The 72,089-nt window shown below is 44.8% G+C and overlaps 1 protein-coding gene and 1 long non-coding RNA gene across 2 annotated transcripts; both read left to right on the top strand.

Moving 5' to 3' along the window:
* The first annotated feature begins 14,315 nt into the window (after positions 1 to 14,315).
* LOC120048746 lies at positions 14,316 to 51,347 on the top strand. Its single transcript, XR_005477039.1, has 3 exons — positions 14,316 to 14,635; positions 47,673 to 47,842; positions 48,114 to 51,347. It is a non-coding gene; the product is annotated as an uncharacterized LOC120048746 (long non-coding RNA).
* Positions 51,348 to 51,381: 34 nt separating this feature from the next.
* Positions 51,382 to 69,990, top strand: kcnj14 (potassium inwardly rectifying channel subfamily J member 14). Its single transcript, XM_038994933.1, has 3 exons — positions 51,382 to 52,580; positions 65,797 to 66,114; positions 66,473 to 69,990. Exons 1-3 carry the CDS (start codon positions 51,543 to 51,545, stop codon positions 66,704 to 66,706), a joined length of 1,590 nt encoding a protein of 529 aa, XP_038850861.1. The 5' UTR covers positions 51,382 to 51,542; the 3' UTR covers positions 66,707 to 69,990.
* Positions 69,991 to 72,089: the final 2,099 nt, after the last annotated feature.

Here is a 72,089-nt window from a genome sequence, read left to right as displayed (position 1 = left end):
GATGTAATTCATCCAGTGTTGTGTAGCCAGATGTAAGTCAGGTGTGTGTCTGATGTAAGTAATTCATCCAGTGTTGTGTAGCCAGATGTAAGTCAGGTGTGTGTCTGATGTATGTAATTCATCCAGTGTTGTGTAGCCAGATGTAAGTCAGGTGTGTGTCTGATGTATGTAATTCATCCAGTGTTGTGTAGCCAGATGTAAGTCAGGTGTGTGTCTGATGTAATTAATCCAGTGTTGTGTAGCCAGATGTAAGTCAGGTGTGTGTCTGATGTAATTCATCCAGTGTTTTGTAGCCAGATGTAAGTCAGGTGTGTGTCTGATGTAATTCATCCAGTGTTGTGTAGCCAGATGTAAGTCAGGTGTGTGTCTGATGTAATTCATCCAGTGTTGTGTAGCCAGATGTAAGTCAGGTGTGTGTCTGATGTAATTCATCCAGTGTTGTGTAGCCAGATGTAAGTCAGGTGTGTGTCTGATGTAAGTAATTCATCCAGTGTTGTGTAGCCAGATGTAAGTCAGGTGTGTGTCTGATGTAAGTAATTCATCCAGTGTTGTGTAGCCAGATGTAAGTCAGGTGTGTGTCTGATGTATGTAATTAATCCAGTGTTGTGTAGGCAGATGTAAGTCAGGTGTGTGTCTTATGTATGTAATTCATCCAGTGTTGTGTAGACAGATGTAAGTCAGGTGTGTGTCTGATGTATGTAATTCATCCATTGTTGTGTAGACAGATGTAAGTCAGGTGTGTGTCTGATGTATGTAATTCATCCATTGTTGTGTAGACAGATGTAAGTCAGGTGTGTGTCTGATGTAATTCATCCAGTGTTGTGTAGCCAAATGTAAGTCAGGTGTGTGTCTGATGTATGTAATTCATCCAGTGTTGTGTAGCCAGATGTAAGTCAGGTGTGTGTCGGATGTATGTAATTCATCCAGTGTTGTGTAGCCAGATGTAAGTCAGGTGTGTGTCGGATGTATGTAATTCATCCAGTGTTGTGTAGCCAGATGTAAGTCAGGTGTGTGTCTGATGTATGTAATTCATCCAGTGTTGTGTAGCCAGATGTAAGTCAGGTGTGTGTCGGATGTATGTAATTCATCCAGTGTTGTGTAGCCAGATGTAAGTCAGGTGTGTGTCAGATGTATGTAATTCATCCAGTGTTGTGTAGCCAGATGTAAGTCAGGTGTGTGTCTGATGTAATTCATCCAGTGTTGTGTAGCCAGATGTAAGTCAAGTGTGTGTCTGATGTAATTCATCCAGTGTTGTGTAGCCAGATGTAAGTCAGGTGTGTGTCTGATGTATGTAATTCATCCAGTGTGGTGTAGCCAGATGTAAGTCAGGTGTGTGTCTGATGTATGTAATTCATCCAGTGTTGTGTAGACAGATGTAAGTCAGATGTGAAGCTTTCCATGTGACCGACAATCCTTCTGACGTGTCTTTGTAGGCTACTGCTGAGAGTTCCAGAGGTTATGACTATAAAAACATAACTGAGCTTGAAATCACACACACACACTCTCCTTGGAAAAACAGTGTTTTATTTTTCTATATATCAGCATCTGTGAGCGGTAGTTACAAGGGATGTAACCTTAGTAGCATCTCATGACAGAAATTAAAATACACCAAATAATCACCTCCGGCTTCTCGTGCTGTCCTTGCGCTATACCTTCATTATGTTAATTAATTTCTTCCTGTTTATCAACGACTGACTGACAAATTACCCACCGGTTGGCCAGCTTCCCATACTAATAATTAAATGGGCGGACATCTTTTCTGCGTGACAAACGGTTGTTCCTTCCGGCTGATTAGCCACGCTCGCGATGAGTTATTGATCCCCCTCCGCACACAGGCCTATGTAGGACTCTAAACAAGATGTTTCACTTTCACTAATCCACAGAGCAAGGGTTGTTTTGGCTTATTGTGTTGTCATTTACCAGCACAACAGATGCCGATATTTCTTTCAGCGAGACTGGCCTCTGCCAATAGGTCTAGATCTTTATGGCACAGGAAGAGTTACCTCCATATTGGTAGTCCTTTTACCCCCTCAATTGCTACTGTCGTGTCTTTGACTATGCCAGATTAATTGCTATGACATGCTATTCTATAAAATAATTTCTCCGTAATTAATATTACCTGATTGAACTAATCATGTAAATGTTAATTAACTAGAGAGGGACACCACGAAAGAATATTTATAGAGCTGTTATCTTTCGAATAAACTCTTAAAGATTTAGTAAGATTTTACATCCATAACAGTCACATTAATCGTCATTTTATTCAGTCTCATCTGAAAGTTGTAAATCCTTGATTATCTGCAAGAATCCTGGCTAACAAGTTGAATCAGCAATACAAAATTGGGTTTAATTATTTATTTACTAAATACCTAACTAATCACACAGAATCACACATATACAATTAAATCATAACTTGATCACAAATTACGTCATACAGAAAAACGTCCCTAGCGGGCGGAATAGATATGACAGCTTGTTACACAAAGGGAAGGGGCTGAGTCCTAGTGAAAGAGCGGGAGACTGGAACATAGGCGAGCTGTGCTATCGTAAATACAGTATCTTATGCATTCTAAATTACCGCCCATTCGAAAAGGAAAATGCAATAAATATTTACTCTGAGCTGCGCTTCAGTAGGTTGGTGGTAGATGGACCGTGTCGCCAACCCGAGTCCTCTGTCCTTTGGAGAATGTCTCTGGTGCCTTACTGGATACGTTGGAGGAACGTTGTGTGTAGTAGACGGGATACTCAAAATTCCTTCCTAACCTGCGTTTAGCTGTTGCTAACTCAACGGCTAGGAGATATCACTTCTGTAGTGAATACGAGTTCAAAGTTCATACCATTCACAATCAAAGTCCATGCTGATGTTGGCTTAGTTCTGTAGTTATTATCTGAACCACTCTGACACCGGACCGTCATCCTAGTGTACCCGGAACAGGAAGTTATATTCTTGTCAATGGCTTTTATAGTGGAGGGAGAGGGGTGTGTCTGAAAAGTTTATAACCCATGCCTCTTCACAGGGGCGGGCCACTGTGAGCAGAGGAAAACTTATGAAAGTCCAGATCTCTCATTTGGAAGCTAAAATTACATTTCACCTCTTCACAAATAATTTCATATTCAAACATTTGAATTAAACAACAATTCCATGTGAATCCGATACCTCTGACGTTTAGACTTTCCACAGTAGAGTTTATGTCATTCTATCATTGATGAGAATGTGTCAGAGGGCAACCGAACTGACATAATATACCTTAAGTACCACCGCATATGTTCAGTTGGTCGGATTACCAGAATATAGTTCATTTCCCCCAACTTCTGATGTTACCCAGAATCTCTATGTTAACCCATGGGTTTCCTTATGTCCCATCAGTTATAGTAGGGAGAGAAAAAAAGGGGGAAAGAGGTATTTATGACTGTCATAAACCTACCCACAGGCCAACGTCATGACAGTCTCCCCATGTTGGGTTCAATCTTGCGATTAACCTGCATGTTGCAAACCAACATACAAATGACCGTGGGTTGTCCTGGTTGTGGACCATCGTTGTGGTCCCCATCTGGTGGTCGACCCGGGTAGGGTTTCTGCGAATGAAGTCCTCTCCATGGCTGGACAGCAGATGTCCAGTTGGTGATCGCTGTTGCAGTCCCCCCTCTGGTGTGGTCGACCCGGGTAGGGTGTCTGCAAATGAAGAAGTCTGCTCCATGGCTGGGCAGCGGGGGTCCGGATTGGGATCGCTGTTGCAGTCCCCCCTCTGGTGTGGTCGACCCGGGTAGGGTGTCTGCAAATGAAGAAGTCTGCTCCATGGCTGGGCAGCGGAGGTCCGGATTGGGATCGCCGTTCCGGACCCGTCGTCTGGTCGTTCAGACTGGAAGATCTGGGCAGTAACTTAGGCAGATGTTAACAACGCACACACACTCATGAAATATATCATTACATTTCCTCCCAAATGAGCGGCGTTGTGGCACTAACTGATGGTTGTATGGGGAAGTTGTTTATGGCTATCACTTTCTACATGCCGAAGAAAATGAAACAAAATGAATGAAAGCATAAACAAAATAAAATATAGTTATTGGCAAAATAACTTGGCAAAATGACCCATTGTCTAATATCATATCTAGGGCTCTTCTAATTTGCGGGGTGTTGGTTAAGGTACTATCCTAAGTTGATAACTATATGATACGTCTACAGCTGTAAGGCACTAGTTTTGGGCAGTCTACAGGGATGACTTATGGACTTCTGAGAAGAAAACTGGTGAGTTCTGTAGCTGTAGAGTTAAAGGCCTCAAAATAAATGTTCAACTTTACTAAGGTTGGTATTTTGCTCGGACCCTTAAGTGATCCTAGCATAAATCCTAATTGGATGTTCCGTTGTACATGTGCGTTTATGCTTACGCAAGCACACATGCCAAGGGAAGGAAACCAAGTATCCTGGCAGATTACAACTTGTTCAGAATGAGTCTGACGTAGTCAGGTAATTTTCAGGTCAATGCCTGGAGGTCAGTCAGAATTGGTGTCGAGGGAGTCTGTAGTGGTTTTACTACCAGTCACTGTCTTCCTCTATTCTAGTGGCAGTAGGTATGAAGAAATATACTTCATAGCTATGTTATCCACGGAGGAGCTAACCTCATGACGGAAGTACTGTAAGTATTAGACCAGTCGTACGTGGTGTGATCGTGGTTCCTGACTTCTAATAACTTTTTCTCCTGTACGGAGGATTCTATTTATTAGTGGCGTGTGTAACCATTGGATGAGTGCAATGGAGATTCCCTTCCCCGCGCTGCACTCTGAGTGACTCCTATGTTGCTATTATCAATAGCAATTTAACTTGTGAGGTTACTAATGCTCTTACTGAGTGTTGCTGGGCTGACTGTGGTATTGGTACTGGTACTCAAGGGGTCCAGTCGTCCTACCGATTTATTCTGAAATGTTATCCTACAGGAATACATGATTAGAGCATTTTACTAGTTGTCTTGTAGTGACTACTACACATGGCAAGGAATGATTATTGTTGCCATTTGTTTTGGAGGTGGACAAGTCCACTGGACTTCCTTTACGACCAGTGTGGTACACCTCAGTAATATCTTAGATGTGTTCTAAGATAATCCCCGTCTAGGGGCCTGTCTGCTCCTCACTGTTCTCAAAGTTTACAACTAGATTTGATTTATGCTCTGGCAGCCTCGTACGGTGTTGTCCGTAGTCTCGACCCCCCCACTGGCCTCGATAAGGCTCATCATGGGTCTGGGCTACTATTCCCCCCCTTTGTGTCTCGGGACCCCCCCACCAGCATGTGGTGTTGGTATCCGAGGCGCAAATGAAAGGTTCGGACCCTATGTACGAGTTGTCAGTGGCCGCGTTATTATGAGAATGGCTGCAGCCTTTCAACCAAATCTCCTGGTGTTTGTGCTTCAACACCCTCAGTGGCTGTCGAGGTCTGTCAGTCATCACCGCGTCTGCGCGTGGCAACCTCTTCAGTACCTGCGAACTGAGACGAGGATATCGGTCTGTGATATCGCAAAGTGTTTCACCAGTGGGAATCATCGGGTCAGTTGCTGGTCTGACGCCATTAGTGTCATTGTAAGGGTTGACAGTCCCCAACAAAGCGGAAGGTGTATCATCGGAAGCAGAGTATACTCTGCGCATCGATGTTTTTCTTGCTGAGACGGCCGCAGTGCTTGCGGAAGTGTCTGAAGGGCAAGAGGAGTTCATCTCAACTACCGTATTGCACGACTGCACGGAGGAGGGAAGTTGCTTATTAACAGAGACAGCTGGCTCGAAATCATGAAAAGAATTGTCAATCAGATTGGCTGATGGAATGTGTTGAGATATCGTAATATCTCCTTGGATCGGATTCTGCCCCAAGAGGGTTTTAAACGTCTTTTTCCCAAGGGGTGCTTTTGACAGATATCCCTCGTGACTGACTGTGTTGCAGCTAGCGTTAGGGGAAGACAGTGTGGTCAGTGGAGAAGGCACTGTGGCCTGTGACCATACCTGGTTGGTTTTCCAATCCATCAATGGGAGTAACCGATCCATCAAGTCTGCTCCAAGTAGCAGGGGTACAGTTTCGAGGCTAGTGACATACACAAGGTGGACGAGCGATATGTCCTTGAAGTGTAGTTTCAGCATGACTCTCAATGTGAGAGGCGAGGTAGTCTGAGTGACCCCTCGAAGTGTAGTGTCGCATCGTTCCACTTTTAACCAACGTTTAGTTGGCTTCAAAGCCCTTTTTAGATCATCAAACAATGTTTGAGAGATGAGTGATATTGTCGCACCCGAATCAATTAGGGCATGACAAGTTAAGCAGTCCTCCAGGACTGTTTCCAGGTACGGGCGTTTAGATTCGTGGTTAGTGGACATATTCCCCACAAAGTAGAGTGATTGTTCGCAACAACGTGAAGTGTCAATTCTGTTCACGGTGGAAGCAGATCGACTTTTCAGATTTTGAGTGGGCTTGGCTTTAACGAAGCGTTTGACCTTTTTCTTCGCAACCTTTGTATCAGAGTCTATAGACAAAGCCCGTGGGCTTGTTTCTTGGTCAATCGGGCCCTGGATAGGGTCTCAAGTGAAAGCAGGAGGGATTTGAATTTTAACGTCCTTGCTATGGGTGTTAATTCCTGCGGACCTGGAGTCCGGTAATTCCCAGTCTAGTCCTTGTGACTTATCTTTTACCCTTTTCTCAAATGTTTCTCGCTTTAGTTCTTCACCTAGTGGAACTTCTGGAGAACATTGGTCTACGTTTTGATCATCCTTCAACCCTTTTGTTACCCTTGTGCTCTGACACTTTGTGTGGGTTGGGTGCAGGAACGTAGTGAACAGGTCGATTTTAGCGGTAGTTGTTTTGATGGCGACGTGCTTTACAGTTATTTCGACCGCGGAGGTTATTGGAATCATGGTTTCGTGGTAGAAACTGTTGTTGTGCGTCATCTCTTAACGCTCCAATACCTGATAATGCACCCTCTGACTGGAGTGAGTGCTCCTGGTCAAACTTCAAAACCGAGTGGTCAGGGCTCTTGGCATTGCGAGCTTTTGATGCCTCAAAAGCTGTGCTTGCAAGCTCTCTGAGTTGTAAGATAGGCAAGCCAATGTGGGCTGTAGTGCCCAAGTAGGTAATGAAGGTGGGATACATGTTCGACAGGAACATTTGTTTAAATGGTAACAGGTCTTCCATGCCTGTTTCAGTGAGTAGGCCAAAGTAAGCTGAACGAAGCCTATGATAGTAAGCTTGTGGGTGTTCATTCCGAGCTTGTTTGACCGTGTTAGCCAGTGAGCTATCGTGTTTGCGAGTTGCAGAACCACTGAATTCTAATTTCAAAGCTGTGGCAAGTTTAGCGTAGTCATTTAGCACGTGTTGCTCTTGTAGGCGAATGAACCTTGTCACGTGTCTATTCGACGTTCGCTTCAACAGGTAAACCCTGTCAGAACCCGTAGCGTTCGGGTAGCCATCCAACGCGTCCTCTATGTCAGCTAGGAACGTCTCAGTATCGTTTGGCTGACCTGGAACGGGGTCAAAGGTGGGGAAATACTTGACGAGTTTGTCAAGGTATTCCGCGTCAAGCGGGCGGAGAGGGTGGGCTTTATCCTGTGGGGAAAGTGGGGCCAAAAGGCCAAGAGGAGAAGCCAAGCTTTGGCTTTGTTGGCCAAGAGGCGCCATATTACTCAGTGCCGAATGGCCAAGCGGAGAAGACTGGGGGACACCTGACGGAGGCAATGTCTGAAACCTATCGTCTTCACTCCTTTGAGTACCGGGCTCCGGTTGCTTGGATGGATAGTCACGCTGTAGAGCGTGACCCTTCTGGACTTCCTCCAGATGGTACCTAAGGGTGGTATTCTGCTGCATTGCAGAGTCCACTTGAGCGCTTAGAGTACTGATTTTGGACACGTGAGTGTCGCACTTGCTCCTTTCGGTCTCAAACTTATCTGTCATGGTTTGCAAATAGAGGTCTTGAGTACGGAGCGAGAGATTCAGTGATGAGATTTCTTCCGCTTGCTTAGAAATCAAGATTTCCATCTTCATCACCCGAGTTCTCTCATCATTCATTTGTTCAGCGACTTCAATGAGTTCTGCTGATTTGTCATCCAACTTCGTCATTGTGTTCATCAACTGATCGTCTTTGGTCTGCAGAATTTTGAGTAGAACCGTGTTACTCTGAGTAACGTTCAATAAAACTGCCTGCATGTTATCAAATTGCGCGCTCCTATTTGTAGATAACTCAACAGATTTATCTAGTTTGGAGTGGACTACCTCGTATTTAGTTTTGGCTAATTCGAGTTGTTCCTGGAGACAACGATTTTGTTGAAGAGTTTGTGCTCGTTCATCGTCATAAGTATTTGCAATTACCTTCAATTGTTCAGATTTCAAACGCAGTTCCTCGACTAGCAGAATGTTTTCATTTCCTGCTTTTGTCAATAGTTGCTCAGTTCTCTCCACCTGTACCCTAATGCTAGCCATGACTGGCACGTGCTTCAGCTGTGCACGGTGGTATTGAACCGATGCCACATTTTTATGGCGATACATCAGTGCAAAAGTGGGGAGAACCGTCACAAAGCCTGTGTTTGATGGTTGATTTTGGAGAGCGTTCGCAATTTCGGCTGTTTTTTCACTAATGGCATAATTAGGGTTGGTATCGCTGCTGAGGTCAGAGATCAATCCTTTTATGGGTGGAGGTTCACTACTTAGCGGAGGAGTGGTGATCACCTCCTTTGATAGCTTGCACATTATTAGAAAAGTTTTGAGGAAAAATGTTCCCTAAATTTATTCAAAGTTTGGGTTTGGAATAAATTGGAAGCTGCAAAGACAAGTTTAATCTATTTATAGATGTTGACGAACTACCAGTACTGTACCAGTAATGTGGAAGTTGGACGTGAATGAATTTGCAAAAGCAAATTGAATTAATTAATCAATGCCAATGATTAATCCTACCTGTGTAGGCTATCTGGGTATTAAACTTTAATTAACATGAGATGTGGCTTCATCTAGGTTAATATGAGAAGTTTAAAAGTGTCTCATTTGATTGGAAGAACATTAAATTATGTTCAACAATTTAACTTATTAAATTGAATGAGACGATAATCCATAAAATCTCTGTTGATTGGATATCATAAGTGTAACCAGTAGACCAAATGTTGGGCACATTCAACACTGTGGCACTTCTCCCTAAGGCCGAAACCACATGGGATTCCCGCTGGGGCGGGGCTTCTGTCAGTACTGGATTACTGAATGGGTTTTGAAAACCCAAATTTGACTGATTAATCAATTTAATGATAAATCAAACCTGTATAGGCAATTTGTGAATTAAACTTTAATTAACCTGAGAAGTTGCTTCATCTAGATTAGTTTGGAAAAAGTTTGCAATGTCTTATTTAGAGAACTCAACAATTTGGATATTATTTAAAATATCCATTTCAGAATGTAAATGGCCAGATTTACACTTATTAGTTCAATTGGATAAGGCATTGATATTCGTCTGGATATCATGTGATGACTTGAGTGTGACCTGAATAATTCTTCATGAACGAATATACTGGGCACACTTCAGCGGCCAATGATTTAACACGCTGAAATAAAACGGAACTACCCGGTGCGGGACTTCCGTTCCGCGAGGCGGAGGAATTTCAGCGTGGCACCAGAAAAATAATGGCTATTTTCCCTTGTTAGCTTTAGCACCTCGTGCCAGCTAACCCTCCTTTGTGCCTGAAAATGTAGCACGTAGGATTCCCTTGGCAAGGGAAAGGTTTTACTAATAACGTATTATGTTCAAACCCTTTTCGGAGTTTTTTGAAGATGTTTTAACCGGAACACGCGGCAAACATGAAATGCACCGTGGTCTCCTCGCGTTGAATCGCGAGGGAGAGAGAGATATAATTATCGCTGGTCGAGCTATATCTCCTGAATTTCAATCGGCTGGCTCTTTGTCCTCGCTCGAGAAATTAATAATGACCTGCCCTACCAGCGTATGAAACGCGCCAGGCAGAAATAGCCCTGCGTTTGGCCAAACGCACTATTTCTCAGATTTCTATAATTAGCTTTCTCAGCCTCATACAAGAAATGTATTCGCTTACGTTATCCACTGACTACGTCAGAGAACAGCGCGGGGCGGGGAATCTCCGCGCACACACACCCAACAATGCTTGTCTATCACTCCAAAAATGTGTATAATAAACGTGGTATATTATGTAATCTGCTTTTCAATTTTATACAGGCTGAATCAAAATGAAAACCTCATTCTATCTTAGACTCCTCACACGGGGCACCATTATGTCGTGTCTTTGACTATGCCAGATTAATTGCTATGACATGCTATTCTATAAAATAATTTCTCCGTAATTAATATTACCTGATTGAACTAATCATGTAAATGTTAATTAACTAGAGAGGGACACCACGAAAGAATATTTATAGAGCTGTTATCTTTCGAATAAACTCTTAAAGATTTAGTAAGATTTTACATCCATAACAGTCACATTAATCGTCATTTTATTCAGTCTCATCTAAAAGTTGTAAATCCTTGATTATCTGCAAGAATCCTGGCTAACAAGTTGAATCAGCAATACAAAATTGGGTTTAATTATTTATTTACTAAATACCTAACTAATCACACAGAATCACACATATACAATTAAATCATAACTTGATCACAAATTACGTCATACAGAAAAACGTCCCTAGCGGGCGGAATAGATATGACAGCTTGTTACACAAAGGGAAGGGGCTGAGTCCTAGTGAAAGAGCGGGAGACTGGAACATAGGCGAGCTGTGCTATCGTAAATACAGTATCTTATGCATTCTAAATTACCGCCCATTCGAAAAGGAAAATGCAATAAATATTTACTCTGAGCTGCGCTTCAGTAGGTTGGTGGTAGATGGACCGTGTCGCCAACCCGAGTCCTCTGTCCTTTGGAGAATGTCTCTGGTGCCTTACTGGATACGTTGGAGGAACGTTGTGTGTAGTAGACGGGATACTCAAAATTCCTTCCTAACCTGCGTTTAGCTGTTGCTAACTCAACGGCTAGGAGATATCACTTCTGTAGTGAATATGAGTTCAAAGTTCATACCATTCACAATCAAAGTCCATGCTGATGTTGGCTTAGTTCTGTAGTTATTATCTGAACCACTCTGACACCGGACCGTCATCCTAGTGTACCCGGAACAGGAAGTTATATTCTTGTCAATGGCTTTTATAGTGGAGGGAGAGGGGTGTGTCTGAAAAGTTTATAACCCATGCCTCTTCACAGGGGCGGGCCACTGTGAGCAGAGGAAAACTTATGAAAGTCCAGATCTAAAATTACATTTCACCTCTTCACAAATAATTTCATATTCAAACATTTGAATTAAACAACAATTCCATGTGAATCCGATACCTCTGGCGTTTAGACTTTCCACAGTAGAGTTTATGTCATTCTATCATTGATGAGAATGTGTCAGAGGGCAACCGAACTGACATAATATACCTTAAGTACCACCGCATATGTTCAGTTGGTCGGATTACCAGAATATAGTTCATTTCCCCCAACTTCTGATGTTACCCAGAATCTCTATGTTAACCCATGGGTTTCCTTATGTCACATCAGTTATAGTAGGGAGAGAGAAAAAGGGGGAAAGAGGTATTTATGACTGTCATAAACCTACCCACAGGCCAACGTCATGACACTACTGTCCCATTTAGTCAGAGTAACAGTGATGTGGCCAGTCTCTGAGGGAAGGTTGACAGCAGTATTGGACGTTTGACTGCAGCCTCGCAAATCGATGTTTGTGTCTTTTGGACGAACATCATATATAGCAGTGAGTTTGTGAGATCGTGTTGGATGTGGCTTCCCACAGGAGTCATATGAACTGCTAATGGCTGCTCTAAGGGAGGAACAGTTTAACCTGCACCTCTGAATCACTTATATATGACGTTTCTAATCTCTTTTGACAGGCAGTGAAGTCTGGAGAACCTCAAAGCCACAGATTGAACCAAGATGGTCTCTCCTCCTCCTCCTGAATCCTGGAGCATTTGATTTGGACATTCTGTGACCATGACAAAATCTGGAAACTGTTACTGGGCCTGAATCTCTCTTTGTCCCAGATCAGAATTTTAGTGAGCCCATGTGGTATGTTATCTCTGCAGCCAAGGTATTACTGCAGAGGAGGGAGATGGTCCCCATCACTGTGATGAGCAGATCAGTGGAACTATTGGACATATCCGTCTTGTCTTCTTTCTCCCAGATGCTGAGCGGGTTATAAAGCATTTATTCAATGTAACTGTAGTTTAACATCTATTATGATCATTTTAATGTAATAGTTATGTAATAATTATAATATTGGTGTAGGATGCAATATATTTAGTGTCAAATCACTTGACAATCACAAAAAAGAAACCCTTATACTCTGAAACAAGCCCCGAGAGGAAAGCTACATGAAAATGGTCACATAAATGGCATTTTCTCCCAAGGCAGAGGGAAATAGTGCTTAGATTCCCTGTTGGGTAGTTTATACTATCATGCATAATCTAAATCCCAAACCTCGACCTCCCGAGTGGCACAGCATCGCAGTGCTTGAGGCGTCACTACAGACCCAGGTTCGATCCCAGGCTGTGTTGCAGCCGGCCACCTCTCCCGAGTCCGTACGGGAGTTGCAGTGATGGGACAAGACTGTAACTACCAATTGCGGAGAAAAAGGGCTAAAAAATAAGCCCAAACCTCCTTGGTTGCTGCAAGCACTTTGGTGATGATTGCAAAAATGGCTGACATCTGCTCTCTGGTGGTTATGTGTTGCTAAAGCACCCTCCCTCTGCTCTACCCATACAAACACCCTATAAAAAAGCATAGCCTGGAAATGCCAATTACAGATCTTTAGGGGAAGCATGTTCTGAATGATGGGATGTATATTTTAATTGAACCCGGCGTGTAGGTACGGGTGGGCCTGGGTGGGTGCAGGCCCACCTGCTGGGAGACAGGCCCATCCAATCAGATTGAGATGAAAAAAATAAAGGATGGTGTTTACTTGTCAGTGTTCCAAATGGGACATTCTTTGTCTTTTAACTTAAACATGCAAATGCCTTCAGATAGAATTCATAGCAAGCAGTGCACTGGGTTAGTCATATTTGATGAACTGTAATGACATTCACTCTCAGTATGGGTTGCCAAAAATAACTAACTGAAAGCCACAACCCCAATATGCCACAAATATGACTGCATTGAAGCATATGTCACTGTGCTTCTATGGCTATATGCACCATGCCACTGCCTATGTCATTTGTTTATTTAGCAAACAAGACAGCTCATAACCCAGTGCCTTTATCACAGTTAACACACCTATATTTTAGCTTTAATTGCAGGAAATTAGACATTTTCTCTCAGCCTCATGGCAAAATGTGTAAAAACATTTTTTTGGGGGGGGGGCACCCACCAACGAATTTCTGTCTATGCCACTGAATTGAACTGTTTCATAAAACCATGCCTCCCTTCTCTCTCTCTTTGCTGTGCTGATCATGAACTTTCACATTCAAAAGCTGTTAGAGGCAATAATGAAGTATTTCTTCCATCTCTTTCTCTCTTGCTCTCCTCTCTCTCTCATGACATGTACACTCTCTCTCTCTCCTCTATCTTTCCCGCTCCCCTTCTCTCCCTCCCATGTACACATTTCTCTCTCTCTCTATTTCTCTCTCTCGCTGCCTGGAGAGAATTTTCCATCGATCAATTACAATCAGTGTACCTTTCTCACACTATGCAAGGACAGACGGCTAGATGGACCAGTAGCATAACGGTACAAAACCACAGCTAATGTATTGAATCACTGGTAGGCCTATTAATCCTTCATATCTAATTCGCACAGTGACGTGATCATTTACTCCTTATTATGATTGTACACTATGTGATTCATTTGCTAACTTTAGCCAGAGAAAAGTGAATGCTTTATTGCCCGGCGTCATGATATGATATCCTTGGTTTCAGCCCCTAACCTCCTTTCCATCACCTTCCGGTGCGCTGCTGGCTGTCTGATCCTATTTGCATTAGATGACAGAGGCTATGATATGACATCATAGGTCACGCCTTGGTGAATTTGACCGAGATTAAAACAGATTAAGTATTAGTAAACACACACACAGAGCCTACACATACATACACACACGCCTCCTGCACAATTACCTTTTATTTGCATGACAAACATTTACATTATTAATGACACCAGAAATTAAGGTAACAATATATTTTCCTGCTGAGCAACCTACCCATTTTGCAATGCCTTTTGCTTTTGCGCATTGACGTTGTATGACCAATATTCTCCACTTTACATTTAAACTTTAGACAATAAAATCATATGCAGAATGTATTAGTTTTACTGTCACACCATTAGTTTTACTGTCACAACACAGCACAGGTGGGGGATATTTGAAGTAGCCAGTTGTTGCTGGAGAGAGCGAGGGAGAAGGAGCCAGTCAGAGCGCACGACGAGACGTGGCCGGTAGCAGTCAGTCAACGAGGGTAATATCCCGGTGCGAGCCAGCGCACGGGCATACAGAGCGAGAGGGTACGCGTCCCGGACACTTTACAGTAGGCTGGCTACCTCCTGTGTTACAAATTCATATATGAAGAAAAGCAATCAGGTGGTCCTGAATGGAAATTTGCAGAATTTCTTTACAACTACAAAAAGGCGAATAAAACGGTGAGTGATAATTGTTTTGCATTAAATAAGTTGCCAAAATACAAATTTTTGTATTGGACAAATTTGATCATAATACTCTTGCTGTTTTAACCGATATAACTGTTTTGAAATTTGCGCACAGGCTTCCATAAATGGTAGCATCATGGACATTAGACATAACCTGCTGTTGTTCATAGTTGACAAACCACAAACATATATGATATTGTTTATGTCGCAGTGGAATAATGTCTGTTTACACTGTTTTAAAGTGCTCTGTTAGAGACATGCAGATAGTAGACACTTGAAAATGCCTTGCCTCTGTTAATTATTTGACAATTGTTTTGTACAGTGTTTTACATTGTAAATCTGTCCATTTCCATATTGGGCAGGTGTTTACTTCAGAGGAAGCAACTATAAACAGCCTCCTCTGTTTTGTATTTGGTGTATTTTTAGTTGGCAACATGTTATTAATAGTCATCTGTTTTGATCGGGATCCTCACTAGAATAGTGGGAACATATTGTCCAAAGGGATTTGGTGGAACTGTCCTTCAAAGTGACAGATTTCCACCCCACTGTAGACATATCTGTACATTGTATACTGATAGGTTAAAGGAAAAGGGAAAGAAAGGCCTGTATTGCTGTGTTTTCGTGGCTGATTATTTTGGGTAATGGAAAAACATTCCTAAAAAAAATGGAAGTATTGGGAATCACAGGCGTTGTATAATTTGACAGGGTTGTGACGTCTGTCTGTGACTAGGCTGTTGGGAAGAACCTTACTTTACTCTTGTTTAGTTACTTAAAACATAATTGAAGGTCAGAACTGTATTACCTACTCTTACTGTAGTTCAACCAATCAGAATTTGTATGATGATAATGCTGAAATCGTCACCATTTTCATCATCATAAGTTATGTTGTTATCTGTGTGTGGTTCCCTGGGCCATGTGAGCCAGTGTTTGGCAGCTCTGTGAGAGGGAGCGCTGTATTTGGACTCGGGGCCAAGGATTACCCCTCTACCATCCACTCTGTCCTTTGAAGCTAGGGATATAGTGAGAGGTCAGAGAGATGGAAAGGGGAGGAGGGTGAGAAAAATATATAGTTTCACAGACTGACACGCCTCCTTGCGTGCCAACTCTCTCTCGGTCATTATCAGATGATTGTGTTCTGTGAAGCACAGCGAGAGATGAGGAATTACAGAGAGAAAGAGAAGGACACATAGAGGGGGAATTACAGAGAGAAAAATAAACACACACACAGAGAGAGGAGGAATTACAGAGAGAAAGAGAAGGACACAGAGAGAAAGAGAAACACACACAGAGAGAGGAGGAATTACAGAGAGAAAGAGAAACACACACAGAGAGAGAAGGAATTGCAGAGAGAAAGAGAAGTACAGAGAGAGAGAGAGAGAGAGAGAGAGAGAGGGGAGGAATTGCAGAGAGAAAGAGAAGGACACACGGAGAGAAAGGAGGAATTAGAGAGAAAGAGAAGGACACAGGGAGAGAGAGGAGGAATTGCAGAGAGAAAGAGAAGTACAGAGAGAGAGAGAGAGAGAGAGAGAGAGAGGAGGAATTACAGAGAGAAAGAGAAGGACACACGGAGAGAAAGGAGGAATTAGAGAGAAAGAGAAGGACACAGGGAGAGAGAGGAGGAATTGCAGAGAGAAAGAGAAGGACACCGAGAGAGAGAGAGAGAGAGAGAAAGAGGAAGAGTTACACAGAGAAAGAGAAGTACACAGAGAGAGAGGAATTACAGAGAGAAAGAGGACACAGAGAGAGAGAGAGAGAGAGAGAGAGAGAGAGAGAGAGAGAGAGAGAGAGAGAGAGAGAGAGAGAGAGAGAGAGAGAGAGAGAGAGAGAGAGAGAGAGAGAGAGAGAGAGAGAGAGAGAGAGAGAGAGAGAGAGAGAGAGAGAGAGAGAGAGAGAGAGAGAGAGAGAGAGAGAGAGAGGAATTACAGAGAGAAAGAGAAGGACACAGAGAGAGAGAGAGAGATTACAGAGAGAAAGAGAAGGACACAGAGAGAGAGAGAGAGAGAGGAATTACAGAGAGAAAGAGAAGGACACAGAGAGAGAGGAGGAATTAAAGAGCGCAAAAGAATAAGCACAGAAAGAGATGGAAATTGAGTGAAAAAGAGGAACAGAGAGGAGAGAGAGGAAGGGAAAATTACTCCAAATTAGCCAAAGTTATTATTGGCATCCGGGCGCTCTTCAGGTGTCATAAAGATGGCGGCGTAATGTTTGCCCGCGTCTCTCCTTCTCTTGTTTTGCCAAATAACTTTGGAAAAGTTAGCTGACATTGACGTCATCCTATTTCTCCTCAAATTACTAGTGTTGTTGGATCTCACGTCTATATTAATTCCACGTGTGTCTGTAGAAATGTCCAGTGTGTGTATTATTAGACTGAAAGGTGGCAGGTTGTAATCAGTTCCAGACCTTAGTGGTTCCATGATGAGCTGTCATCACTCTGTTCACACTGTGGTGGTCCTGATGGTATGAAGACAGAACACACCTAGTAGTGGAACAGAGAGACAGGGAGGGGAAACCAACCAGGAACTAACCAGGGTGCTGCTACCTTAGTAGTAATGTAGAAGTTAATATCTGATCTGTTGTTACAGTACTTTACTTATAACAAGACGAGCAGAGAGGAGTAGGACGAGAGAGAAGGGAATGGGCTGGCTGGAAGCATAAAGAGGTTTGTCCAGAACAAGGGCATACATTTGAAACATAACGAGTCAGTCTATTTTAAAAGACTGATTAAATAAGTCAAAAGTCAGCTGAGTGTTCTTAACCTCTCTTCCTGATTTTGTGACCATCAGATGACCCTGATCACAACGGCACACAGTATAGAGGGATGGATGGAGCGAGGGATGGAGAGAAGGATGGAGCGAGGGATGGAGAGAAGGATGGAGCGAGGGATGGAGAGAAGGATGGAGCGAGGGATGGAGAGAAGGATGGAGCGAGGGATGGAGAGAAGGATGGAGCGAGGGATGGAGAGAGGGAGGGAGCGAGGGAGGGAGGGAGAGAAGGATGGAGCGAGGGATGGAGAGAGGGATGGAGAGAGGGATGGAGAGGGGGATGGAGAGAAGGATGGAGAGAAGGATGGAGCGAGGGATGGAGAGGGATGGAGCGAGGGATGGAGAGAAAGATGGAGAGAGGGAGGGAGGGAGAGGGGGTTGGAGCGAGGGAGGGAAAAACAGCCAATTAGAGGGAATAAGGCCCAGTGCCAATGCACATGATTGTATGTTTGAGTGTGTGTGTGTATTTGTGTTTGTGAGTGTGTGTCCAGACCACTGTGTTGGCATGTGCCACCATAATGACGTCACCTTTCCTAAGACCAGAGGACAGATGTTAACTCCCAGAGCTAGCCGCCAGGTTGGGTACATTTGGAGACACACAGGTTCCACTCAGACTCATCAGCCGAGCCCAGAGAGATTAGACCCGACTAGCCGCATGTCGAGATGTCCAGTGTTTTAAACGGGTGCACAAGTCCATTCCTCTAGGCTTGATGGTTATTATTTGTTGTTCTCTATATTCAGTCGTTTAACAGGTCCAGCTAACACTGTAAGCAGAGCCCAGGCCAAAGTGGTGAACGATGAGACCGGTAAAGATGCTTCTGTTAATAGTCTGTTGATCCGATGGGACGAGAGCTAGAAGTTCACACACTGTTGTTGTCATATTTCAATTGCCATGGCTTCATGTAGGCTGCCAGAAACATTCAGAGATATAGGCTTCTATAACTTTGTCACTGAAAATGGTTTTGAAATCAGATTGACATTGTAAAAAAACAAATGAGAAGAGAGAAACGGACTGACGGCCATAGAGAGAGCGAGAGAGGGGGAAGGAGAGCAGGAATGAGCGAGGGATAAAAAGGGAGGGAGCTGGAAGAGAGGGCCATGTGACATGGAGAGGGCACCATTTTGTGGCCTGGATTCAGACCCACGCTGATCAATGACACTATTGATCCTGCATATTTGGCTTGTCACACTCACATCCCAGCCAAGAAACCCAGGCCAGCAGTCATAGTTTTAAACAGACAACATATATCACACTCAAGTCACCTTATTATAAACTCAGCAGAAAAAGAAATGTCCTCTCACTGTCAACTGCATTTATTTTCAGCAAACTTAACATGCGGAAATATTTGTATGAACATAACAAGATTCAACAACTAAGACATAAACTGAACAAGTTCCACAGACATGTCCACAGACAGATGCAGTCTATCAAAGTGCCATCCGTTTTGTCACCAAAGCCCCATATACTACCCACCACTGCGACCTGTATGCTCTCGTCTGCTGGCACTCGCTTCATATTCGTCGCCAAACCCACTGGCTCCAGGTCATCTATAAGTCTTTGCTAGGTAAACCCTGCCTTATCTCAGCTCACTGGTCACCATAGCAGCACCCACCCGTAGCACGCGCTCTAGCAGGTATATTTCACTGCTCACCCCAAAGCCAATTCCTTATTTGGCTGCCTTTCCTTCCAGTTCTCTGCTGCCAATGACTGGAACGAATTGCAAAAATCACTGAAGCTGGAGACTCATATCTCCCTCACTAACTTTAAGCACCAGCTGTCAGAGCAGCTCACAGATCACTGCACCTGTACATAGCCCATCTGTAAATAGCCCATCCAACTACCTCATCCCCATACTGTTATTTATTTTCTCCTTTGCACCCAGTATCTCTACTTGCACATTCATTTTCTGCACATCTATCACTCCAGTGTAAATAGCTAAATTGTAATTATTTCGCCACTATGGCCTATTTATTGCCTTACCTCCCTTATCTTACCTCACTTGCACACACTGTACGTAGACATTTTTTCCCCCTCTATTGTGTTATTATTGATTGTATGTTTGTTTATTCCATGTGTAACTCTGTGTTGTTGTTTGTGTCGCACTGCTTTGCTTTATCTTGGCCAGGTCGCAGTTGTAAATGAGAACTTGTTCTCAACTAGCTTACCTGGTTAAATAAAGGTGAAATATATATCTTTTTTTAATGTGACTAACAGAAATGGAATAATGTGTCCCTGAACAAAGGGGGGGGGGTCAAAATCAAAAGTAACTGTCAGTATCTGGTGTGGCCACCAGCTGCATTAAGTACTGCAGTGCATCTCCTCCTCATGGACTGCACCAGATTTGTCAGTTCTTGCTGTGAGATGTTACTCCACTCTTCCACCAAGGCACCTGTAAGTTCCCAGACATTTCTGGGGGGAATGGCCCTAGCCCTCACCCTCCGATCCAACAGGACCCAGACGTGCTCAATGGGATTGAGATACGCGCTATTCACTGGCCATGGCAGAACACTGACATTCCTGTCCTGCAGGAAATCACGCACAGAACGAGCATTATGGCTGGTGGCATTGTCATGCTGGAGGGTCACATCAGGATGAGCCTGCAGGAAGGGTACCACATAAGGGAGGAGGATGTCGTCCCTGTAACGCACAGCGTTGAGATTGCCTGCAATGACAACAAGCTCAGTCCGATGATGCTGTGACACACCGCCCCAGACCATGACGGACCCTCCACCTCCAAATCGATCCTGCTCCAGAGTACAGGCCTCAGTGTAATGCGAATCCGACCATCACCCCTGGTGAGACAAAACCGCGACTCGTCAGTGAAGAGCACTTTTTGCCAGTCCTGTCTGGTCCAACGACGGTGGGTTTGTGCCCATAGGCGACGTTGTTGCCGGTGATGTCTGGTGAGGACCTGCCTTACAAATCAAATCAAGTTGATTTATATAGCCCGTCTTACATCAGCTGATATCTCAAAGTGCTGTACAGAAACCCAGCCTAAAACCCCAAACAGCAAGCAATGCAGGTGTAGAAGCACGGTGGCTAGGAAAAACTCCCTAGAAAGGCCAAAACTTAGGAAGAAACCTAGAGAAGAACCAGGCTATGAGGGGTGGCCAGTCCTCTTCTGGCTGTGCCGGGTGGAGATTATAACAGAACATGGCTAAGATGTTCAAATGTTCATAAATGACCAGCATGGTCAAATAATAATAATCACAGTAGTTGTCGAGGGTGCAACAAGTCAGCACCTCAGGAGTAAATGTCAGTTGGCTTTTCATAGCCGATCATTAAGAGTATCTCTACCTCTCCTGCTGTCTCTAGAGAGTTGAAAACAGCAGGTCTGGGACAGGTAGCACGTCCGGTGAACAGGTCAGGGTTCAATAGCCGCAGGCAGAACAGTTGAAACTGGAGCAGCAGCATGGCCAGGTGGACTGGGGACAGCAAGGATTCATCATGCCAGGTAGTCCTGAGGCATGGTCCTAGGGCTCAGGTCCTCTGAGAGAGAGAAAGAAAGAAATAGAGAAAGATAGAATTAGAGAGAGCATACTTAAATTCACACAGGACACCGGATAAGACAGGAGAAATACTCCAGATATAACAGACTGACCCTAGCCCCCCGACACAAACTACTGCAGCATAAATACTGGATGCTGAGACAGGAGGGGTCAGGAGACACTGTGGCCCCATCCGTTGATACCCCCGGACAGGGCCAAACAGGCAGGATATAACCCCACCCACTTTGCCAAAGCACAGCCCCCACACCACTAAAGGGATAACTTCAACCACCAACTTACCATCCTGAGACAAGGCCGAGTATAGCCCACAAAGATCTCTGCCACGGCACAACCCAAGGGGGGGCGCCAACCCAGACAGGAAGATCACGTCAGTGACTCAACCCACTCAAGTGACGCACCCCTCCTAGGGACGACATGCCCCTGTAATAGGGTTAGAGGCAGAGAATCCCAGTGGAGGGGAACCGGCCAGGCAGAGACAGCAAGGGCGGTTCGTTGCTCCAGAGCCTTTCCGTTCACCTTCACACTCCTGGGCCAGACTACACTCAATCATATGACCTACTGAAGAGATGAGTCTTCAGTAAAGACTTAAAGGTTGAGACCGAGTCTGCGTCTCTCACATGGGTAGGCAGACCATTCCATAAAAATGGAGCTCTATAGGAGAAAGCCCTGCCTCCAGCTGTTTGCTTAGGAATTCTAGGGACAATTAGGAGGCCTGTGTCTTGTGACTGTAGCATACGTGTAGGTATGTACGACAGGACCAAATCGGAAAGATAGGAAGGAGCAAGCCCATGTAATGCTTTGTAGGTTAGCAGTAAAACCTTGAAATCAGCCCTTGTTTTAACAGGAAGCCAGTATAGGGAGGCTAGCACTGGAGTAATATGATCAAATTTTTTGGTTCTAGTCAGGATTCTAGCAGCCGTATTTAGCACTAACTGAAGTTTATTTAGTGCTTTATCCGGGTAGCTGGAAAGTAGAGCATTGCAGTAGTCTAACCTAGAAGTAACAAAAGCATGGATGAATTTTTCTGCATCATCTTTGGAGAGAAAGTTTCTGATTTTTGCAATGTTACGTAGATGGAAAAAAGCTGTCCTTGAAACAGTCTTGATATGTTCGTCAAAAGAGAGATCAGGGTCCAGAGTAACGCCGAGGTCCTTCACAGTTTTATTTGAGACGACTGTACAACCATCAAGATTAATTGTCAGATTCAACAGAAGATCTCTTTGTTTCTTGGGACCTAGAACAAGCATCTCTGTTTTGTCCGAGTTTAAAAGTAGAAAGTTTGCAGCCATCCACTTCCTTATGTCTGAAACACAGGCTTCTAGCGAGGGCAATTTTGGGGCTTCACCGTGTTTCATTGAAATGTACAGCTGTGTGTCATCTGCATAGCAGTGAAAGTTAACATTATGTTTTCGAATGACATCCCCAAGAGGTAAAATATATAGTGAAAACAATAGTGGTCCTAAAACGGAACCTTGAGGAAAACCGAAATTTACAGTTGATTTGTCAGAGGACAAACCATTCACAGAGACAAACTGATATTTTTCCGACATAAGATCTAAACCAGGCCAGAACTTGTCCGTGTAGACCAATTTGGGTTTCCAATCTCTCCAAAAGAATGTGGTGATCGATGATATCAAAAGCAGCACTAAGATCTAGGAGCACGAGGACAGATGCAGAGCCTCGGTCTGACGCCATTGAAAGGTCATTTACCACCTTCACAAGTGCAGTCTCAGTGCTATGATGGGGTCTAAAACCAGACTGAAGCATTTTGTATACATTGTCTGTCTGCAGGAAGGCAGTGAGTTGCTGCGCAACAGCTTTTTCAAAAAGAATTGAGAGGAATGGAAGATTCGATATAGGCCGATCATTTTTTATATTTTCTGGGTCAAGGTTTGGCTTTTTCAAGAGAGACTTTATTACTGCCACTTTTAGTGAGTTTGGTACACATCCGGTGGATAGAGAGCCGTTTATTATGTTCAACATAGGAGGGCCAAGCACAGGAAGCAGCTCTTTCAGTAGTTTAGTTGGAATAGGGTCCAGTATGCAGCTTGAAGGTTTAGAGGCCATGATTATTTTCATCATTGCGTCAAGAGATATAGTACTAAAACACTTGAGTGTCTCCCTTGATCCTAGGTCCTGGCAGAGTTGTGCAGACTCAGGACATCTGAGCTTTGGAGGAATACGCAGATTTAAAGAGGAGTCCGTAATTTGCTTTCTAATGATCATGATCTTTTCCTCAAAGAAGTTCATGAATTTATTACTGCTGAAATGAAAGCCATCCTCTCTTGGGGAATGCTGCTTTTTAGTTAGCTTTGCGACAGTATCAAAAATAAATTTTGGATTGTTCTTATTTTCCTCAATTAAGTTGGAAAAATAGGATGATCGAGCAGCAGTGAGGGCTCTTCGATACTGCACGGTAATGTCTTTCCAAGCTAGTCGGAAGACTTCCAGTTTGGTGTGGCGCCATTTCCGTTCCAATTTTCTGGAAGCTTGCTTCAGAGCTCGGGTATTTTCTGTATACCAGGGAGCTAGTTTCTTATGACAAATGTTTTTAGTTTTTAGGGGTGCAACTGCATCTAGAGTATTGCGCAAGGTTAAATTGAGTTCCTCAGTTAGGCGGTTAACTGATTTTTGTCCTTGGGTAGGCAGAGGGAGTCGGAAGGGCATCAAGCAATCTTTGGGTTGTCTGAGAATTTATAGCACGACTTTTGATGCTCCTTGGTTGGGGTCTGAGCAGATTATTTGTTGCGATTACAAACGTAATAAAATGATGGTCCGATAGTCCAGGATTATGAGGAAAAACATTAAGATCCACAACATTTATTCCATGGGACAAAACTAGGTCCAGAGTATGACTGTGACAGTGAGTAGGTCCAGAGACATGTTGGACAAAACCCACTGAGTCGATGATGGCTCCGAAAGCCTTTTGGAGTGGGTCTGTGGACTTCTCCATGTGAATATTAAAATCACAATTTTTTAAATATTATCTGCTATGACTACAAGGTCCGATAGGAATTCAGGGAATTCAGTGAGGAACGCTGTATATGGCCCAGGAGGCCTGTAAACAGTAGCTATAAAAAGTGATTGAGTAGGCTGCATAGATTTCATGACTAGAAGCTCAAAAGACGAAAACGTCTTTTTTTTTTTGTAAATTGAAATTTGCTATCGTAAATGTTAGCAACACCTCCGCCTTTGTGGGATGCACGGGGGATATGGTCACTAGTGTAACCAGGAGGTGAGGCCTCATTTAACACCGTAAATTCATCAGGATTAAGCCATGTTTCAGTCAGGCCAATCACATCAAGATTATGATCAGTGATTAGTTCATTGACTATAACTGCCTTTGAAGTGAGGGATCTAACATTAAGTAGCCCTATTTTGAGATGTGAGGTATCACGATCTCTTTCAATAATGGCAGGAATGGAGGAGGTCTTTATTCTAGTGAGATTGCTAAGGCGAACACCGCCATGTTGAGTTTTGCCCAACCTAGGTCGAGGCACAGACACAGTCTCAATGGGGATAGCTGAGCTAACAGCCTGCTGCCTGGCCTGCACCCTATTTCATTGTGGAGCTAGAGGAGTTAGAGCCCTGTCTATGTTGGTAGATAAGATGAGAGCACCCCTCCAGCTAGGATGGAGTCCGTCACTCCTCAACAGGCCAGGCTTGGTCCTGTTTGTGGGTGAGTCCCAGAAAGAGGGCCAATTATCTACAAATTCTATCTTTTGGAAGGCGCAGAAAACAGTTTTCAACCAGCGATTGAGTTGTGAGACTCTGCTGTAGAGCTCATCACTCCCCCTAACTGGGAGGGGGCCAGAGACAATTACTCGATGTCGACACATCTTTCTAGCTGATTTACAGGCTGAAGCTATGTTGCGCTTGGTGACCTCTGACTGTTTCATCCTCACAGGCCTACAAGCCCTCAGTCCAGCCTCTCTCAGCCTATTGAGGACAGTCTGAGCACTGATGGAGGGATTATGCGTTCCTGGTGTAACTCGTGCAGTTGTTGTTGCCATCCTGTACCTCTCCCGCAGGTGGGATGTTTGGATGTACCGATCCTGTGCAGGTGTTGTTACACGTGGTCTGCCACTGCGAGGACGATCAGCTGTCCTTTCTGTCTCTCTGTAGCGCTGTCTTTGGCGTCTCACAGTACGGACATAGCAATTTATTGCCCTGGCCACATCTGCAGTCCTCATGCCTTCTTGCAGCATGCCTAAGGCACATTCATGCAGGTGAGCAGGGACCCTGGCATCTTTATTTTGGTGTTTTTCAGAGTCAGTAGAAAGGCCTCTTTAGTTTCCTAAATTTTCATAACTGTGACCTTAATTGCCTACCGTCTGTAAGCTGTTAGTGTCTTAATGACCGTTCCACAGGTGCATGTTCATTAATTGTTTTTGGTTCATTGAACAAGTATGGGAAACAGTGTTTAAACCCTTTACAATGAAGATCTGGGAAGTTATTTGGATTTTTACGAATTATCTTTGAAAGACAGGGTCCTGAAAAAGGGACGTTTCTTTTTTTGCTGAGTTTGTACTCTCCAAAATGCCTATTACTAACACACTGAATAGAAAGCATTTAGAGCTATACCTGAAGGTGTCTGTCCTGTATCAGTATGGCTCTCCACAGTCAATCAGTCAGTAAACTGGGGGCTTGTAGGGAGAGGTCAGGATTTCAGGTCTCCATGACTGGTTCAGTCTGTCAACAATGTGACTTGATGATCCAACTCAGTGGGCGGAGCTTACTTTCAACTTTGATTCTAGGAAGTGTCCTGTGTGTCATCGTGAAAGTAGTTTTTGTTTTAGAAAGAGAGAGAGAAGAGAAAGGAAGTTTATCCTGTGGCTTACTGAATGACATTGAAATCATATTCACAGGGAACCTTAATCTGGATACATAACACCTTAATATGGGAAGATAATCTGTCTGTGTAGAGAGAGGAGGGAGGGAGGGGGAGAGTGGATGGAGAGAAAGTGAGAAAGTCACAGGATAAACTTCCCTTGTGTTTCTCTCTCTCTCTCTCTCTCTCTCTTTATATCTGGAGAGGGCATATGTGATCAGATTAGGGTCATGCAAAATGTCTGTTTTCCACAGGGCAGCTGATGACACACTGTAACCTCCACACATCTCTAGTGCATTATCATATCAGGCAACTCTGCTTATCTGACACTGTCCAGGGGTCGTGGGAACCGACAACTTCAGAAGAGCACTTTTCCCAGATAACCCGGGCATGGCCACTCACACGGGGGACATTTGAAACATTTGCCACCTCACCACGATAAGAGTTGTCACTCTCTCTCTCACACAAACACACACTGTTTTATCTGGACCAAAAAGGGGCTTAGGTGGTGGGCGTGACAGGGGGCCCGGTCTGCCTGTTGGCGTGGCTGAATTTTAGAGAAACATTTTGCAGTTTTAAAGCTAATTTCCAGATTTTTTTTGCCATGGCTAATGCTGTTTATTTTTTTATTGATTGATTGATTTTGTGGGGGGTAGATCAGCTTTAATATTGCAGATAGATTGTGGCTTCTATCAATGTAATTGTCTGCATAATTTCCCATCCTTGTAAAATATATTTTCCTTCTTTATTATTTTCCTCTAACCATTCCCTCTTCCCCTGCCCCATTTGGAGTAAACTAATGGACAACAATACATGGGCTTCTACTTCCAGCTTATACATACTATATACTTTTTACGGACACAGGATATTTTACATGAGTTATCTATTTTTTTATTTTATTTTTGTCCTACCCTTCAGGTACCCTATGTTCTTTATCTCAAACATAATAACAAAATGAACACTGCTAAATTCATTGTTTTAGGGATTTTCAATTCTCAATTTTCCCCGACTGTCTATCTTTTATTTGGGTAATTGTTAGTTCTCTAAGATTGTATTATATGAAAAATGTATAGGTATATTATCTTTTCTACATACATGTACTTTATATTTGTTTTTTTCCAAACCCTGAAAATTAAGTTGTTAAAAAAAAGACTTAGACAGCCTGAAAAAACGCTTAGGTGGCCCTCCCAATGATTTATATGGAGGAAAAATCACAAACACGCTAATGTAGTGAGGATGGGTAGTGATGTTAGGATGGGGTAGTGTATTCAGGATGGGGTAGTGTTGTCAGGATGGGGTAGTGATGTCAGGATGGGGGTAGTCAGGATGGGGTAGTGTTGTCAGGATGGGGTAGTGTTGTCAGGATGAGGTAGTGTTGTTAGGATGGGGTAGTGTTGTCAGGATGGGGTAGTGTTGTTAGGGTGGGGTAGTGTTGTCAGGATGAGGTAGTGTTGTCAGGATGGGGTAGTGATGTTAGGATGGGGTAGTGATGTCAGGATGGGGTAGTGTTGTTAGGATGGGGTAGTGTTGTCAGGATGGGGTAGTGATGTCAGGATGGGGTAGTGATGTCAGGATGGGGTAGTGTAGTCAGGATGGGGTAGTGTAGTCAGGATGGGGTAGTGATGTCAGGATGGGGTAGTGTAGTCAGGATGGGGTAGTGTTGTCAGGATGGGTAGTGTTGTCAGGATTGGGTAGTGTAGTCAGGATGGGGTAGTGTAGTCAGGATGGGGTAGTGTTGTCAGGATGGGGTAGTGTTGTCAGGATGGGGTAGTGTTGTCAGGATGGGGTAGTGTTGTCAGGATGGGGTAGTGTTGTCAGGATGGGGTAGTGATGTCAGGATGGGGTAGTGTAGTCAGGATGGGGTAGTGTAGTCAGGATGGGGTAGTGTAGTCAGGATGGGGTAGTGTAGTCAGGATGGGGTAGTGTAGTCAGGATGGGGTAGTGTTGTCAGGATGGGGTAGTGTAGTCAGGATGGGGTAGTGTTGTCAGGATGGGGTAGTGTAGTCAGGATGGGGTAGTGTTGTCAGGATGAGGTAGTGTTGTCAGGATGGGGTAGTGTTGTCAGGATGGGGTAGTGTAGTCAGGATGGGGTAGTGTTGTCAGGATGGGGTAGTGATGTCAGGATGGGGTTGAGATGTCAGGATGGGGTAGTGATGTCAGGATGGGGTAGTGTAGTCAGGATGGGGTAGTGTAGTCAGGATGGGGTAGTGATGTCAGGATGGGGTAGTGATGTCAGGATGGGGTAGTGATGTCAGGATGGGGTAGTGATGTCAGGATGGGGTAGTGTAGTCAGGATGGGGTAGTGTTGTTAGGGTGGGGTAGTGTAGTCAGGATGGGGTAGTGATGTCAGGATGGGGTAGTGATGTCAGGATGGGGTAGTGATGTCAGGATGGGGTAGTGTAGTCAGGATGGGGTAGTGTAGTCAGGATGGGGTAGTGTTGTCAGGATGGGGTAGTGTAGTCAGGATGGGGTAGTGTAGTCAGGATGGGGTAGTGTAGTCAGGATGGGGTAGTGTAGTCAGGATGGGGTAGTGTTGTCAGGATGGGGTAGTGATGTCAGGATGGGGTAGTGTTGTCAGGATGGGGTAGTGTTGTCAGGATGGGTAGTGTGGGGGGTAGTGATGTCAGGATGGGGTAGTGTAGTCAGGATGGGGTAGTGTTGTCAGGATGGGGTAGTGTTGTCAGGCTGGGGTAGTGTAGTCAGGATGGGGTAGTGTAGTCAGGATGGGGTAGTGTAGTCAGGATGGGGTAGTGTAGTCAGGATAGGGTAGTGTAGTCAGGATGGGGTAGTGTAATCAGGACAGGGTAGTGTTGTTAGGATGGGGTAGTGTTGTTAGGATGGGGTAGTGATGTCAGGATGGGGTAGTGTAGTCAGGATGGGGTAGTGTTGTTAGGATGGGGTAGTGATGTCAGGATGGGGTAGTGTAGTCAGGATGTGGTAGTGTAGTCAGGGTGGGGTAGTGTAGTCAGGATGGGGTAGTGTAGTCAGGATGGGGTAGTGTAGTCAGGATGGGGTAGTGTTGTCAGGATGGGGTAGTGATGTCAGGATGGGGTAGTGATGTCAGGATGGGGTAGTGATGTCAGGATGGGGTAGTGTAGTCAGGATGGGGTAGTGATGTCAGGATGGGGTAGTGTAGTCAGGATGGGGTAGTGATGTCAGGATGGGGTAGTGTTGTTAGGGTGGGCTAGTTTAGTCAGGATGGGGTAGTGTTGTCAGGATGGGGTAGTGTTGTCAGGATGGGGTAGTGATGTCAGGATGGGGTAGTGTAGTCAGGATGGGGTAGTGTAGTCAGGATGGGGTAGTGTAGTCAGGATGGGGTAGTGATGTCAGGATGGGGTAGTGTTGTCAGGATGGGGTAGTGTTGTCAGGACGGGGTAGTGTAGTCAGGATGGGGTAGTGATGTCAGGATGGGGTAGTGATGTCAGGATGAGGTAGTGTTGTCAGGACGGGGTAGTGTTGTCAGGACGGGGTAGTGTTGTCAGGACGGGGTAGTGTAGTCAGGATGGGGTAGTGTTGTCAGGATGGGGTAGTGTTGTCAGGATGGGGTAGTGTTGTCAGGATGGGGTAGTGTAGTCAGGACGGGGTAGTGTAGTCAGGATGGGGTAGTGTTGTCAGGATGGGGTAGTGTTGTCAGGATGGGGTAGTGTTGTCAGGATGGGGTAGTGTTGTCAGGATGGGGTAGTGTTGTTAGGATGGGGTAGTGTTGTCAGGATGGGGTAGTGTTGTCAGGCTGGGGTAGTGTTGTCAGGCTGGGGTAGTGTAGTCAGGCTGGGGGAGTGTTGTTAGGATGGGATAGTGTTGTTAGGATGGGGTAGTGTTGTCAGGATGGGGGAGTGTTGTTAGGATGGGGTAGTGTAGTCAGGATGAGGTAGTGTAGTCAGGATAGGGTAGTGTTGTCAGGACGGGGTAGTGTTGTCAGGATGGGGTAGTGTTTTCAGGATGGGGTAGTGTTGTCAGGATGGGGTAGTGTAGTCAGGATGAGGTAGTGTAGTCAGGATAGGGTAGTGTTGTCAGGACGGGGTAGTGTTGTCAGGATGGGGTAGTGATGTCAGGATGGGGTAGTGTTTTTAGGGTGGGGTAGTGTTGTTAGGTTGGGGTAGTGTTGTTAGGATGGGGTAGTGCAGTCAGGATGGGGTAGTGTTGTTAGGATGGGGTAGAGTTGTCAGGATGGGGTAGTGCAGTCAGGATGGGGTAGTGTTGTTAGGATGGGTTAGTGATGTCAGGATGGGGTAGTGTGGTCAGGATGGGGTAGTGTTGTCAGGATGGGGTAGTGTAGTCAGGATGGGGTAGTGATGTCAGGATGGGGTAGTTTAGTCAGGATGGGATAGTGTTGTTAGGATGGGGTAGTGTTGTCAGGCTGGGGTAGTGTAGTCAGGATGGGGTAGTGTAGTCAGGATGGGGTAGTGTAGTCAGGATGGGGTAGTGTAGTCAGGATAGGGTAGTGTAGTCAGGATGGGGTAGTGTAATCAGGACAGGGTAGTGTTGTTAGGATGGGGTAGTGTTGTTAGGATGGGGTAGTGATGTCAGGATGGGGTAGTGTAGTCAGGATGGGGTAGTGTAGTCAGGATGGGGTAGTGTAGTTAGGGTGGGGTAGTGTAGTCAGGATGGGGTAGTGTAGTCAGGATGGGGTAGTGTTGTTAGGATGGGGTAGTGATGTCAGGATGGGGTAGTGATGTCAGGATGGGGTAGTGTAGTCAGGATGGGGTAGTGATGTCAGGATGGGGTAGTGTAGTCAGGATGGGGTAGTGATGTCAGGATGGGGTAGTGTTGTTAGGGTGGGCTAGTTTAGTCAGGATGGGGTAGTGTTGTCAGGATGGGGTAGTGATGTCAGGGTGGGGTAGTGTTGTCAGGATGGGGTAGTGATGTCAGGATGGGGTAGTGTAGTCAGGATGGGGTAGTGATGTCAGGATGGGGTAGTGTTATCAGGGTGGGGTAGTGTTGTTAGGATGGGGTAGTGTTGTCAGGATGGGGTAGTGTAGTCAGGATGGGGTAGTGATGTCAGGATGGGGTAGTGATGTCAGGATGGGGTAGTGTTGTCAGGATGGGGTAGTGTTGTCAGGATGGGGTAGTGTTGTCAGGATGGGGTAGTGTTGTCAGGATGGGGTAGTGTTGTTAGGATGGGATAGTGTTGTTAGGATGGGGTAGTGATGTCAGGATGGGGTAGTGTTGTCAGGATGGGGTAGTGTTGTCAGGATGGGGGAGTGTTGTTAGGGTGGGGTAGTGTTGTTAGGATGGGGTAGTGTAGTCAGGATGAGGTAGTGTAGTCAGGATAGGGTAGTGTTGTCAGGATGGGGTAGTGATGTCAGGATGGGGTAGTGTAGTCAGGATGGGGTAGTGTGGTCAGGATGGGGTAGTGATGTCAGGATGGGGTAGTGTTGTCAGGATGGGGTAGTGTAGTCAGGATGGGGTAGTGTAGTCAGGATGGGGTAGTGTTGTTAGGATGGGGTAGTGTAGTCAGGATGGGGTAGTTTTGTGAGGTAGGGGTAGTGATGTCAGGATGGGGTAGTGTTGTTAGGATGGGGTAGTGTAGTCAGGATGGGGTAGTGATGTCAGGATGGGGTAGTGATGTCAGGATGGGGTAGTGTTGTCAGGATGGGGTAGTGTAGTCAGGATGGGGTAGTGTAGTCAGGATGGGGTAGTGTAGTCAGGATGGGGTAGTGTAGTCAGGATGGGGTGGTGTAGTCAGGATGGGTACTGTAGTCAGGATGGGGTAGTGTAGTCAGGATGGGGTAGTGTAGTCAGGATGGGGTAGTGTAGTCAGGATGGGGTAGTGTTGTCAGGATGGGGTAGTGTTGTCAGGATGGGGTAGTGATGTCAGGATGGGGTAGTGTAGTCAGGATGAGGTAGTGTAGTCAGGATGGGGTAGTGTTGTCAGGATGGGGTAGTGTTGTCAGGATGGGGTAGTGTAGTCAGGATGGGGTAGTGTTGTCAGGATGGGGTAGTGTAGTCAGGATGGGGTAGTGTAGTCAGGATGGGGTGGTGTAGTCAGGATGGGGTGGTGTAGTCAGGATGGGGTAATGTAATCAGGACAGGGTAGTGTAGTCAGGATGGGTTCGTGTAATCAGGACAGGGTAGTGTAGTCCGATTGGGGTAGTGTAGTCAGGACAGGGTAGTGTAGTCCGATTGGGGTAGTGTTGTCAGGATGGGGTAGTGTTGTCAGGATGGGGTAGTGTTGTCAGGATGGGGTAGTGTTGTCAGGATGGGGTAGTGTTGTCAGGATGGGGTAGTGTTGTCAGGATGGGGTAGTGATGTCAGGATGGGGTAGTGTAGTCAGGATGAGGTAGTGTAGTCAGGATGGGGTAGTGTTGTCAGGACGGGGTAGTGTTGTCAGGATGGGGTAGTGTAGTCAGGATGGGGTAGTGTTGTCAGGATGGGGTAGTGTAGTCAGGACGGGGTAGTGTTGTCAGGATGGGGTAGTGTAGTCAGGATGAGGTAGTGTAGTCAGGATGGGGTAGTGTAGTCAGGATGGGGTAGTGTTGTCAGGATGGGGTAGTGTAGTCAGGATGAGGTAGTGTAGTCAGGATGGGGTAGTGTAGTCAGGATGGGGTAGTGTTGTCAGGATGGGGTAGTGTTGTCAGGATGGGGTAGTGTAGTCAGGATGGGGTAGTGTTGTCAGGATGGGGTAGTGTTGTCAGGATGGGGTAGTGTAGTCAGGATGGGGTAGTGTAGTCAGGATGGGGTAGTGATGTCAGGATGGGGTAGTGTAGTCAGGATGGGGTAGTGATGTCAGGATGGGGTAGTGTTGTCAGGATGGGGTAGTGTTGTCAGGGAGGGATAGTGTTGTTAGGATGGGGTAGTGTTGTCAGGATGGGGTAGTGTCGTCAGGATGGGGTAGTGATGTCAGGATGGGGTAGTGTAGTCAGGATGGGGTAGTGATGTCAGGATGGGGTAGTGTTGTCAGGATGGGGTAGTGTAGTCAGGATGGGGTAGTGTAGTCAGGATGGGGTAGTGTAGTCAGGATGGGGTAGTGTTGTCAGGACGGGGTAGTGTTGTCAAGATGGGGTAGTGATGTCAGGATGGGGTAGTGATGTCAGCATGGGGTAGTGTGGTCAGGCTTGGGTAGTGTAGTCAGGATGGGGTAGTGTTGTCAGGCTGGGGTAGTGTTGTCAGGCTGGGGTAGTGTAGTCAGGATGGGATAGTGTTGTCAGGGTGGGGTAGTGTTGTCAGGATGGGGTAGTGTTGTTAGGATGGGGTAGTGTTGTCAGGATGGGGTAGTGTTGTTAGGGTGGGGTAGTGTAGTCAGGATGGGGTAGTGTTGTCAGGGTGGGGTAGTGTAGTCAGGATGGGGTAGTGTTGTTAGGATGGGGTAGTGATGTCAGGATGGGGTAGTGTAGTCAGGATGGGGTAGTGTAGTCAGGATGGGGTAGTGTTGTTAGGGTGGGGTAGTGTAGTCAGGATGGGGTAGTGTTGTCAGGATGGGGTAGTGTAGTCAGGGTGGGGTAGTGTTGTTAGGATGGGGTAGTGTGGTCTGGATGGGGTAGTGTTGTTAGGATGGGGTAGTGTTGTTAGGATGGGGTAGTGATGTCAGGATGGGGTAGTGATGTCAGGATGGGGTAGTGTAGTCAGGATGGGGTAGTGTAGTCAGGATGGGGTAGTGTTGTCAGGATGGGGTAGTGTTGTCAGGATGGGGTAGTGTTGTCAGGATGGGGTAGTGTAGTCAGGATGGGGTAGTGTAGTCAGGATGGGGTAGTGTTGTCAGGATGGGGTAGTGTAGTCAGGATTGGGTGGTGTAGTCAGGATGGGGTAGTGTAGTCAGGATGGGGTAGTGTTGTCAGGATGGGGTAGTGTTGTCAGGATGGGGTAGTGTAGTCAGGATGGGGTAGTGTAGTCAGGATGGGGTAGTGTTGTCAGGATGGGGTAGCGTTGTCAGGATGGGGTAGCGTTGTCAGGATGGGGTAGTGTTGTCAGGATGGGGTAGTGTAGTCAGGATGAGGTAGTGATGTTAGGATGGGGTACTGTAGTCAGGATGAGGTAGTGTTGTCAGGATGGGGTAGTGTTGTCAGGATGGGGTAGTTATGTCAGGATGGGGTAGTGTTGTCAGGAAGGTGGTAGTGCAGTCAGGATGGGGTAGTGCTGTTAGGATGGGGTAGTGTAGTCAGGATGGGGTAGTGTAGTCAGGATGGGGTAGTGTAGTCAGGATGGGGTAGTGTAGTCAGGATTGGGTGGTGTAGTCAGGATGGGTAGTGTAGTCAGGATGGGGTAGTGTTGTCAGGATGGGGTAGTGTAGTCAGGATGAGGTAGTGATGTTAGGATGGGGTACTGTAGTCAGGATGAGGTAGTGTTGTCAGGATGGGGTAGTGTTGTCAGGATGGGGTAGTGTTGTCAGGATGGGGTAGTGTAGTCAGGATGGGGTAGTGATGTCAGGATGGGGTAGTGTAGTCAGGATGGGGTAGTGTAGTCAGGATGGGGTAGTGATGTCAGGATGGGGTAGTGTTGTCAGGATGGGGTAGTGTAGTCAGGATGGGGTAGTGTTGTTAGGATGGGGTACTGTAGTCAGGATGGGATAGTGTAGTCAGGATGGGGTAGTGTTGTCAGGATGGGGTAGTGTAGTCAGGGTGGGGTAGTGATGTCAGGATGGGGTAGTGATGTCAGGATGGGGTAGTGTTGTCAGGATGGGGTAGTGTTGTCAGGATGGGGTAGTGTAGTCAGGATGGGGTAGTGTAGTCAGGATGGGGTAGTGTTGTCAGGATGGGGTAGTGATGTCAGGATGGGGTAGTGTAGTCAGGATGGGGTAGTGTAGTCAGGATGGGGTAGTGTTGTCAGGATGAGGTAGTGATGTCAGGATGGGGTAGTGTTGTTAGGATGGGGTAGTGTTGTTAGGATGGGGTAGTGTTGTCAGGATGGGGTAGTGTTGTCAGGATGGGGTAGTGTTGTCAGGATGGGGTAGTGTAGTCAGGATGGGGTAGTGTAGTCAGGATGGGGTAGTGTTGTCAGGATGGGGTAGTGTTGTTAGGATGGGGTAGTGATGTCAGGATGGGGTAGTGTTGTTAGGATGGGGTAGTGTTGTTAGGATGGGGTAGTGTTGTTAGGATGGGGTAGTGTTGTCAGGATGGGGTAGTGTAGTCAGGATGGGGTAGTGTTGTCAGGATGGGGTAGTGATGTCAGGATGGGGTAGTGTTGTCAGGATGGGGTAGTGTTGTTAGGATGGGGTAGTGATGTCAGGATGGGGTAGTGTTGTCAGGATGGGGTAGTGTAGTCAGGATGGGGTAGTGTTGTCAGGATGGGGTAGTGTTGTCAGGATGGGGTAGTGTTGTCAGGATGGGGTAGTGTAGTCAGGATGAGGTAGTGTTGTCAGGATGGGGTAGTGTGGTCAGGATGGGGTAGTGTAGTCAGGATGGGGTAGTGTAGTCAGGATGGGGTAGTGTTGTCAGGATGGGGTAGTGTAGTCAGGATGGGGTAGTGATGTCAGGATGGGGTAGTGTGGTCAGGATGGGGTAGTGTAGTCAGGATGGGGTAGTGTTGTCAGGATGGGGTAGTGTTGTCAGGATGGGGTGGTGATGTCAGGATGGGGTCGTGTTGTCAGGATGGGGTAGTGTTGTCAGGATGGGGTAGTGTAGTCAGGATGGGGTAGTGATGTCAGGATGGGGTAGTGTGGTCAGGATGGGGTAGTGTAGTCAGGATGGGGTAGTGTAGTCAGGATGGGGTAGTGTTGTCAGGATGGGGTAGTGTAGTCAGGATGGGGTAGTGTTGTCAGGATGGGGTAGTGTAGTCAGGATTGGGTAGTGATGTCAGGATGGGGTAGTGTAGTCAGGATGGGATAGTGTTGTCAGGATGGGGTAGTGTAGTCAGGATGGGGTATGTTCGCCTGCCACTCCCAGATTTGCCTTGTTAGCTGTACATTCACCACTCTCTCAAATGGCTAACTCCGCCCTCTCGTGAGTCACGGCACAGGCCATGAGACGTGACATGAGCTACCCCAGCTCGAAGTACTACCATACCCCGTTCAAAGGCACTTACATCTTTTGTCTTGCACATTCACCCTCTGAATGACACACATACGCAATCTATGTCTCAATTGTCTAAATGCTTAAAAATCCTTCTTTAACCTGTCTCATCACCTTCTACACTGAGTGAAGTGGATTTAACAAGTGATATAAATAAGGGATCATATCTTTAACCTGGATTCACCTGGTCAGTCTGTCATGGAAAGAGCAGATGTTCTTCATGTTTTTTACACTCAGTGTAGATATGTCAGGTAGGTGGCTAGCTGCTGGCAGAGACTTCTATTCGTATTTCAGTAACGTTAAAGGGCTCGGCTCTGCCTAGTGTTAGCCAGCTAGCTAGCTAGTTGGCTAGAAGGATGAAGTAAGAAGCTAATGTTAAATTGAGCCTGACCTCAGCAGGCTACTAAGTCTCATCATAACTTTGCTTTACAGAGAGTACTGGTGAGACAGATGGTGGTGAGGCTGAGGCAGGCTGTGATGCATGGAGGAGGAGGCAGAGGAGACACAGAGAGAGAGGAAGATTAGTACAGTAGTTCCCATACTACAGGTCAGAGCCCCATGTGGGGTCCACTGAGAAAATCTGTGCTAATCTTATCAAACAAATGGAAGTACTTAAAGAAGATAAGTTTCATTATGAACATCTCCCCATGGTCTACCTTCCCTATTGGCCTACAAATACAATCAACATGCTAATAATAGGGTATGTTATGGGAACACACCCCCCTTTTAAGGAAAATGTCTTTTTGAAGTTTGATAAGATTTAGATATCCATAGACAAACAACATTTTGAACAGATATAAGTGGCTACAATATATTTTTTGTTTGTTACTTGTGTTTCAAAGAAATGCACACGTTTTGTGCTCTTGTAGGAAGCAACCACTTCCCCGTTGCTGACTAGAAACTAGCTATAATTGGGCTAATAACTCACTAGCAAAGAATATGAACAAATGTACACAACTGGCTACATGCAAATCCATATATGGCAATGGTCTATTTGCATATAGGGATTCTGCAGCTCTGATTGGTTATGGTGCACCAGTCTGTGTAGAGTATGGGCCTGAGTCGTGCCTGTCAATGCAATAGAATCCTACTCAATGCACTCTTCCTACAAGAAAATCTCTTGCAGAGTTCGTTTTGTTTCAGTATGCTGGATTGAAAGTGGCTAATATTGCGTTGATTCGATCACAATTTCCACAGCAGAGGGAAACGTTGATAGTGTTATCTAAAGGGGAAAACTATAAAGTTGAGTGAAGTTCAATCTCGTGCTTCTCTGTGAGGGCTGATGTTTCTTCTGCTAGGCAGTCCCAAGGGAGCTGCACGCCCACGCGTAGCTTAGAGGGAATATTGCTCACTATTAATATCCTCACTATGATGAGGTTTCCTGTCCAAATTATACTAAAGTATCTCAAAATGTATTGTGTAACTCAATGAATTTACTTATAAATGATTTGGACATGTTTTGGACATGATTTGGAAAATGCTAATATAGGTACCATTGACTTGCATTAAACTGTCCCTAACATACTCTCTTTAAATTGTACAAATTTATTTCAAAATTTATTTCAAAATGTTCCTCTGTAACCATGTGGATTATTTATCTTTAGACTTCTCTACTTGGAGTGTTTAACCCCAAGCTGTAATAAAAATGTAATACGTTTTTGTTCATATTGGTGGTGGTTTGTCTCAATCGCCCACTGGAGTTTATAGTTTACCACTGGAGTTTATAGTTTACCACTGGAGTTTATAGTTTACCTCTGGAGTTTATAGTTTACCACTGGAGTTTATAGTTTACCTCTGGAGTTTATAGTTTACCACTGGAGTTTATAGTTTACCACTGGAGTTTATAGTTTACCGCTGGAGTTTATAGTTTACCTCTGGAGTTTATAGTTTACCTCTGGAGTTTATAGTTTACCACTGGAGTTTATAGTTTACCACTGGAGTTTATAGTTTACCACTGGAGTTTATAGTTTACCACTGGAGTTTATAGTTTACCACTGGAGTTTATAGTTTACCACTGGAGTTTATAGTTTACCTCTGGAGTTTATAGTTTACCACTGGAGTTTATAGTTTACCTCTGGAGTTTATAGTTTACCTCTGGAGTTTATAGTTTACCTCTGGAGTTTATAGTTTACCTCTGGAGTTTATAGTTTACCACTGGAGTTTATAGTTTACCACTGGAGTTTATAGTTTATCACTGGAGTTTATAGTTTACCTCTGTAGTTTATAGTTTACCACTGGAGTTTATAGTTTACCACTGGAGTTTATAGTTTACCACTGGAGTTTATAGTTTACCTCTGGAGTTTATAGTTTACCTCTGGAGTTTATAGTTTACCTCTGGAGTGTATAGTTTACCACGGGAGTTTATAGTTTACCTCTGGAGTTTATAGTTTACCACGGGAGTTTATAGTTTACCACTGGAGTTTATAGTTTACCACTGGAGTGTATAGTTTACCACTGGAGTTTATAGTTTACCTCTGGAGTTTATAGTTTACCACTGGAGTTTATAGTTTACCTCTGGAGTTTATAGTTTACCACGGGAGTTTATAGTTTTCCCACCTTTTTTTACCACTACATCACTGTTTAGGACATATCAGTTGCTCCTTGAAACTAGGCTTATAGGTGGTTAGTTGATAATGCCCTCTGTGTAGAAGACAGAATGTGATGTTCTGATGGCTGTTCTGTGTCTGTCCAAGAAGATAATCAATTGACCCACTGATAATGAAGTTAACCAACACAACAAAACAGGTCACATTCTGTGCCTAGCTTACATAGAGTATACTGCTGCAGGCAAAGGTTAGGGTCGTGCATCGCAATTTCACAGGGACACCTTCCCTGTCAACTCTCTCTCACTTTTTCTCTCTCTCTCTAGCTGAATCCCAAATCACCTCCTCTGCCCTCCATTTGCCAGTGTACCAAAGCTGAGGAAGTGAAAATGATGGAGGGTGTAGGTGCTATTTAGACTCTCCGATAACCACTTCAACCGAGCCAGCAATGCTGTTGATTTCAGAACTAAGTGGAATGCCATTAGGCACCACTTATTTTAGAGTTCGTGCAGTTTCACACAAAAGAATGTAGGTGTCTAATTATTTGTCACATGCAGTAGTGGAAAAAGTACCCAATTGTCATACTTGAGTACAGTGCCTTGCAAAAGTACTCACCCCCCTTGGCGTTTTTCCTATTTTGTTGCATTACAACCTGTAATGTAAATGGATTTTATTTGTATTTCATGTAAGGGACATACACAAAATAGTCCAAATTGGTGAAGTGAAATGAAAAAAATAACTTGTTTTTAAAAATTAAAAAAAATTAAAAACAGAAAAGTGGTGTGTCCATATGTATTCACCCCCTTCGCTATGAAGCCTCTAAATAAGATCTAGTGCAACCAATTACATTGAGAAGTCACTTAATTAAATAAAGTCCACCTGTGCACAATCTAAGTGTCACATGATCTGTCACATTATCTCAGTATATATACACCTGTTCTGAAAGTCCCCAGAGTCTGCAACACCACTAAGCAAGGGGCACCACCAAGCAAGTGGCACCATGAAGACCAAGGAGCTCTCCAAACAGGTCAGGGACAAAGTTGTGGAGAAGTACAGATCAGGGTTGGGTTCTAAAAAAAATATCAGAAACTTTGAACATCCCACGGAGCACCATTAAATCCATTATTAAAAATGGAAAGAATATGGCACCGCAACAAACCTGCCAAGAGAGGGCCACCAAAACTCACGGACCAGGCAAGGAGGGCATTAATCAGAGACGCAACAAAGAGAACAAAGATAACTATGAAGGAGCTGCAAAGCTCCACAGCGGAGATTGGAGTACGTGTCCATAGGACCACTTTAAGCCGTACACTCCACAGAGCGTATGGAAGAAGGTACCCTGGTCAGATGAGACTAAAATTGAGCTTTTAGACCATCAAGGAAAATGCTATGTCTGGCACAAACCCATCACCCCGAGAACACCAAGAACACACAGTGAAGCATGGTGGTGGCAGCATCATGCTGTGGGGATGTTTTTCATCGGCAGGGACTGGGAAACTACTCAGAATTGAAGCAATGATGGATGGCGCTAAATACAGGGAAATTCTTGAGGGAAACCTGTTTGTCTTCCAGAGATTTGAGACTGGGACACAGGTTCACCTTCCAGCAGGACAATGACCCTAAGGATACTGCTAAAGCAACACTCGAGTGGTTTAAGGGGAAACATTTAAATGTCTTGGAATGGCCTAGTCAAAGCCCAGACCTCAATCCAATTGAGAATCTGTGGTATGACTTAAAGATTGCTGTACACCAGCGGAACCCATCCAACTTGAAGGAGCTGGAGCAGTTTTGCCTTGAAGAATGGTCAAAAATCCCAGTGGCTAGATGTGCCAAGCTTATAGAGACATATCCCAAGAGACTTGCAGCTGTAATTTCTGCAAAAGGTGGCTCTACAAAAATTGACTTTGGGTGGTGAATAGTTATGCACGCTCAAGTTTTCTGTTTTTTGTCTTATTTCTTGTTTGTTTTACAATAAAAAATATTTTGCATTTTCAAAGTGGATAGGCATGTTGTGTAAATCAAAAGATACAAACCCCCCAAAAATATATTTTAGTTCCAGGTTGTAAGGCAACAAAATAGGAAAAATTCCAAGGGAGGTGAATATTTTCGCAAGGCACTGTAAAAGTAAAGATACCTTAATAGAAAATTACTCAAGTAAAAGTGAAAGTTACCCAGTAAAATACTACTTGAGTAAATGTCTAAAAGTATAGGGTTTTAAATATATTTAAGTATCAAAAGTAAATGTAATCTATAAAATATACTTAAGTATCAAAAGTATAAATATATTAAGCAAATTCCTTATATTAAGCAAATATTTTTTAAATGTACGGATAGCCAGGGGCAGACTCCAACATTTAGCATGTGTGTTTAATGAGCCCACCAGATCAGAGGCAGTAGGGATGATCAGGGTTTAGTGTTCTGTTGATAAGTGCATGAATTGGACCATTTTCCTGTCCTGTCCAAAATACTTTGGGGTGTCAGGGAAAATGTATGGACTAAAAAGTACAGTATTTTCTTAAGGAATGTAGTGAAGTAAAAGTAAAAGTAGTCAAAAATATAAATAGTAATGTAACGATTGTCGTCGAGAGAAGGAGAGGAGGACCAAAGTGCAGCGTGGTACGTATCCATAATACTTTTAATCAAGATGAATACACGAACAAAACAACAAAACGACCAACGAACAGTTCTGACAGGTGCAACAAACACTGACCAGAAAATAACCACCCATAAACAAAAGTGGGAAAACAGGCTACCTAAGTATGGCTCCCAATCAGAGACAACGATAGACAGCTGCCTCTGATTGAGAACCATACCAGGCCAAACACATAGAAATAGAAAACCTAGACCTACAACATAGAATACCCACCCACATCACACCCTGACCAAACTAAAAATAGCAGGAGTATATAGAATGAGACAGAGAGAAGAGGGGGTGAACCATAGTATATATAATGAGAAAGAGAGAAGCAATCTACGGTCAGGGCGTGACAAGTAAAGTACAGATACCCCAAAAAACGACTGAGGTAGTACTTGAAAGTATTTTTACTTAAGTACTTTACACCACATGCATTTGTTTGTCGGATTTCGAAACTTGACACATGTAAAAGATGAAATACCTCCCAAACTAAATGTTTAACTGTTACTGAGATGTATATCTTGTACAACGATAGGGGGATTTGTTCATTCGAATGTCATGCTTTTTTTTATTATTTAAAAGTGGAACACAAATTGTATCATTCAAGTCAGGAGTGTGTCCCGAAGTTGATGGGTTTATTGATCCCATTGCCACTCTCTGGAAGTCACCCCCTGAGCTTCATCAGCAACACGTGACAACGGGTGGCCCTCCAAGGGAGTTGGTAGGGGCTAGGGGGCGGTTTGGGATTCACAGATTTGCTCTCTCTCTCTCTCTCACACACAGTCACACACACTGTGTGAAGTCTGTACCGTTACCTACTTGTACTGTATCCTACCTATGTGTGTGTGTATACTGCAGCCAATCACCGGTATGTGTACAGTTAAAGTTACCAATGTGTAGTGGTTCCTACCTGTGTGTTCAGTTACCTACTGTGTCCTACCTGTATGTGTACACTCCCTCTGGCCGTGGTCGAGTGGTTCTTATATAAAGACTTGAGTGGATTATCAGAGTCATGGTGGGATTACTGCAGTCACGAGCCCAGTTGTAATCCGCAGCATTCCGTCACCACCACCGCAACACAGATCTCAATACCATTCCCAGTCTTAGTCTTCATCCCAATCTCATTTAGAATTCACTATCAGATCTCTCTATCACGGCTACATTCCCCCTCAACCCAATCTCATTTAGAATTCACTATCAGATCTCTCTATCACGGCTACATTCCCCCTCAACCCAATCCTCCTCCTTTTCATCTCTTTTTCAGTTACCTCAGTGACTGTATATACTACGGTTCACCCCCTCTTCTCTGTCTCATTCTATATACTACGGTTCACCCCCTCTTCTCTGTCTCATTCTATATACTACGGTTCACCCCCTCTTCTCTGTCTCATTCTATATACTACAGTTCACCCCCTCTTCTCTGTCTCATTCTATATACTACGGTTCACCCCCTCTTCTCTGTCTCATTCTATATACTAAGGTTCACCCCTCTTCTCTCTGTCTCATTCTATATACTACGGTTCATCCCCTCTTCTCTGTCTCATTCTATATACTACGGTTCATCCCCTCTTCTCTCTGTCTCATTCTATATACTACGGTTCATCCCCTCTTCTCTGTCTCATTCTATATACTAAGGTTCACCCCTCTTCTCTCTGTCTCATTCTATATACTACGGTTCACCTTCTCTTCTCTGTTTCATTCTATATACTACGGTTCACCCCCTCTTCTCTCTGTCTCATTCTATATACTACGGTTCACCCCCTCTTCTCTTTCTCATTCTATATACTACGGTTCATCCCCTCTTCTCTGTCTCATTCTATATACTATGGTTCACCCCCTCTTCTCTGTCTCGTTCTATATACTACGGTTCACCCCCTCTTCTCTCTGTCTCATTCTATATACTATGGTTCACCCCCTCTTCTCTGTCTCGTTCTATATACTACGGTTCACCCCCTCTTCTCTCTGTCTCATTCTATATACTACGGTTCACCCCTCTTCTCTCTGTCTCATTCTATATACTACGGTTCACCCCCTCTTCTCTGTCTCATTCTCCATACTACGGTTCACCCCCTCTTCTCTCTGTCTCATTCTATATACTACGGTTCACCCCCTCTTCTCTGTCTCATTCTCCATACTACGGTTCACCCCCTCTTCTCTCTGTCTCATTCTATATACTACGGTTTACCCCCTCTTCTCTGTCTCATTCTATATACTACGGTTCACCCCCTTTTCTCTGTCTCATTCTCCATACTACGGTTCACCCCCTCTTCTCTCTGTCTCATTTTATATACTACAGTTTCACCCCCTCTTCTCTCTGTCTCATTCTATATACTACGGTTCACCCCCTCTTCTCTCTGTCTCATTCTATATACTACGGTTCACCCTCTCTTCTCTCTGTCTCATTCTATATACTACAGTTCACCCCCTCTTCTCTCTGTCTCATTCTATATACTACGGTTCACCCCCTCTTCTCTGTCTCATTCTATATACTACAGTTCACCCCCTCTTCTCTCTGTCTCATTCTATATACTACGGTTCACCCCCTCTTCTCTGTCTCATTCTATATACTACGGTTCACCCCCTCTACTCTCTGTCTCATTCTATATACTACGGTTCACCCCCTCTTCTCTCTGTCTCATTCTATATACTACGGTTCACCCCCTCTTCTCTGTCTCATTCTATATACTACGGTTCACCCCCTCTTCTCTGTCTCATTCTATATACTACGGTTCACCCCCTCTTCTCTCTGTCTCATTCTATATACTACGGTTCACCCCCTCTTCTCTGTCTCATTCTATATACTACGGTTCACCCCCTCTTCTCTCTGTCTCATTCTATATACTACGGTTCACCCCCTCTTCTCTGTCTCATTCTATATACTACGGTTCACCCCCTCTTCTCTGTCTCATTCTATATACTACGGTTCACACCCTCTTCTCTCTTTTTCATTCTCTATACTACAGTTCACCCCCTCTTCTCTGTCTCATTCTATATACTACGGTTCACCCCCTCTTCTCTCTGTCTCATTCTATATACTACTGTTCACCCCCTCTTCTCTGTCTCATTCTATATACTACGGTTCACCCCCTCTTCTCTCTGTCTCATTCGATATACTACGGTTCACCCCCTCTTCTCTCTGTCTCATTTTATATACTATGGTTCACCCTCTCTTCTCTCTGTCTCATTCTATATACTACGGTTCACCCCCTCTTCTCTCTGTCTCATTCTATATACTACGGTTCACCCCCTCTTCTCTCTGTCTCATTCTATATACTACGGTTCACCCCCTCTTCTCTGTCTCATTCTATATACTACGGTTCACCCCCTCTTCTCTGTCTCATTCTATATACTACGGTTCAACCCCTCTTCTCTCTGTCTCATTCTATATACTACGGTTCAACCCCTCTTCTCTCTGTCTCATTCGATATACTACGGTTCACCCCCTCTTCTCTCTGTCTCATTCTATATACTATGGTTCACCCCCTCTTCTCTCTGTCTCATTCTATATACTACGGTTCACCCCCTCTTCTCTCTGTCTCATTTTATATACTATGGTTCACCCTCTCTTCTCTCTGTCTCATTCTATATACTACGGTTCACCCCCTCTTCTCTGTCTCATTCTATATACTACGGTTCACCCCCTCTTCTCTCTGTCTCATTCTATATACTACGGTTCACCCCCTCTTCTCTCTGTCTCATTCTATATACTACGGTTCAATCCCTCTTCTCTCTGTCTCATTCTATATACTACGTTTCACCCCCTCTTCTCTCTGTCTCATTCTATATACTACGGTTTACCCCCTCTTCTCTGTCTCATTCTATATACTACGGTTCAACCCCTCTTCTCTCTGTCTCATTCTATATACTACGGTTCACCCCCTCTTCTCTCTGTCTCATTCTATATACTACGGTTCACCCCCTCTTCTCTCTGTCTCATTCTATATACTACGGTTCACCCCCTCTTCTCTCTGTCTCATTCTATATACTACGGTTCACCCCCTCTTCTCTCTGTCTCATTCTCCATACTAAGGTTCACCCCCTCTTTTTTCTGTCTCTTCATGTAATATACTACGGTTCACCCCCTCTTCTCTCTGTCTCATTCTATATACTACGGTTCACCCCCTCTTCTCTGTCTCATTCTATATACTACAGTTCACCCCCTCTTCTCTCTGTCTCATTCTATATACTACGGTTCATCCCCTCTTCTCTCTGTCTCATTCTATATACTACGGTTCACACCCTCTTCTCTCTGTCTCATTCTATATACTATGGTTCACCCTCTCTTCTCTCTGTCTCATTCTATATACTACGGTTCACCCCCTCTTCTCTCTGTCTCATTCTATATACTACGGTTCACCCCCTCTTCTCTCAGTCTCATTCGATATACTACGGTTCACCCCCTCTTCTCTCTGTCTCATTCGATATACTACGGTTCACCCCCTCTTCTCTCTGTCTCATTCTATATACTACGGTTCACCCCCTCTTCTCTGTCTCATTCTATATACTACGGTTCCTTCCCTCTTCTCTCTGTCTCATTCTCCATACTAAGGTTCACCCCCTCTTTTTTCTGTCTCTTCATATAATATACTACGGTTCACCCCCTCTTCTCTGTCTCATTCTATATACTACAGTTCACCCCCTCTTCTCTCTGTCTCATTCTATATACTACGGTTCATTCCCTCTTCTCTCTGTCTCATTCTATATACTACGGTTCACACCCTCTTCTCTCTGTCTCATTCTATATACTATGGTTCACCCTCTCTTCTCTCTGTCTCATTCTATATACTACGGTTCACCCCCTCTTCTCTCTGTCTCATTTTATATACTACGGTTCACCCCCTCTTCTCTGTCTCATTCTATATACTACGGTTCACCCCCTCTTCTCTCTGTCTCATTCTATATACTACGGTTCACCCCCTCTTCTCTCTGTCTCATTCTATATACTACGGTTCACCCCCTCTTCTCTGTCTCATTCTATATACTACGGTTCACCCCCTCTACTCCGTCTCATTCTATATACTACGGTTCACCCTCTCTTCTCTCTGTCTCATTCTATATACTACGGTTCACCCCCTCTACTCCGTCTCATTCTATATATTACGGTTCACCCCTCTTCTCTGTCTCATTCTATATACTACGGTTCACCCCCTCTTCTCTCTGTCTCATTCTATATACTACGGTTCACCCCCTCTTCTCTCTGTCTCATTTTATATACTACGGTTCACCCCCTCTTCTCTGTCTCATTCTATATACTACGGTTCACCCCCTCTTCTCTGTCTCATTCTATATACTACGGTTCACCCTCTCTTCTCTCTGTCTCATTCTATATACTACGGTTCACCCCCTCTTCTCTCTGTCTCATTCTATATACTACGGTTCACCCCCTCTTCTCTCTGTCTCATTCTATATACTACGGTTCACCCCCTCTTCTCTCTGTCTCATTCTATATACTACGGTTCACCCCCTCTTCTCTCTCTCTCATTCTATATACTACGGTCACCCCCTCTTCTCTCTGTCTCATTCTATATACTACGGTTCACCCCCTCTTCTCTCTGTCTCATTCTATATATTACGGTTCAAATCAAATTGTATTTGTCACATGTGCTGAATACAACAAGTGTAGACCTTACTGTGAAATGCTTACTTACGAGCCCTTAACCAACAATGCAGTTCAATAAATAGAGTTAAGAAAATATTTACAAAATAATCTCAATTAAAAAATATAACAAAAAGTAACACAATAAAATAATGAGCCTATCAACAGGGGGTACCGGTACTGAGTCAATGTGCGGGATACAGGTCAGTCGAGGTCATTTGTACATGTAGGTTGGGGGAAAGTGACTATGCATAGATAATAAACAGCGAGTAGCAGCAGCAGTGTAAAAACAAATGGGTGTCAATGTAAATAGTCCGGGTGGCCATTTGATTAATTGTTCAGTCTTATGGCTTGGGGGTAGAAGCTGTGAAGAAGCTTTTTGGTCCCAGACTTGGCGCTCCGGTACCGCTTGCCGTACGGTAGCAGAGAGAACAGTCTATGACTTGGGTGACTGGAGTCTCCTCCCTCTTTCTCCTTGTCCTTCTTCAGCAGCATGATTCATCAAATGTTGCCTCTGTAACACATCAGTATTCCTCTGTAGTTGTTTCCATGTACACTGCAGTGTTGTGATCCATAGCAGCATGGCAGTGGACTTTAGCATGACATTGGAATGGCCCCAGGCTAGTTGTATATGTGATATGTAATTCCCTCGCTGTGTCACAAATACACGTGCGTGTGTGTGGTTTGGTTTTGCTATCCTTGTGGGGACCAGAAGTCCTCATGAAGATAGTAATACAAGGAAAATTGGAGACATTCCTCCAGTCCCCTTAGGCTTTTTTAGGCTTAGGGGTTAGAATTAGTGTTAGAGTTAGAATTAGTGTTAGAGTTAGGGTTCAGGGTTAGGGTTAGGATTAGTGTTAGAGTTAGAGTTAGGGTTAGTGTTAGGGTTAGGGTTTGAGTTAGGGTTCAGCATTAGAGTTTGGGTTTGGGTTAGTTTTAAGGTTAGGATTTTGGGGTTAAGGTTAGCGTTAGGGTTAAGGGTTATGGAAAGTAGGATTTGAAATGGGAATCAATTGTTTGGTCCCCAGAAGGATAGTTTAATAAACATGTGTGTGTGTTTGCAATAACCATCAAGATGTACAGTATTGGGGCCCAAATGCACAGCTTATTCACCTGTATGGGTCATAAAATATGTCCGTAAAGATATACAGTAAACTATCACAATGGACGTGGTTCTCTTATTCCACCCCTCTGTTTCTTTTCATTCCAGGTTCCATGACTCTATGGAGACATTTTCATTTGTAATTCCCGAGACATTTCTTCCCATTCTTTCCAAGAAGTGACGCAACATCAACACTCCCAGTAAACTGGACACAGGAATATTTGTTGTGGTACAGAACTACACCAGAGCACCCAGACAGACCAAGTCTCAAGGAACAGGTTACTGATTACATGATTTTATTGCTTTTATTATGGGTTTTCATTGAGCTATTACAAATGAAGATGAAAACCATAGAGGGTTAGAGACGGTGAGTCCATCCTGCCCTTTTGCTCTTTACCGTCTTACCTTCTCAGAATGTCCACAAGACAAGACCTATCTGCTTACATCATCAGGGCATCTGTTTTCACAAAGGAGATCTGAAGTCATGGTTTTATCTCTGTTTATGCTGATTGTTGGTTGGTTTCATCTGTATTGTCATGTTATTCCCAGGTTGGCAAGGACACAGGAGAGGCGTCATGGGAGGAACAAAACGGGATAAGAAACCAGACGGGATAAGAAACCAGACGGGATAAGAAACCAGACGGGATAAGAAACCAGACGGGATAAGAAACCAGACGACTGACTGAGCGAAAGAAGAAAACGTCAGAGAAAGAAGGAAAGAGAGAAGGATTGTGCGTTCTCTACTTTCTCAGAAGTGCAGCCCCTAAATTCCTGTTACTATGCCTGAGAGAGGGAGGGCAGCAGACCAGTCAAAATGAACCCCTACGTCACCTCTCACTTTAGGAGGGATCTCTTTCCCCACTTCCACTTGTTGTAGAGGCTTCTCTTCTCTTCACCCCTCTCTTACTGTTTGTGTGACATGACAACACCTGGCTCTGTATAAACCTTGGACAACAGGTAACACCTGTCTCTGTGTAAACCTTGGACAACAGGTAACACCTGTCTCTGTGTAAACCTTGGACAACAGGTAACACCTGTCTCTGTGTAAACCTTGGACAACAGGTAACACCTGTCTCTGTGTAAACCTTGGACAACAGGTAACACCTGTCTCTGTGTAAACCTTGGACAACAGGTAACACCTGTCTCTGTGTAAACCTTGGACAACAGGTAACATCTGTCTCTGTGTAAACCTTGGACAACAGGTAACATCTGTCTCTGTGTAAACCTTGGACAACAGGTAACATCTGTCTCTGTGTAAACCTTGGACAACAGGTAACATCTGTCTCTGTGTAAACCTTGGACAACAGGTAACATCTGTCTCTGTGTAAACCTTGGACAACAGGTAACACCTGTCTCTGTGTAAACCTTGGACAACAGGTAACATCTGTCTCTGTGTAAACCTCGGACAACAGGTAACACCTGTCTCTGTGTAAACCTTGGACAACAGGTAACACCTGTCTCTGTGTAAACCTTGGACAACAGGTAACACCTGTCTTTGTGTAAACCTTGGACAACAGGTAACACCTGTCTCTGTGTAAACCTTGGACAACTGGTAACACCTGTCTTTGTGTAAACCTAGGACAGAAGGTAACATCTGTCTCTGTGTAAACCTAGGACAGAAGATAACATCTGTCTCTGTGTAAACCTAGGACAGTAGGTAACATCTGTCTCTGTGTGAACCTAGGACACCAGGTAACGACTGTTGCCTTGGTATTCTCCTGTGTTGTGCCTTTGTTGCTCCTAGTCAGGGTGTTACACTGTAAACTGTCCTCAGTGATCTGGTCAAGGTGTTACACTGTAAACTGTCCTCAGGGAGCTGGTGAAGGGTTGAACTGTTCCTCAGCAACCTAGTAACATGTTTAGCTTGTTCACTGGGGGTCAAAGACTTGCCAGTGTTCGAAACCACAGTTCACTGGAAATGTGTACGGAAGGTAAAGTCTAATATCACAACCAAACATTTTTTGTGTCATTTGGATTTGCCCTGAATCAAACCTTTTGAGTTTTCTTTGTTTTTATCCCTAAGGGATTTGGCATGCAACAAACAAAAAAATCTCTCTTCCCAAAATATTACCTTTGTTTGCCTCAGTGGGTCGTTGTTTTTAACCAGTTTTCCTTGCACGTCCTCTGCCCATTATTGCCACATTTTTCCAAAGGAATTAGACTGGAAGCTTTTCTGAAATGGATAAACATGTGTGTTCTCTGTCAAGCAGGGGTGTTGAGTGTGACACTTGAACCAAGAGGAGAGAACTAAAGCCAACCCGTTTGGAAAAAACAAGGACACAGCACCTCCGGTCTCAGGATTGGACAGGATTTGACCTCTGAAATAATCTTTGAGCTCTGAGTTTTCGTAGAGGTCATCGACGGGTGTATGCCCTGTGTGCCTGTTACCCCTCCCCTCTTTCCCCACAACCGGCCAATAGGATTCTGCTCCTCCTACACATTCACTTTGACTCTATAATAGGTGTTGTATAGAATTAATATTGGTATCATATGTATAGGATGATACACAAACATAGGTACACAGAAAGTACACACAATTGTACATGCCTTGGCGTTCTAGTCAAGTAATTTCATTCTCTCTCCTTTTATTTATTGTCTTTCTCCCTCTCTTTCCCTCACTCCCTCTGTTATAGAGAATTCTCCCATGCAACTGTAGTGGAGAGTAAGTCTCCTTATTGTTGTATACATTTTTACAACACTGAGTTAATACGATGTAGTTGATCTGGTCAGTAGTCAGTCTGTGCAGTGTGTTCTGTACTGAATTGACAATGCCTTTAGGAGAAACACAGAGACTCTCAGGAATAGGATATCCTGTTAAATTAAGCAGTCACCTGAGAGAGCCACAAACATATTTCAAATGTCTCTAAAAGTCTGCTTTTGTTGTGCCAATAACTCACCACTGACATTTGAGGACTTTTGTGTCTTGGAAAAGATACTTGGATTTGAGGGGAAACTGCTGGTCACAGTCTCCCACTTGTGAGAGACACTGAGTGAGTATTATTTACACAGTGCATGGCTACTGTAGCTCATAAATGTATTCCAAGGCCCTGTAGCAAAGGAAACATAGATATAAAAGGGTGGAGGAACATATTCTGACTGATAGGAAGTGAATGTATTGGAATTGTGTACCATTATCTGAGTCAATAGTCTAAGGAGTTCCTCCTCTGTTTCAATCTGCCTTGTGTATTTTCCATGACCAAACCACTGGGAAATGAAGATTATGGAACGTAAGAAACAGCATGCTATTCTTTTCTCTGCTGGTTGCATGTTAGATATGTGTTAGAAACATAGACACCGTTTGATTGTACTGTACTGTGGATCTACCCCTGGACTCTGTATTGTCATATTGCACTTTAGTGAATGTGGGGAGTATATATCCTCCTTACTACTACCCCATTGTATCCCCAGCTCTCATCCTTTCAAGCTTCTCAGTTCCTGTAGCCTGCTCAATGTGTTTCCCTCGTGCTGTTTCAAACTGTCAGCAAAACTCCCGCTCCCTCGTAAGATGGCCACAGACTATGGGTCCCTCCTGTTGATACCCTGGACACGTGTGTAACCTCCCTCTTCAGCCCAAAGGAGTGTAAGTACTACAGGGACTATACAGTATTACTGCGAGACTGTCTATCTGCTGCTGTGGAATACGTTTCTGAAACAACACTGCCTGTTGACCAGAGGAGTATATACAGCAACAACTTGACCACTGAGCTTCCTTCAAGAGAATGGAAGGAAGACTGTGAATCAGGACACTGTAGAGCTGTGAGTAACACTGACTGTTAATAAAAAGTTAGTGGAACAATGATTTCCTCATGGATCTACCTTTACCACATCAGATGGATTACTTTTCACCATAGAAACAGTGGAACTGGAAAGAAGAACAGAACACCAGGTTCTTATCAATACCTAGGTGGTCATAAACTCACAAAGCACATAGGAGTTGAGACTACAGCTTCATCAGCGTAAGACATTGTATTTAGCACCATGGGAGCGGCGCGTGTTAAGCGACGTTTCAGTGCGGTGGTTGACGGGCTGGTAGACGAGGAGGAAGTCATTAAGCTGGCTCTGAGTGTTGCTGACACGGCCAGGGTGGGGGGGAGCACGGGAGGCTCAGGGAGCCCCACCAGCCCCTCTCCCACACACAACCGAAATGGCAAAGCACTCTCCCTGCAGGGCAACGGCAGCAATGCACGGAGGCCCAGCGGAGCCCTGGAGGCAGGAGGAGGGGAAGGATCGATGAAAGGAGGAGGGCGCTCAGGACTGAGGGGCGGGAGGGGCGGAAGTCTGGGGAGAAGGGGAGAAGGCTGTTCGTCCTCGGACCGAGATTCAACACTGTCGTCCCCTTCCTCCTCAAGCCGCCGGCCCACCCGGCGCTCTAGCCGCCGGCCCCGCCACCGCTTTGTGGGCAAGGACGGGCGCTGCAACGTCACCTTCGTCAACATGAGCGAGAGGGGCCAGCGTTACCTCAGCGACCTCTTCACCACCTGCGTGGACATCCGCTGGCGTTGGATGCTAGTCATCTTCTGCCTCTCCTTCCTCCTCTCCTGGCTGCTCTTTGGCTTCGTCTTCTGGCTCATTGCCGCCGCGCACGGGGACTTCGCCATCCGCCTCAACCCCAGCTCGGGTGCCTCTTCCGGGGGAGGAGATGAGTCCGGGGCAGGGGCGGTGGTGGAAGTGGAGGAAGCGTGTTTCGTTCAGGTGAACAGCTTTATGGCGGCCTTCCTGTTCTCCCTGGAGACGCAGACGTCTATCGGTTACGGCTTCCGCAGCGTGACTGAGTCCTGCCCCCTGGCGGTGATGGCGGTCGTCTTGCAGTGCATTGTGGGCTGCATCATTGACGCCTTCATCATCGGAGCGGTCATGGCGAAGATCGCTAAGCCCAAGAAGCGTAACGAGACGCTGTTGTTCTCTGACACGGCAGTGGTGGCGCTGAGAGACGGGAAACTCTGCATGATGTGGAGGGTGGGGAACCTACGCAAGAGCCACCTGGTAGAGGCACACGTACGTGCACAGCTATTGAAGGTAAGAAAGGAGAGAAGAAGAAGATTGGTTGAGGGATAAAAGAAGGGAGCAAAGAGACGTAAGGGGCTGTAACCAGTAGAAGAGACAGGACACATCAGTAACTGTAAAGAGACTGAAGGGGTTGTAAACAGTAGAAGAGGCAGGACACATCAGTAACTGTAAAGAGACTGAAGGGGCTGTAAACAGTAGAAGAGGCAGGACACATCAGTAACTGTAAAGAGACGTAAGGGGCTGTAACCAGTAGAAGAGGCAGGACACATCAGTAACTGTAAAGATACTGAAGGGGCTGTAACCAGTAGAAGAGGCAGGACACATCAGTAACTGTAAAGAGACTGAAGGGGCTGTAAACAGTAGAAGAGGCAGGACACATCAGTAACTGTAAAGAGACTGAAGGGGCTGTAAACAGTAGAAGAGGCAGGACACATCAGTAACTGTAAAGAGACTGAAGGGGCTGTAAACAGTAGAAGAGGCAGGACACATCAGTAACTGTAAAGATACTGAAGGGGCTGTAAACAGTAGAAGAGGCAGGACACATCAGTAACTGTAAAGAGACTGAAGGGGCTGTAACCAGTAGAAGAGGCAGGACACATCAGTAACTGTAAAGAGACTGAAGGGGCTGTAAACAGTAGAAGAGACAGGACACATCAGTAACTGTAAAGAGACTGAAGGGGCTGTAAACAGTAGAAGAGGCAGGACACATCAGTAACTGTAAAGAGACTGAAGGGGCTGTAAACAGTAGACGAGGCAGGACACATCAGTAACTGTAAAGAGACTGAAGGGGTTGTAACCAGTAGAAGAGACAGGACACATCAGTAACTGTAAAGAGACTGAAGGGGTTGTAAACAGTAGAAGAGACAGGACACATCAGTAACTGTAAAGAGACTGAAGGGGCTGTAAACAGTAGAAGAGGCAGGACACATCAGTAACTGTAAAGAGACTGAAGGGGCTGTAAACAGTAGAAGAGGTAGGACACATCAGTAACTGTAAAGAGACGTAAGGGGCTGTAACCAGTAGAAGAGACAGGACACATCAGTAACTGTAAAGAGACTGAAGGGGCTGTAAACAGTAGAAGAGACAGGACACATCAGTAACTGTAAAGAGACTTAAGGGGCTGTAAACAGTAGAAGAGACAGGACACATCAGTAACTGTAAAGAGACTGAAGGGGCTGTAAACAGTAGAAGAGACAGGACACATCAGTAACTGTAAAGAGACTGAAGGGGCTGTAAACAGTAGAAGAGGCAGGACACATCAGTAACTGTAAAGAGACTGAAGGGGCTGTAAACAGTAGAAGAGGCAGGACACATCAGTAACTGTAAAGAGACTTAAGGGGCTGTAAACAGTAGAAGAGGCAGGACACATCAGTAACTGTAAAGAGACTGAAGGGGCTGTAAACAGTAGAAGAGGCAGGACACATCAGTAACTGTAAAGAGACTGAAGGGGCTGTAAACAGTAGAAGAGACAGGACACATCAGTAACTGTAAAGAGACTGAAGGGGTTGTAAACAGTAGAAGAGACAGGACACATCAGTAACTGTAAAGAGACTGAAGGGGCTGTAACCAGTAGAAGAGGCAGGACACATCAGTAACTGTAAAGAGACTGAAGGGGTTGTAAACAGTAGAAGAGGCAGGACACATCAGTAACTGTAAAGAGACTGAAGGGGTTGTAAACAGTAGAAGAGACAGGACACATCAGTAACTGTAAAGAGACTGAAGGGGCTGTAAACAGTAGAAGAGGCAGGACACATCAGTAACTGTAAAGAGACTGAAGGGGCTGTAAACAGTAGAAGAGGCAGGACACATCAGTAACTGTAAAGAGACTGAAGGGGCTGTAAACAGTAGACGAGGCAGGACACATCAGTAACTGTAAAGAGACTGAAGGGGCTGTAACCAGTAGAAGAGGCAGGACACATCAGTAACTGTAAAGAGACTGAAGGGGCTGTAAACAGTAGAAGAGGTAGGACACATCAGTAACTGTAAAGAGACTGAAGGGGCTGTAAACAGTAGACGAGGCAGGACACATCAGTAACTGTAAAGAGACTGAAGGGGCTGTAACCAGTAGAAGAGGCAGGACACATCAGTAACTGTAAAGAGACGTAAGGGGCTGTAAACAGTAGACGAGGCAGGACACATCAGTAACTGTAAAGAGACTGAAGGGGCTGTAAACAGTAGACGAGGCAGGACACATCAGTAACTGTAAAGAGACTTAAGGGGCTGTAACCAGTAGAAGAGGCAGGACACATCAGTAACTGTAAAGAGACTGAAGGGGCTGTAAACAGTAGACGAGGCAGGACACATCAGTAACTGTAAAGAGACTGAAGGGGCTGTAAACAGTAGACGAGGCAGGACACATCAGTAACTGTAAAGAGACTGAAGGGGCTGTAAACAGTAGACGAGGCAGGACACATCAGTAACTGTAAAGAGACTGAAGGGGCTGTAAACAGTAGACGAGGCAGGACACATCAGTAACTGTAAAGAGACTGAAGGGGCTGTAACCAGTAGAAGAGGCAGGACACATCAGTAACTGTAAAGAGACGTAGGGGGCTGTAAACAGTAGACGAGGCAGGACACATCAGTAACTGTAAAGAGACTGAAGGGGCTGTAAACAGTAGACGAGGCAGGACACATCAGTAACTGTAAAGAGACTTAAGGGGCTGTAACCAGTAGAAGAGGCAGGACACATCAGTAACTGTAAAGAGACTGAAGGGGCTGTAAACAGTAGACGAGGCAGGACACATCAGTAACTGTAAAGAGACTGAAGGGGCTGTAAACAGTAGACGAGGCAGGACACATCAGTAACTGTAAAGAGACTGAAGGGGCTGTAAACAGTAGAAGAGGCAGGACACATCAGTAACTGTAAAGAGACTGAAGGGGCTGTAAACAGTAGAAGAGGCAGGACACATCAGTAACTGTAAAGAGACTGAAGGGGTTGTAAACAGTAGAAGAGGCAGGACACATCAGTAACTGTAAAGAGACTGAAGGGGCTGTAACCAGTAGAAGAGGCAGGACACATCAGTAACTGTAAAGAGACTGAAGGGGCTGTAAACAGTAGACGAGGCAGGACACATCAGTAACTGTAAAGAGACTGAAGGGGTTGTAAACAGTAGACGAGGCAGGACACATCAGTAACTGTAAAGAGACTGAAGGGGTTGTAAACAGTAGACGAGGCAGGACACATCAGTAACTGTAAAGAGACTGAAGGGGTTGTAAACAGTAGAAGAGGCAGGACACATCAGTAACTGTAAAGAGACTGAAGGGGCTGTAAACAGTAGACGAGGCAGGACACATCAGTAACTGTAAAGAGACTGAAGGGGCTGTAACCAGTAGAAGAGGCAGGACACATCAGTAACTGTAAAGAGACGTAAGGGGCTGTAAACAGTAGACGAGGCAGGACACATCAGTAACTGTAAAGAGACTGAAGGGGCTGTAAACAGTAGACGAGGCAGGACACATCAGTAACTGTAAAGAGACTTAAGGGGCTGTAACCAGTAGAAGAGGCAGGACACATCAGTAACTGTAAAGAGACTGAAGGGGCTGTAAACAGTAGACGAGGCAGGACACATCAGTAACTGTAAAGAGACTGAAGGGGCTGTAAACAGTAGACGAGGCAGGACACATCAGTAACTGTAAAGAGACTGAAGGGGCTGTAAACAGTAGACGAGGCAGGACACATCAGTAACTGTAAAGAGACTGAAGGGGCTGTAACCAGTAGAAGAGGCAGGACACATCAGTAACTGTAAAGAGACGTAAGGGGCTGTAAACAGTAGATGAGGCAGGACACATCAGTAACTGTAAAGAGACTGAAGGGGCTGTAAACAGTAGACGAGGCAGGACACATCAGTAACTGTAAAGAGACTGAAGGGGCTGTAAACAGTAGAAGAGGCAGGACACATCAGTAACTGTAAAGAGACTGAAGGGGCTGTAAACAGTAGACGAGGCAGGACACATCAGTAACTGTAAAGAGACTGAAGGGGCTGTAAACAGTAGACGAGGCAGGACACATCAGTAACTGTAAAGAGACTGAAGGGGCTGTAAACAGTAGACGAGGCAGGACACATCAGTAACTGTAAAGAGACTGAAGGGGCTGTAAACAGTAGACGAGGCAGGACACATCAGTAACTGTAAAGAGACTGAAGGGGCTGTAACCAGTAGAAGAGGCAGGACACATCAGTAACTGTAAAGAGACGTAAGGGGCTGTAAACAGTAGACGAGGCAGGACACATCAGTAACTGTAAAGAGACTGAAGGGGCTGTAAACAGTAGACGAGGCAGGACACATCAGTAACTGTAAAGAGACTTAAGGGGCTGTAACCAGTAGAAGAGGCAGGACACATCAGTAACTGTAAAGAGACTGAAGGGGCTGTAAACAGTAGACGAGGCAGGACACATCAGTAACTGTAAAGAGACTGAAGGGGCTGTAAACAGTAGACGAGGCAGGACACATCAGTAACTGTAAAGAGACTGAAGGGGCTGTAAACAGTAGAAGAGGCAGGACACATCAGTAACTGTAAAGAGACTGAAGGGGCTGTAAACAGTAGACGAGGCAGGACACATCAGTAACTGTAAAGAGACTGAAGGGGTTGTAAACAGTAGAAGAGGCAGGACACATCAGTAACTGTAAAGAGACGCAAGGGGCTGTAAACAGTAGAAGAGGCAGGACACATCAGTAACTGTAAAGAGACTGAAGGGGCTGTAAACAGTAGACGAGGCAGGACACATCAGTAACTGTAAAGAGACTGAAGGGGTTGTAAACAGTAGACGAGGCAGGACACATCAGTAACTGTAAAGAGACTGAAGGGGTTGTAAACAGTAGACGAGGCAGGACACATCAGTAACTGTAAAGAGACTGAAGGGGTTGTAAACAGTAGAAGAGGCAGGACACATCAGTAACTGTAAAGAGACTGAAGGGGCTGTAAACAGTAGAAGAGGCAGGACACATCAGTAACTGTAAAGAGACTGAAGGGGCTGTAAACAGTAGAAGAGGCAGGACACATCAGTAACTGTAAAGAGACTGAAGGGGCTGTAAACAGTAGAAGAGGCAGGACACATCAGTAACTGTAAAGAGACTGAAGGGGCTGTAACCAGTAGACGAGGCAGGACACATCAGTAACTGTAAAGAGACGTAAGGGGCTGTAAACAGTAGAAGAGGCAGGACACATCAGTAACTGTAAAGAGACTGAAGGGGCTGTAACCAGTAGAAGAGGCAGGACACATCAGTAACTGTAAAGAGACTGAAGGGGCTGTAACCAGTAGAAGAGGCAGGACACATCAGTAACTGTAAAGAGACGTAAGGGGCTGTAAACAGTAGAAGAGGCAGGACACATCAGTAACTGTAAAGAGACTGAAGGGGCTGTAACCAGTAGAAGAGGCAGGACACATCAGTAACTGTAAAGAGACTGAAGGGGCTGTAAACAGTAGAAGAGGCAGGACACATCAGTAACTGTAAAGAGACTGAAGGGGCTGTAACCAGTAGAAGAGGCAGGACACATCAGTAACTGTAAAGAGACTGAAGGGGCTGTAACCAGTAGAAGAGGCAGGACACATCAGTAACTGTAAAGAGACTGAAGGGGCTGTAAACAGTAGAAGAGGCAGGACACATCAGTAACTGTAAAGAGACTGAAGGGGCTGTAAACAGTAGAAGAGGCAGGACACATCAGTAACTGTAAAGAGACTGAAGGGGCTGTAAACAGTAGAAGAGGCAGGACACATCAGTAACTGTAAAGAGACTGAAGGGGTTGTAAACAGTAGACGAGGCAGGACACATCAGTAACTGTAAAGAGACTGAAGGGGCTGTAAACAGTAGAAGAGGCAGGACACATCAGTAACTGTAAAGAGACTGAAGGGGCTGTAACCAGTAGAAGAGGCAGGACACATCAGTAACTGTAAAGAGACTGAAGGGGCTGTAACCAGTAGAAGAGGCAGGACACATCAGTAACTGTAAAGAGACTGAAGGGGCTGTAACCAGTAGAAGAGGCAGGACACATCAGTAACTGTAAAGAGACTGAAGGGGCTGTAACCAGTAGACGAGGCAGGACACATCAGTAACTGTAAAGAGACTGAAGGGGCTGTAAACAGTAGAGGAGGCAGGACACATCAGTAACTGTAAAGAGACTGAAGGGGCTGTAAACAGTAGAAGAGGCAGGACACATCAGTAACTGTAAAGAGACTGAAGGGGCTGTAACCAGTAGACGAGGCAGGACACATCATTAACTGTAAAGAGACTGAAGGGGCTGTAAACAGTAGAAGAGGCAGGACACATCAGTAACTGTAAAGAGACTGAAGGGGCTGTAACCAGTAGACGAGGCAGGACACATCAGTAACTGTAAAGAGACTGAAGGGGCTGTAAACAGTAGAAGAGGCAGGACACATCAGTAACTGTAAAGAGACTGAAGGGGCTGTAAACAGTAGACGAGGCAGGACACATCAGTAACTGTAAAGAGACTGAAGGGGCTGTAACCAGTAGAAGAGGCAGGACACATCAGTAACTGTAAAGAGACGTAAGGGGCTGTAAACAGTAGACGAGGCAGGACACATCAGTAACTGTAAAGAGACTGAAGGGGCTGTAAACAGTAGACGAGGCAGGACACATCAGTAACTGTAAAGAGACTGAAGGGGCTGTAAACAGTAGACTAGGCAGGACACATCAGTAACTGTAAAGAGACTGAAGGGGCTGTAAACAGTAGACGAGGCAGGACACATCAGTAACTGTAAAGAGACTGAAGGGGCTGTAAACAGTAGACGAGGCAGGACACATCAGTAACTGTAAAGAGACTGAAGGGGCTGTAAACAGTAGACGAGGCAGGACACATCAGTAACTGTAAAGAGACTGAAGGGGCTGTAAACAGTAGACGAGGCAGGACACATCAGTAACTGTAAAGAGACTGAAGGGGCTGTAAACAGTAGACGAGGCAGGACACATCAGTAACTGTAAAGAGACTGAAGGGGCTGTAAACAGTAGACGAGGCAGGGACACATCAGTAACTGTAAAGAGACTTAAGGGGCTGTAACCAGTAGAAGAGGCAGGACACATCAGTAACTGTAAAGAGACTGAAGGGGCTGTAAACAGTAGACGAGGCAGGACACATCAGTAACTGTAAAGAGACTGAAGGGGCTGTAAACAGTAGACGAGGCAGGACACATCAGTAACTGTAAAGAGACTGAAGGGGCTGTAAACAGTAGAAGAGGCAGGACACATCAGTAACTGTAAAGAGACTGAAGGGGCTGTAAACAGTAGACGAGGCAGGACACATCAGTAACTGTAAAGAGACTGAAGGGGCTGTAACCAGTAGAAGAGGCAGGACACATCAGTAACTGTAAAGAGACTGAAGGGGCTGTAAACAGTAGAAGAGGCAGGACACATCAGTAACTGTAAAGAGACTGAAGGGGCTGTAAACAGTAGAAGAGGCAGGACACATCAGTAACTGTAAAGAGACTGAAGGGGCTGTAAACAGTAGACGAGGCAGGACACATCAGTAACTGTAAAGAGACTGAAGGGGTTGTAAACAGTAGACGAGGCAGGACACATCAGTAACTGTAAAGAGACTGAAGGGGCTGTAACCAGTAGAAGAGGCAGGACACATCAGTAACTGTAAAGAGACTGAAGGGGCTGTAACCAGTAGAAGAGGCAGGACACATCAGTAACTGTAAAGAGACTGAAGGGGCTGTAACCAGTAGAAGAGGCAGGACACATCAGTAACTGTAAAGATACTGAAGGGGCTGTAACCAGTAGACGAGGCAGGACACATCAGTAACTGTAAAGAGACTGAAGGGGCTGTAAACAGTAGACGAGGCAGGACACATCAGTAACTGTAAAGAGACTGAAGGGGCTGTAAACAGTAGAAGAGGCAGGACACATCAGTAACTGTAAAGAGACTGAAGGGGCTGTAAACAGTAGAAGAGGCAGGACACATCAGTAACTGTAAAGAGACGTAAGGGGCTGTAAACAGTAGAAGAGGCAGGACACATCAGTAACTGTAAAGAGACTGAAGGGGCTGTAACCAGTAGACGAGGCAGGACACATCAGTAACTGTAAAGAGACTGAAGGGGCTGTAAACAGTAGACGAGGCAGGACACATCAGTAACTGTAAAGAGACTGAAGGGGCTGTAAACAGTAGAAGAGGCAGGACACATCAGTAACTGTAAAGAGACTGAAGGGGCTGTAACCAGTAGAAGAGGCAGGACACATCAGTAACTGTAAAGAGACTGAAGGGGCTGTAAACAGTAGAAGAGGCAGGACACATCAGTAACTGTAAAGAGACTGAAGGGGCTGTAAACAGTAGACGAGGCAGGACACATCAGTAACTGTAAAGAGACTGAAGGGGCTGTAAACAGTAGAAGAGGCAGGACACATCAGTAACTGTAAAGAGACTGAAGGGGCTGTAAACAGTAGAAGAGGCAGGACACATCAGTAACTGTAAAGAGACTGAAGGGGCTGTAAACAGTAGAAGAGGCAGGACACATCAGTAACTGTAAAGAGACTGAAGGGTCTGTAAACAGTAGACGAGGCAGGACACATCAGTAACTGTAAAGAGACTGAAGGGGCTGTAAACAGTAGAAGAGGCAGGACACATCAGTAACTGTAAAGAGACTGAAGGGGCTGTAAACAGTAGAAGAGGCAGGACACATCAGTAACTGTAAAGAGACTGAAGGGGCTGTAAACAGTAGACGAGGCAGGACACATCAGTAACTGTAAAGAGACTGAAGGGGCTGTAAACAGTAGAAGAGACAGGACACATCAGTAACTGTAAAGAGACTGAAGGGGCTGTAACCAGTAGAAGAGGCATGACACATCAGTAACTGTAAAGAGACTGAAGGGGCTGTAAACAGTAGAAGAGGCAGGACACATCAGTAACTGTAAAGAGACGTAAGGGGCTGTAAACAGTAGAAGAGGCAGGACACATCAGTAACTGTAAAGAGACTGAAGGGGCTGTAAACAGTAGAAGAGGCAGGACACGTCAGTAACTGTAAAGAGACTTAAGGGGCTGTAAACAGTAGAAGAGGCAGGACACATCAGTAACTGTAAAGAGACGTAAGGGGCTGTAAACAGTAGAAGAGGCAGGACACATCAGTAACTGTAAAGAGACTGAAGGGGCTGTAAACAGTAGAAGAGGCAGGACACATCAGTAACTGTAAAGAGACTGAAGGGGCTGTAAACAGTAGATGAGGCAGGACACATCAGTAACTGTAAAGAGACTGAAGGGGCTGTAAACAGTAGAAGAGGCAGGACACATCAGTAACTGTAAAGAGACTGAAGGGGCTGTAAACAGTAGAAGAGGCAGGACACATCAGTAACTGTAAAGAGACTGAAGGGGCTGTAAACAGTAGAAGAGGCAGGACACATCAGTAACTGTAAAGAGACTGAAGGGGCTGTAAACAGTAGACGAGGCAGGACACATCAGTAACTGTAAAGAGACTTAAGGGGCTGTAAACAGTAGAAGAGGCAGGACACATCAGTAACTGTAAAGAGACTGAAGGGGCTGTAAACAGTAGAAGAGGCAGGACACATCAGTAACTGTAAAGAGACTGAAGGGGCTGTAACCAGTAGAAGAGGCAGGACACATCAGTAACTGTAAAGAGACTGAAGGGGCTGTAAACAGTAGAAGAGGCAGGACACATCAGTAACTGTAAAGAGACTGAAGGGGCTGTAACCAGTAGAAGAGGCAGGACACATCAGTAACTGTAAAGAGACTGAAGGGGCTGTAAACAGTAGAAGAGGCAGGACACATCAGTAACTGTAAAGAGACTGAAGGGGCTGTAAACAGTAGAAGAGGCAGGACACATCAGTAACTGTAAAGAGACGTAAGGGGCTGTAAACAGTAGAAGAGGCAGGACACATCAGTAACTGTAAAGAGACTGAAGGGGCTGTAACCAGTAGACGAGGCAGGACACATCAGTAACTGTAAAGAGACTGAAGGGGCTGTAAACAGTAGACGAGGCAGGACACATCAGTAACTGTAAAGAGACTGAAGGGGCTGTAAACAGTAGAAGAGGCAGGACACATCAGTAACTGTAAAGAGACTGAAGGGGCTGTAACCAGTAGACGAGGCAGGACACATCAGTAACTGTAAAGAGACTGAAGGGGCTGTAAACAGTAGAAGAGGCAGGACACATCAGTAACTGTAAAGAGACTGAAGGGGCTGTAAACAGTAGACGAGGCAGGACACATCAGTAACTGTAAAGAGACTGAAGGGGCTGTAAACAGTAGAAGAGGCAGGACACATCAGTAACTGTAAAGAGACTGAAGGGGCTGTAAACAGTAGAAGAGGCAGGACACATCAGTAACTGTAAAGAGACTGAAGGGGCTGTAAACAGTAGAAGAGGCAGGACACATCAGTAACTGTAAAGAGACTGAAGGGGCTGTAAACAGTAGACGAGGCAGGACACATCAGTAACTGTAAAGAGACTGAAGGGGCTGTAAACAGTAGAAGAGGCAGGACACATCAGTAACTGTAAAGAGACTGAAGGGGCTGTAAACAGTAGAAGAGGCAGGACACATCAGTAACTGTAAAGAGACTGAAGGGGCTGTAAACAGTAGACGAGGCAGGACACATCAGTAACTGTAAAGAGACTGAAGGGGCTGTAAACAGTAGAAGAGGCAGGACACATCAGTAACTGTAAAGAGACTGAAGGGGCTGTAAACAGTAGAAGAGGCAGGACACATCAGTAACTGTAAAGAGACTGAAGGGGCTGTAAACAGTAGAAGAGGCAGGACACATCAGTAACTGTAAAGAGACGTAAGGGGCTGTAAACAGTAGAAGAGGCAGGACACATCAGTAACTGTAAAGAGACTGAAGGGGCTGTAAACAGTAGAAGAGGCAGGACACATCAGTAACTGTAAAGAGACTTAAGGGGCTGTAAACAGTAGAAGAGGCAGGACACATCAGTAACTGTAAAGAGACTGAAGGGGCTGTAAACAGTAGAAGAGGCAGGACACATCAGTAACTGTAAAGAGACTGAAGGGGCTGTAAACAGTAGAAGAGGCAGGACACATCAGTAACTGTAAAGAGACTGAAGGGGCTGTAGTAACTGTAAAGAGACTGAAGGGGCTGTAAACAGTAGAAGAGGCAGGACACATCAGTAACTGTAAAGAGACTGAAGGGGCTGTAAACAGTAGAAGAGGCAGGACACATCAGTAACTGTAAAGAGACTGAAGGGGCTGTAAACAGTAGAAGAGGCAGGACACATCAGTAACTGTAAAGAGACTGAAGGGGCTGTAAACAGTAGAAGAGGCAGGACACATCAGTAACTGTAAAGAGACTGAAGGGGCTGTAACCAGTAGAAGAGGCAGGACACATCAGTAACTGTAAAGAGACTGAAGGGGCTGTAAACAGTAGAAGAGGCAGGACACATCAGTAACTGTAAAGAGACTGAAGGGGCTGTAACCAGTAGAAGAGGCAGGACACATCAGTAACTGTAAAGAGACTGAAGGGGCTGTAACCAGTAGAAGAGGCAGGACACATCAGTAACTGTAAAGAGACTGAAGGGGCTGTAACAGTAGAAGAGGCAGGACACATCAGTAACTGTAAAGAGACTGAAGGGGCTGTAAACCAGTAGACGAGGCAGGACACATCAGTAACTGTAAAGAGACTGAAGGGGCTGTAAACAGTAGAAGAGGCAGGACACATCAGTAACTGTAAAGAGACTGAAGGGGCTGTAACCAGTAGACGAGGCAGGACACATCAGTAACTGTAAAGAGACTGAAGGGGCTGTAACCAGTAGACGAGGCAGGACACATCAGTAACTGTAAAGAGACTGAAGGGGCTGTAAACAGTAGAAGAGGCAGGACACATCAGTAACTGTAAAGAGACTGAAGGGGCTGTAACCAGTAGACGAGGCAGGACACATCAGTAACTGTAAAGAGACTGAAGGGGCTGTAAACAGTAGAAGAGGCAGGACACATCAGTAACTGTAAAGAGACTGAAGGGGCTGTAACCAGTAGACGAGGCAGGACACATCAGTAACTGTAAAGAGACTGAAGGGGCTGTAAACAGTAGAAGAGGCAGGACACATCAGTAACTGTAAAGAGACTGAAGGGGCTGTAACCAGTAGACGAGGCAGGACACATCAGTAACTGTAAAGAGACTGAAGGGGTTGTAAACAGTAGAAGAGGCAGGACACATCAGTAACTGTAAAGAGACTGAAGGGGCTGTAACCAGTAGAAGAGGCAGGACACATCAGTACTGTATTAACAATGGTAGAGAGAGAGAGAGAGAGAGAGAGAGAGAGAGAGAGAGAGAGAGAGAGAGAGAGAGAGAGAGAGAGAGAGAGAGAGAGAGAGAGAGAGAGAGAGAGAGAGAGAGAGAGAGAGAGAGAGAGAGAGAGAGAGAGAGAGAGAGAGAGAGAGAGAGAGAGAGAGAGAGAGAGAGAGAGAGAGAGAGAGAGAGAGAGAGAGAGAGAGAGAGAGAGAGAGAGAGAGAGAGAGATGGAAAGTGATGGGGAGCAGTAGAGAGGGAGATTGATATTGGTGAGGCCATCTGGACTGTACTCTGATGTCTGTGGTTAATGAGAGCTTGTTTTATTCTCCCTCAGGGGTTTAGAAGATTTACCAAGGGATTCATTTCCCCAGGATTCTTTAACTCAAAACCTGTGTGTGTGTGTGTGTGTGTGTGTGTGTGTGTGTGTGTGTGTGTGTGTGTGTGTGTGTGTGTGTGTGTGTGTGTGTGTGTGTGTGTGTGTGTGTGTGTGTGTGTACTGTATATAGATAATACTCTTTTCTGGCCATCTGTTAGCAATTTTGGTGAAAGTTTGCGAGGTGGTGTGTGTTCTGACGTATTGTCTGCCGGTCTGTATCTATTGTGTTTCATGTGGCCCTTACCTACCACTGCGTTCATTGTCCTGTGGGTTGTAACGCTCTAGAGCAGGGAGGTGAAGAGAGGGACATTTAGATCTTCTTTAAAGCTTGATCATGTCAAAGTTCAGACGGGGCAGCTTTGATAAGTTTTAGGGGATCATGGCAGCATTGTATTTCTCAGTGCTGAGGCTGGGGATTGACTCAGGAAAAAGGTTGGGTAGTAAGCCTAGGCCTGCGGAGTATGGCTGCAGACTGGTGCAGCCAAGAAATATAGGCAGGCGAGCGCTTTCTGTGGAACATAACACTTAAGGCTTTGGATTGAACTATACACAATGTTCCTGTAAACAATGTAAAAACTAAACACTTAATCACTAACCTCATACCCTCTGTTCTTCCCTTTCTCTACCCCTGTTCTTCCCCCCTCCCCCAGCCGAGGGTGACCCCAGAGGGAGAGTTCCTCCCGCTGGACAACGAGGACATCAACGTGGGATTCGACACGGGAACCGACCGCATCTTCCTGGTTTCCCCGGTAACCATCGTCCACGAGATCAACGATGAGTCGCCGTTTTTCGAGATGGACCGTCGGACGCTGGAGGGCGACTCGGAGCTGGAGGTGGTGGTCATTCTGGAGGGTATGGTGGAGGCCACAGCCATGACCACACAGTGTCGCAGCTCCTACCTCGCCTCCGAGATCCTCTGGGGTCACCGCTTCGAACCTGTGCTCTTCCAGAGGAAGAACTGTTACCAGGTAAGAGGTGGAGAGGGACTATAGAAACAGAAGAGGAAAGAGTTTCTGCTCCGCTAGCTTCGTTGTTACGTTTTCCCTTTTCTCTACATTTTAGCCATTCAGCAGACACTCTTATCCAGAGTGACCCCTCTCTTTTTCTTATCCAGAGTGACCCCTCTCTTTTTCTTATCCAGAGTGACCCCTCTCTTTTTCTTATCCAGAGTGACCCCTCTCTTTTTCTTATCCAGAGTGACCCCTCTCTTTTTCTTATCCAGTGACCCCTCTCTTTTTCTTATCCAGAGTGACCCCTCTCTTTTTCTTATCCAGTGACCCCTCTCTTTTTCTTATCCAGAGTGACCCCTCTCTTTTTCTTATCCAGGTGGACTACTCGTTCTTCCACCGGACCTATGAGATTCCCAGCACACCCTCTTGCAGCGCTAAAGAGTTGGCCGAGCAGAAGTACATCCAGGGCTCACGCTCCTCATTCTGCTACGAGAACGAAGTAGCCCTGCAGCTCGTCTCCCCTGACAATGACCCTGAGGGCAACCCTGGCGGCTGCCCCTCCCCCCTGACCCACCGATCCTCCCTCTCACAACCCACCCACACTAACTAGGGAGGCGACAGGCAGAGGGGACAGGAAGTGACCTGGGATCCACAGGAAGTCAGGGACAGACAGAGGCAGAAAGAGAGACAGGCTTCATAGTGAAAGAGACCAAAGTAGAGAAAGGTAAGTACACGATTTAGGGAAAAGGACAACATTGAGAGACTGAAGTTGAGAGAGGTATAGAAAGAGAAACAGAAGACACGACAAAGATGCCGAGAGACAAACGGAGAGAGAGAGATACTGTATACTGTCAAACAGAGAGAGAAAAGGACATACAGATAGGACAGAAAAGGAAAGAGAGGGATAGAAAGAGAGAAAGAGAGAGAGAACTGTCATTGAAAGGGGTAGATGGGCTGCTGCTACTCTGACTGTGTTGGCTGATTTGGACATAGCGATCTTTCAGAATCATTATGAACCCGTCTGTCTCAGACCCGTCCCGTCAACCAACCGCTACATTCACCACTGGCTCCAGCACCTAACTGACCACACATACAACAATGACCCCTATTGGCTTCAGTCTGTAACTGCAGCTCCTGTTCAGTTACAACTCACACTGGACACATGGGAGTAAGGTGAAGCTACCCCCTAGACACTGAGCTATGACCAGTTTAGTGTTTCTGCCCCCTAATGGTGAAGGTTAGGTTTTCGAGAGGCTAAGCTGATCCTAGATCTGTGCCTACGGGTAACTTCTACCCCAAACCTGTGGATGTTGAATACTGTCTGACAGAATGAGGTAAAACGGTGTATATCTACACATTGAGGGATGTTTGTTGAATGACAAGGCATTATTGATATGTTTTGGATTCTGGTCATTTGTGTTCTGTCAAGGTTTGAGCAGGTCTGTTGTGTTAGACTGATATGTAACAAAATGGATACAGAGAAACAGCTGAAAATAAGCAGCGGTTTTAAGCTGTTTCTTTGACTTGTACTGTATGTTGTTATTCTGTATTTATAATGCAAGACTATTATATATTTACTATATTTAATCCAACATGTTGCATGTTCAACTGGGTGCAGTGTCAGCACAAAACCATATGAGTGCATAGTCTGGTAACATGTTATTTAAAGGTCTACTTCTAAACGTATGATTCATTGTTTAATATGGTTAACTATGGTTAAAAAACAAAGGTGTATAAGTACTATGTAAGCAGAACTTTGATTAAAATGTTACCTTATGTTATTTTTAAATTCTACAGTACCCAGCTGAAGGGACAATCTTGTGTTAATGTTTACCTCTGTCTTGAATATGAGATTCTGTCACCTGAGATTCTGTGTTCCTCAAACATTTAACTTTGTTTGATTTTCCTCAGTATTTTCTTTATTTAGTTAATTTGCTGAATACTGTATATTTGGTAGAATTTTAAGGGGGAAATGGGGGATGTTAAAGGTAGACTCAGATGCAGAATGACGTAGATGACATATGACGTAGATGCAGAAAGTAAACAGCATAGAGGGGCAATTTCCACAACAACTAAGAGCGTTGAAGTGTGAGGCTCAACTTCTCCTCTGTTTAAATAAATAGTGAGGGTATTCCATACTGGTAAAACATGAGCCTATCACAATAATGAAAACAAAATGTTGCCGAGGCTGAGATGAATAGCTGACACCAAGACGCGCGCGGACAGCAGTGGACGCATAAATTCTGGCCTAATGACAATCACCAAAATGTCATTACACTTTGCGGTGTTTTGTGTAAAAGATGTCTCTTTCCATTTACCACTGTTTGGAGGCTGGAGATATGTTGAGAGTGGATGAACGTGTAAAGGAGCCCTTTGAAGTGAATGTTTGACAAACATCATGGCTGGTGGTTTATGCCACAGTAGAAGGTAATACATTTTAAAAGTTAAATAACAAATCTTTAGTACTAGGCCCACAGAGATCCTAATGAATTAATAGAGATTCTATATGTAATGAATGAATAGGGATTCTATATGGAATTCTGTGATCATGTGAACATAGGAGGTCCCTATGTGGGAAGAAATGACATCTACTTTCACCCGTGTGTGTGACTGTGATAGTGAATTCTTGCATCTCGCTCATCTCAATAACTGCAGTGCTGCTCGTGGCAACGTCATTTAGCTGAGTTTACCTTTAAGGTGACATTGTTGGAAGTGTACAGGCCTAGGCAGAGCACCCTAAGCTGGGACTGTAAATGGACCGTAAACCTGTTGGACTGTCATGACCACTGGAAGCATGTACTGAGGACCTGAAATGTACAACTGTCACTTCACTGCAGTACATTTACGTAAGGAAAACCTCCCGGACCCCTCCCCTACGCCTTCCTGTTCTAACTGTAAACTGGGAGGGCTCACAACTGCACTGACAAACCACCTGAGGAGGAATTGAATTTCTGTGACATTCTGTTCTCTGAGAGAGGTTCTGTTCAAAGAATTAGAATGGATGATTAATCCTGAATTCTATGGTTCTGCTTTGGTCTGTCTCACACTATGTGGGAGACTAATGCATTGGGTGGTGCATTCATAAAGAAGTCTATGGTGTTATTCTATAACTAGCACGTCATTTGCAATGTTCAAATGAGATGTTTTTATTGCCTGTCTATTTTGTTGATTCGTGTAACTCTTCTGAAAGTGATGGTTTCTGAAATATGTATACTGATGTTATTGAGAGATGAAGAGTTCTAACTTCTATGCTGTTACTACCACAATTTTTAGTCACACTTTACATTAAGTTAAACTGCCATGTGTGGTATTACATAATAACTAAGTCATTATTTCAAATAGAATCTATTCAGTTTCCTTTTGCAGTATTACAATTCAAAATCATTGGGTTATGCACCTTACCAGCAGTTACCATGCACAATATATCATGAATCTACATGATATAACTTCATGTAAAGTGTTGACCAATTGTCTTGACCACAAGATGATACAACAGAGCTGTATTGTTCTACCTACTACAAGGACGGCAACTCTGAAACTTTTACTTGCATCTTTGCACAGAAGTAAGTTGACACTAAGGATGAACTCAAAGGCAAATATCACATACGTACATACAAAGCACTGTAAAAGCACACAAACGGCTATTGAAATGGCATTTTAAGACGTCACATACTGTATATAGAAAGCAGCACTTCACACACACTGACCTTTTGAACAGGAAACATGGATATTTCACCTTTTAAAGCAAATTCCATGATATGATTTACAACCATATTGATCGGTTATAGTTGGTGTTATTGACATTTATTCAACTTCCGTGTCTTTCCTTATTTTCCTATGTCTCCATGGCTACCAAGTTCTATTTATAGGTGAATGGCCGGTCCCGTCTGCTCCACTTCCTGTGGGGGGGGGGGGGGGGGGGGGTACCTTGAACCCTGACCAGCAGGACTCTGACCTCTGACCTCTGTGTTAGCCTTTTTCTTTTTTTTATGCATCCCACACAACAACAACATAGCCAGATGGATTACTTGATGACTTCCTGGTTGGTTGCTTTATTAGATTCCAGAATAAAATTCTGATATTGCAGGTCAAGGTATGTTGGGATGTAGGTTAGTGGAATCGGGTTGTTACTAGCTGTGCTCTATTATTTGTTTCTACAGATACCACTGTATACGTTCCCATCCTTCTCTGTTGTATCACAAAAAAGAATAATTTCACTACTGTTTGTGGCAGAAAGCACTTCCATGTGAAAAAGAATGGCACTATAGAGCAAATAAAACACATTGATTGATATGAGTCAATTATGGTTTATTTTGTACTTAAGATTCTCTCATTGCCAAATAAAAGTCTAATTCATTTTTTGCTAAATGGAAAGGTGTAGTTGGTCACAACATAGGCCTGAATATCTGTAAAAGACTGCCGCCATTACAATACAGTTAATTACTGTGTCTTTACTGAGCAAGGTGTGCAGACTTGTAAACTCCATAGAATATGTTATCACATGTTTATTACCTAAAAATACATTTAAAAAAAATCATAATGCAACAGAAATGATCTATTTTTAGAAGAATACCTAGTCCTATACAATCAGAATAATTGATGAGCAATGACTGGTGCACCGGTTTCGTCTTTAAATGGCAAAACCCTTTGAGCAGTACTATAGCATGCTGTAGCTGCGGTCGCCAGCCAGACATCAACACAGGATTCTTAAGACTCGGAGACCGTAACTGTTAGTAGGAATCTGGGGCGGTCACCTCTTTTAGTAGCCCGGCTTTTCCAATAGACAGTCCTTATGCACAGGTCTAAGATCAGCTTAGTACTTTCTCCAAACCTAGCATTAACCATTAAATTAAACCCAAAACCGACCTTAGATCAAGTCTAGGGACTATTCCGTCCCTCTCCGAGTGACAGACAAGGGATGCTGTCATCAACAAAGAGCGTGCAAATCTCCCTTCCCCACCGCGAGAATACTGCATGGGCACCTGCTACTTTACTCCAATTGGGCATTCCACACGTCCGTCAGACTGATGGGACTGCCCAATATTTTGTCTGATTGGTTAGGATTTGTGGCAATTGGGATCTCTCAAGATCCCATTTGTTGTCGCTTGTATCTGTGCCAGTGAAGGGGCTGGACGGGATCGTCTCATTCAATGGGCGGGGATTCACAGCAGTTGTAGATTTTCATTCGAAGACTCTATTTATAAAGCGGGACTTAAATTTAAGTTATTTTTTATTGGTGTATAGACAGGAAGTGATTGTGCTGCTCTGAAGCCGGCGCTTTGCCCTCACCCTTCTGTCTGTCTGTTTTATGATCACTAGAATGTGTGTGTGCGGCTTCGACTGAGAGAGTGGTTTAATGATAAAAGCCGCATTTGCGGTACCCACCTCTCACCTCATATAAGTCAGGAAAAACGGAGAAACCGCCTTATTTCGTTCCTCCTCGAGCCCTAGACTTATCCACGTCTCGGAGAACATTGTGAAGGTGAGATATTTAGTTACCAATAGCCAACTCTAATTCAGTCGTAGATAGTCTAATATCCTGCACGGCGACGCATCATATTTCATTGGTGTTGGCTACTTGCTAACCTTGCTAGGTTAGTCTAAATGCGGGTGGCATAACGCCGAAATCACACCCAATAGGGGACCTTCCAGCGGCGTGCTGCCTGGCCCTCCGGTTAGCATGCAGGCTCACGAATGGTACAAAACGATCACATAGCAAACCGAAGATATTGTAAGCTGTTAGACAAGAGAATGCAAGCAGTTGTAAATATGTTGCTTTATTAATTAAGGGTTTATTATAAGTATATTATTATTACGCTATTATGTCTTCTTATCCGTAAGATATTCGTATTATTAACCTATTATTATTAATATTATTAATATTATTGTTAGGTTATTATTTAACCCACATTAGTGACTGACCACCCCAAAGCTAACTATAAGGCTAAATTCCATGCGCTCTCTATAATGTTGTCCATTGAGTCTATCACTAT

The sequence above is a fragment of the Salvelinus namaycush genome, chromosome 5, assembly GCF_016432855.1.
Source record: "Salvelinus namaycush isolate Seneca chromosome 5, SaNama_1.0, whole genome shotgun sequence".
NCBI lineage: Eukaryota > Metazoa > Chordata > Actinopteri > Salmoniformes > Salmonidae > Salvelinus > Salvelinus namaycush.
The sequence above is the reverse complement of the archived record's forward strand: the minus strand, read 5'-3'. Positions and strand labels throughout refer to the sequence as shown.

Bases quoted from the DNA above. Each gene is read 5' to 3' on its own strand.
- kcnj14 (XM_038994933.1), top strand. From the start codon at position 51,543: ATGGGAGCGGCGCGTGTTAAGCGACGTTTCAGTGCGGTGGTTGACGGG. The intron at 52,581-65,796 runs GTAAGAAAGGAG...CCCCTCCCCCAG, and splicing joins TACGTGCACAGCTATTGAAG to CCGAGGGTGACCCCAGAGGG. The intron at 66,115-66,472 runs GTAAGAGGTGGA...TTTCTTATCCAG, and splicing joins AGAGGAAGAACTGTTACCAG to GTGGACTACTCGTTCTTCCA.